The sequence below is a fragment of the Zosterops lateralis genome (genome assembly GCF_965231275.1).
Source record: "Zosterops lateralis genome assembly, chromosome: 2".
Classification (NCBI taxonomy): Eukaryota; Metazoa; Chordata; class Aves; order Passeriformes; family Zosteropidae; genus Zosterops; species Zosterops lateralis.
The window spans coordinates 2612250-2682202 of NC_139763.1; the positions used below are offsets into that span (position 1 = coordinate 2612250).

Below are 69953 nucleotides of genomic sequence, written 5' to 3' on the forward strand. Positions count from 1 at the left end.
CCAGGATGGAGGGGGACACTCTCCAGGAAATCGGGAGCTGCCCAACTCCAGCCTGAACATTGTCACACATCCAAGGGAATGCCCTGGAAAGTTCTGCTTTTGATCCAGAGGGAAGAAAACTCTCCTGTACCATGAGCTTTAACCCTTCAGGTTAAAGCTGGAGGAGTGTGGCTGAAATGACTGTGGGGGAGCTGCTGTTCCCATTTCACCCTTCCCTGGAACACGGAGTGAGGGATTGATGTGGATTTGCCAAACCCCAAGAGCTGTGGAGCCACCCAGGGACTGTGGGGAGGATGAGGAGGAACAGGAGGTGCCTGGGGAAGGGGCCACGAGGAGGTGGGGCAGCAATTCCTGGGACAAACGTCCTTGTTCTGGCACAGGCACAGGGATGATGAGGTCAGGGAGTGTCAGACAGAATTCCCAGACTCTCCTCAGGGTCATCCTGCTCTGCTCCAGGAGACAACCTTGGCCTGCGGGGTCAGAGAACACAATCCCTGAGTCATCAAGGCTGGAAAAGACCTTTAGGCTCTGGCAAGATCCAGTTATTAAAGTTACTAAAAACGCCTCTGCCTGAATTAAGGTGCAGACGAGACCATCTGCCAGGGATAATATCTGGGTTTTATTTGATAGTAAATATGAGAGAGAGGAAATAAAGAGAAAATAAAGAACCCTGGGCAGTGAGAATTGCAGACTCTCTGTGCTGACAGACACTGACCCCCAGCAAACACTGCACTGACGTGAGGCCCTGGAAAAGGCTCCCAAAATTGAGCGACAGCCCTGGGATTGTGCCTGTGGAGTTGGGATAGAAGTGTGTGATATCACAGGGGGCAAAACTCAGAGTTGAAGGGTTTAGAATACAGGAATAGAGATCTAAAGCAGGATGGAGGATTTAGGGCAGGGGCTGAGTCCTTCTTTTTCACCTTTTTCTTCATGGTCTGGGTGGTTTTTGTAATTTATTTATTATTAATATAATTACATTAATATATAGAAAATATTAATTATTTATAATTGATTTCATTTATTTTGTACTTGGATAGAAAAATTCACATTGCAGACCATGGGTGATTGGTTATTGGGTTAAAAGCCCAAATAATTGAGGTGTCATTTCACAATTGGACAGTTTGTTCTTAAAAGGCCTTGTAGAGAGAGAGAGAGAGAGAGGGCTCCATTTTTAGTTTGCTACCTTGAAGTGCTGTAGAACTCACAGCTTGTGAGACTGTAACATGGATAAGAATTAATGAACATCTGGGTCCAAACAAGAAATAATGTCTGGAGCATTTAATCCCAACCCTGGTAAAAAAGAAGATAAAACTCAACAGAGATAAAAAATAGGTGAGGAGAGGGGACAGAAAGAGTGACAGGGCCAGAATAAAGAAATCATCCCCACCCCATGGATCCCAGGGATGTCCTGTTGATCCTCCCCAGCTGCTCTTGGTGGTGATGGTCCCACAAGGGCAGAGAATCCCATGGGTTAACACAGCTCAGGCCAGGTGGGAATGCCCAGGGCTGTCCCTTCTGCTGCATCTGTGCAGTCCTGGGGTGCCAGGCTTCAGGAATGACTCTGGGGGGTCTTGGATGGATTATTCTGGCACCCCCTGAGGTGTCCCTCCTGTGAATATCCTGTGATTGTGGCCTGTGGGTTCAGGGTTTGTGTGAGGGAGGATGGGGGTTCAGTGCTCTGGGCAGAGGTCACACCCAAAATCTTCTCCTCCCTTCCTGGTTTTTTGGGGAGGCTGTGGTAACCTGGCCCCTGTGGGCTGTGCTCTCCACACCCCAAACCCAGCCAGGGGAGGATCTCTGCTGTGTTTGTCTCTTTTGTGTGTGCATTCCTCTCCTTCAGCCGTGTTTGCTGATCCCTAGGCTGGGACAATTGAACAATAGCACACCCAGGGGTTCAACTTACACTCCACAGTCCCTCAGGTATCTTCAGGGAAGTTTCTGTGGTTGTACCTTCTTTATACAGTTTTTGTTATGATGGGCAGAACTCTTTTTCATAACAATGTCCAAGGCATGAATCATTTCAGTCCCTGACAGCCTCGTGATGTCCAACCACAACCCAGCACCACCATCGTGTTCACCATTAAACCCCATCCTCAAGTGCCACATCCACAAGTTTTTGGAAAGTTTCCAGGGATGTGACTCCACCACAACCCTGAGCATCCTGTTCCAGGAAGAATTATCCCCAATATCCACCCTGAGCCTCCCCCGGCCCAGCCTGAGGCCGTTCCCTCTCTTCCTGTCCCTGTTTCCCTGTGTTATAAATGGATGTGCTGCCTAATTATCCAATCTAAAAAAAAAAACCCCAAAACGCCAAACAAGATAAATTATAGCAGCAATTTTAATTTTAGCAGCTTCAAAAGTTAGAATAGCTTGCAAATAGTAAATAATATAAATATTGGTTCTTAAAAATAATACAAGAGCAAAAGATCTACTGTGGGGTACAGAGCAGGACCTTGACCTCCCGTCCCTTGTACAAAGCCAAAATGACCAATTTGGACTTTTTTAATCATGTGTGTCACCACCCCTTCCCACCTATTTTCGATTTGTGTCGCCCTAAACTTTCTTGCTTTGGAATGTTTGAATCTTTGCAGTGAACATTCTCACACAGCTTCATGAAAACGATGTATTTTTAGGACTTATATACTTTTGTTTCTACATGTTTCTCCTCTGGGAGGAGAAACATAACTGATGGTGATGTTCACCAAGGAGGTGGAAACCTGTACAGCCGATCCTTGGCCCTCTGATCAAAGTGAATAAAAGATGGAGTCAGAAAATAAAGGGAGAGCTCTCCCTGCCTGACCTCCTGCTGCCTGCCTTGTTCCTTGTGTATCATGAAAAACCACAGATTTGTAAGATTTACATCCCTGCCCTCATCTCCACCCATCTCCACCTCTACTGCAAATGCTCCACCATCCTCTTTTCATGGGTTTCCTCATCTTTAGGGGTTGTAGGGGAGGAAGGCTTCTTGTCTTCTTCACCTTTCAGTCCTTTCGGTGACCCCCTTGAGTTACACATGGGTATTAAGCTTATATTACATATGGGAATACACTGCTAAGAACACTGAGGTAATAAATATCATGTAATTAACATATAATTCTTTGGAATTTCCCTGAATTTCCAGTCTCTCAGATGATTTTAGATATTCTTATCTTAGGTTTCTTCCTGTGTTCTACTCATCACTAAAAATCTGCTGGGAAGAGGGGGGGGCATTCCCCCTCCCTCTCCTCGAAGTTACATTTTAACTATTATTTTACTATCTTAAAATACTGATTACTGTAATTATTGTTTCAATTTCATCAGCACGAATCATACCCATTTATCACAATGGGCAAAACCCTTTCATAACAATGTCCAAGGCATGAATCATTTCAGTCCCTGACAGCCTTGTGATGTCCAACCACAACCCAGCACCACCATCGTGTTCACCATTAAACCCCATCCTCAGGTGCCACATCCACAAGTTTTTGGAAAGTTTCCAGGGATGTGACTCCACCACAACCCTGAGCATCCTGTTCCAATGTTTTACCACCCTTTCCAGAAAGGATTGTTCCCAATGTCCACCCTGAGCCTCCCCCAGCCCAGCCTGAGGCCGTTCCCTCTCCTCCTGTCCCTGTTCCCTGGGACAGATCCCAGCTCCCACCTCCCACCTCCATCCACACAATCCAGCACTAAAGGGTCACTCCAAGATTTTCTCTCAGCCCTTTTCCTGCTCTCAGTTGTCAGAACTGCAGAATTTCATCCATTAGAGCCTGAGGAGGCCACGCAATAATTAAAAGAAATTCCAGGTATTGAGGTTTCCAGACATACTTGAATGTTGCCCTTTTCATCCCAGAACAGGATCCTAATCCCAAGGGATGAGGGTTTTTCCCACTCTGTGAGGGAAAAAATATTTCCAATCTCCACCCTGAGCCTCCCCTGGCCCAGCCTGAGGCCGTTCCCTCTCCTCCTGTCCCTGTTCCCTCCTGGCAGAGCCCGACCCCCCCGGCTGTCCCCTCCTGGCAGGGACTTGTGCAGAGCCACAAGGTCCCCCCTGAGCCTCCTTTTCTCCAGGCTCAGCCCCTTCCCAGCTCCCTCAGCCCCTCCTGGGGCTCCAGACCCTTCCCCAGCTCCCTCAGCCCCTCCTGGAGCTCCAGACCCTTCTTCAGCCCCATTTCCTGCTGTGGACACCTGAAATCAGCAGAAATGCAGGAATAGAAACTTGCACTGGGGAGCCAGACAGGAACAGTGTGAGTTCCTGGAGAGCAGGAACGCTGTGGGGAAATGCCCCAGTGGGAAAAAGCCTTGAGGGTGCTGGTGCCAGGGGCTGGACACGAGCCCAGGGGTGCCCATGTGGACAAGAGGCCACTGGCCCCTGGGCTGGATGAGGAATTGTGTGTCCAGCAGGAGCAGGGCAGGGATTGTCCCTCTGTGCTCCAGGGCTGGGTCCACATCAGCATCCAGGGCCTCCAGTTCTGGTTGTTCTTTGCTGAACTCCCCCCACTTTGTCACTCTCACACTCCATAAGTACATTTCTTAATCTACACACCCATGAGAAAAACAGTGCAAAACAGTAAGGTTCATCCAAAATAAAATCCTGTGTGCTTTAAGGCAGACACAGGTGATTCCAACACAGCTGGTGGTGAATTACCTCAGATAGGTGAACTTCTCCTGGCCCCCCTGACACCACTGAGGTGCTGAGACACCTCAAATTCCCAGTGCAGGAGAGCCCTGGAGGGGCTGGAGCGTGTCCAGGGCAGGGAAGGGGCTGGGGAAGGGTCTGGAGCCCCAGGAGGGGCTGAGGGAGCTGGGGAAGGGTCTGGAGCCCCAGGAGGGGCTGAGGGAGCTGGGAAGGGGCTGAGCCTGGAGAAAAGGAGGCTCAGGGGGGACCTTGTGGCTCTGCACAAGTCCCTGCCAGGAGGGGACAGCCGGGGGGGTCGGGCTCTGCTCCCAGGGAACAGGGACAGGAGGAGAGGGAACGGCCTCAGGCTGGGCCAGGGGAGGCTCAGGGTGGAAATTGGAAATATTTTTTCCTTCACAGAGTGATTAGGCCTTGGGATGAGGGATCCTGTTCTGGGATGAAAAGGGCAACACTCAAGTGTGTCTGGAAACCTCAATACCTGGATTTTCTTTTTATTATTGCGTGGCCTCCTCAGGCTCTAATGGATGAAATGTTGCAATTCTGTGGTGACAACTGAGAGCAGGAAAAGGGCTGAGAGAAAATCTTGGAGTGACCCTTTAGTGCTGGATTGTGTGGATGGAGGTGGGAGGTGGGAGCTGGGATCTGCCCCAGGGAACAGGGACAGGAGGAGAGGGAACGGCCTCAGGCTGGGCCAGGGGAGTCTCAGCTTGGCCAGCAGCAGGAATTTCCCCATGGAAATGGTGCTCAGGCTTTGGGGGAGCTTTGGACCACCCATCCCTGGAGGCAGCACTCAGCACTCTGAGCTAGACGACAACTCGAGGCTCAGGCACAGCTGCACTGGGTCATTCCCAAACCCTTTTTCCATATATAAACCACCCCACGTCCCCGCTCCGCCTCCATTCCCCTCACAGCGCCCTCAGCCCCGGCCCCGCCCATCCACAGGGGGCGTGGTCTCTCCACACAAAGCCCCGCCCCTCGCCCCCTTAGCGCGCGCGCGCGCTCCCGGTGCCGGAAGCGCGGAGGGGCCGCGGGGAGGCGGAAGCGCGCGCGGGGCCGCGGCCCGAAGATGGCGGCGAAAACACAGGGCGGGATCCGCCTGAGCGCGGTGAGTCCGGGCGGGCGGCGGGACCCCCGGGGGGAGAGAGACACCAGGGGACGGCACCTGAGGGACCGGGCTCCTTCCAACCCGCTGCCATGGGAAAGGGTCGCTTTGCACCGCTGCCTCAGAGCCCCCTGGCCTTGGGCAGCCGCGGGGTCACTCCCCTCAGCGTCTCTCCGGGGGGGAACGTGGGGAAAAAGGGGGTTTTGCCGCCTTTATCCCACCTCAAATCTTGAGAAATTAAACTTACATGTGTCCAGCCAGGCTGTGCCCAGCGGAAGGTGAGGGCTGGGGGTGGGCTCGGGGTTGTTTTGGAGGCGGGATTTCCCAGCCCCTTCTGGTGACCTCTAATTGCCGACTTATAACTTCAAACCTTAACTACTTTTATTGCGGGCGGCCTAATTACTTTTTAACCCTAATTACGTCTGAGGGGAAGATGAGTTGTTGGCGCAGTTAAACGCTGCCGTGTTGTGATTTTTTTCAGTGGCTGTCGGGTCGTTTGTTTGTGCTGATATAAATGAAGTTAAAGCTGTTTTTTCGGGTAAAACAGGATGTTTTTTCTCAAGTTGATGCCTCTAAACCTCACCTAGAGCTGTACTTGGCTCGTTGCCTGGTTTATAGAGCGGTGGAAAGGAGCAGGAGTTACTACGATGAGTAACTTGTCAAATATTTGAGTGAGAAAAGGTGTGTTCGGGTATCAATTTCTCTTACCTTAATATGAATTTATATTACCCTAATAAAAGCTGCCCTGAATTCTAGAGATGAGCTCTAAAAATCATCTCCTCGCAGTTCCAAAATTCCTTTTTTTTTAAAAAAAAATTGATTTCACGCCTTTAATTCTTGCAAGTGTTTGGAAATCCAAAAGTTTGTGTGATTATTTTATTGTCCTGCTTCTATAGATAAAGATTTGGATTTATTATTACTTTTTGGGCATATTATTGGTCTTTTTGAGAGGAAAAAGTATCCAAAAATCTTTCTTAGGCTGAAATTACTTTCCCGAGCTGAACTCTCAGAGGCACAAAGGAAACAAGATCTTGGTCACTTTCTGAGTTATTTTCAGGCTTCTCTTTGGTTTTGCCTGTTGCATGCACGGCTGAGAACTTGCATTCAGTGGCTTTTCAGTGAAAGCTGTGGGTTTTGTAGGGTTTTGGGGCTTTTTTGTTTTGTTTTTTTTTTTGTTTTTTTTTTTAAATGGCTCAGGTGAAGCAGCTGATGCAGGTTTTTAAAAGGCTTTGTGATGCAGAGAATGCTGGGGGGAACTGATGGTCACAAATCTTAGGGAATATAAAATATTCCCTGTGCATTCAGGGGCTGGGAATTCCTTCCCACGCTGGCATTTCTCTCCCGCTCTTGGCAATGTTTTTGTCCAGCTGAAGGATGAAGCAGCTCAGGGGAAAATGATCCAGGTGGATGTTTTAGGAGCGGTTTTTAATCGGGATCTGCCCCTCGATGGGGCTCATTGAACAGCCCTGGGATTGTGTGGGTGGAGAGGAGAAATCTCAGGAGGTTTCAGCAGGAATTTCCCCATGGAAAGGCCTTGGGAAGAGCTGCCCAGGGAGGTTTGGGGTGCCCATCCCTGGGGGTGGCACTCAGGTGACAAGGTGGGACTCCCTGGGCTGGGAGGGCTTTTCCAACCTAAATAATTCCATGAAAATGACAGTATTGTTCCCAAGAAGTTCTTAAATAAATGCAGGATAAATCCCATTTTTCACTCAAATGCATGAATTACTGTAGTGATGATGGGTAACACAACAAAAAAAAAAATTATTATGTGCAAGCAATGAGCTCCTAAGTTGATGCAAACTCTGCAGGGATTTGGAATTTGTGCACACTTCGGGATCTCCACTTCAGGTTTGCTTGGAAAACTGAAATTCCTGAATGTGCCTGTAGTTTTTAAGAGAGAAACTACTTTATTCTTCAATATTTGCTGGCTGTAAGTGCAGGAGATGCTGTTCTCAGGACAGCTGAGTCCCAGAAATGCTCAGCTGGAAGGAGTGGGAGGTTTGGGGTTGTCTTTGGCTGCACTTGGGCCCGGCAGAAAAAATGGAATTACTAAACAAAACCCACTTAGCAATGAAATATGTTTGGCTGAGCGAGCAAAACAGCTGGATTGGCCTAGTGAGTGTTCAGCTCTTACTGAGCCTCAATTAATTATGAGCTAATTAAAGTGCTGCATTGATGAATGAAGTGTGAGGGGCACAAAAGGATTTAAATATCTCTCGATGAGTTCATCAGGAGTTAGGGAGTGGTTGCTGACAGCTGGATTGCTCTGGGGGAAACTACAAAACTGGTGGCCTTAAAGCATTGTCCTCCTGGGCTTTAATCTGGTTTTGTGCCCTCGTGTGAAAGCCAGGCTTGGATGGGGCTTGGAGCATCCTGCTCTGCTGGAAAGGGCTTGGAATGGGTGGGCTTTAAGGTCCCTTCCACCCCAAAGCTGGAATTCTGTGCTCAGGCTGTGCTCTCTGCTCTGAGGTCACTTTTCCCATGAATTTCCTTTTGCTGAGGGATGGGAGCTGTGAGAGCCAAGAGCTCATTTGTTCCAGTTCTCATCTTCCAGCCCTTCCTGCACCTGCTACAATTCCCAGTCCTGTGAACACCTTCCAGCCTTTCCCAAATATCCAGCCTTTATTTTCTGGATCACTCCCCCAAACAGTGATCCAGGGAATAAAGGCACAATTCCTGTGATGTTTCCAGGATTCCCAGTGATCCAGAGAGAATAAAGGCACAATTCCTGTGATGTTTCCAGGATTCCCTGTGATCCAGAGAGAATAAAGGCACAATTCCTGTGATGTTTTCAGGATTCCCAGTAATCCAGAGAGAATAAAGGCACAATTCCTGTGATGTTTCCAGGATTCCCAGTAATCCAGAGAGAATAAAGGCACAATTCCTGTGATGTTTTCAGGATTCCCTGTGATCCAGAGAGAATAAAGGCACAATTCCTGTGATGTTTTCAGCATTCCCTGTGATCCAGAGAGAATAAAGGCACAATTCCTGTGGTGTTTCCAGGATTCCCAGTGATCCAGAGAGAATAAAGGCACAATTCCTGTGATGTTTCCAGGATTCCCAGTGATCCAGAGAGAATAAAGGCACAATTCCTGTGATGTTTTCAGCATTCCCTGTGATCCAGAGAGAATAAAGGCACAATTCCTGTGGTGTTATCAGGATTCCCTGTGATCCAGAGAGAATAGAGGCACAATTCCTGTGGTGTTATCAGGATTCCCTGTGATCCAGAGAGAATAGAGGCACAATTCCTGTGATGTTTTCAGGATTCCCAGTGATCCAGAGAGAATAAAGGCACAATTCCTGTGATGTTTCCAGGATTCCCTGTGATCCAGAGAGAATAAAGGCACAATTCCTGTGATGTTTTCAGGATTCCCAGTGATCCAGAGAGAATAAAGGCACAATTCCTGTGATGTTTCCAGGATTCCCAGCAGTGAAATGAGGGGGTGGAGCTGTTGTGTTCCCCAGGCAAGGTTTGATTTCTGTGCACACACAGAATGATTTGGTTCACTGGCAAAAAAAAAAGACATTTATTGGTGATGGTGCCACTGAGGTTCTTTCTGGTGGTCAGGGCAGGTGCTTCTTCCTTTTCAGAAGGAATTTTCTTTTTGGAAAGGGTGATCAGGACTTGGAAAGAGCTGCCCAGGGAGGTTTGGAGTCCAAGGAAAGCTTGGATGTGACACTCTGGGCTGGGGACAAGGTGGATCAAGGATTCCATGAGATTCCCAAGTGTGAGTTGGTGCCTCTGTCAAAACCACAGTCAGGACTTCTTACCAAGTCCATATTCCAGGGAATCCAGCAGGGAATTCAGCATTTCCAGCCTTCTGGGTGGCTGGAGCTGTTCAGTGTTTCAGCAGGGAGCTGAGCAGATGCCAAATCCCTGAACGTGCATCCCTGTGGTGAGCTGGGATTTTTCAATTTGGTTTTGTTTTGACAGGGAAGGATTTCAGTTGGGAAAACCCTCCCCCAAAAACCAGTTGTTTCTGGTAGATTTTGATCCCAAAGCTTAGAAAACAGAGGAGCAGATGCTGCCAGCTCTGTGAGAGTGAAGAGAATCACTCTGAGGATCCTCTGAGCTCCTGTACACCACAGGAGAGAAATCCAAAAATCATTTTTGCTGTAGCACATGAGAGATTTCCATGAATACCCCAGAGAAATTTCCCTTTTTGGATTCAGAATTCCTTGAAAACATTTGTTGGGAGCAGCCTGGCTCGGGCTGACTCCCAGCACCAGATTTTGCAGACCTGGAGCTCGGTGGCACAGATGGTGACAGGGATCATGGTGTCTGTTCCCACTGCTGCTCCATGGGGAAAGGCAGGGATTAAGTTACACTTGGAAATGTGTCATTTGCTGCTCTGTGACCTGAGCTCAGAGGTGACAGCTCCTGGCACTTCCCTGTAGCTCTGAGCCTCAGCTGCTGCTTCTCCCCTGTGCTTTCCTCTAAGATTTGCCTTCTGCATCGTTCCTTTTCACCTTGGAGCTTTCAAGTGCCTGCTTGCTTTTGTTTGATTTACACTTGACTTTTGTTTACACTTCATACCTTCACAGAAGTGCTTGTCAGTGAGTAACTCTGGGGAAAATCATGCAATGTGGATGTGTACACAGTATTTTAAATTATCTCTCAGGTTTTCTCTGTATAACAACGTGGATTATGTTCTGGGCTGTTTTCAGTGTTTTGTGTCCATGGGTGCTGCTTTTTTCCTGCCATCACCACAACTCTGGCTTGAGCAAATCTGTGCAAAGGGGGTTTGTGTTAAAGGAGTGTAACCATGGATTTCCTCAGGGATAATGCAAACACAAGTGTCAGCTGCAGCAGTTAAAATTTCTCCAAATGTTGCATGGACAGGTCCTTAACTCATATGGATATTTACTTCTGGTTTTCCAAGCCTTGAAGTGAATATATGTGAGCCTGGGCTGGGGCTGCTTGGCAATTCTTTTGTCACTAACATCTCCAAGTCACATCCCATAAAAAGGTGCTTTATTTGCATATTTTCATCTAATTCTGGCAGTGTGTACACCAAATGTGTGAGATCCAACTGGTAAAAGCACAAAGCACCCCTGGAGAGGGTCTGAGAGGGGATTTTGGTCACTGTGAGCACTGAGAGTGTTGGGTGCTGCTCACTCTTCACATGAAGTTTGAATCCTGTGAGTTTTTGACATCTGAGAGTTTCTGTTACTGGTTTGGCCCATGGCTTTGATGTTTTCTGTAGTCTCTGGCATCGTTAGATAGCAATGGTTATTTATATTTTTATAAAGACTCTTAGGATGACAACCCATGCTCAGAGTATGCTGAATTTCCTCTCCAAGAGCTGTATTAGTATTCCAATACCCAGAAATCAATTCAATTACAGCCTGTTGGTGGTGTTGTCCAAACCAACATCATGAAATATCTTCCTTTCTTTACCAGAAGCAGGTTTCTGCCTTTGAGAGCACAAACTAATGCCCCTGCTTGTGCTTTATTCCAGCTGTGCCCCAAGTTCTTGCACACCAACTCCACCAGCCACACCTGGCCCTTCAGTGCAATTGCAGAGCTCATAGGTAGGTGATCAATACCTTGGAATGATTCTTATTTCTGGTTACAAAACCTTTTTCCAGCAGGGGAAAGACCTGGCTGAACATCCTCAGTGTTTTGTTCTTTGTTCTGGTCTTGCTACCTGAATGACCTGGGGCTTGTGCTGATCTGTTTATTTATTGGCTCCTGTTGATCATCTTGCCTTTGATTTTGAGCAGAAGTTAACTGGACACCTCCAATGTTTGCCTTTTCCACAGGCAGGGAATGCTGAGCTGGTTCCTCAAAATAAAGGTGTGGCTTGGGACCCCAGCCAAGCTGATTGAGCACCTTGCTGCTGCCAAAGGGAGAAACTCCTCTGGTCACACTTCCCCCTCCCTTTCTTTCTTTTCCCCCCTCCCTTTCTTTCTTTTCCCCCCTCCCTTTCTTTCTTTTCCCCCCTCCCTTTCTTTCTTTTCCCCCCTCCCTTTCTTTCTTTTCCCCCCTCCCTTTCTTTCTTTTCCCCCCTCCCTTTCTTTCTTTTCCCCCCTCCCTTTCTTTCTTTTCCCCCCTCCCTTTCTTTCTTTTCCCCCCTCCCTTTCTTTCTTTTCCCCCCTCCCTTTCTTTCTTTTCCCCCCTCCCTTTCTTTCTTTTCCCCCCTCCCTTTCTTTCCTTTTTCCCCTCCTCAGAAGAAAACAGGGATTTTTTTTCGGCTGGATAAGCCCAAAGCTGTCCCAAAGGAGGAAACCAGAGCCTGTGGCTGTTTTGGGAGCACAGTCTGTTAAATCATCTCAGCTCTTTTCACACTCCAAATCCTTCCAAACTTTCAGTTGTACCTGTACATCCTCTTTTGTGAGGCTGAAATACATTTTATGCAATATTTCACTGTGTTGCAATTTGGATTTAAAGTTTCTAGGAAGAACCCTGCCCAGCTGTGGTTCCTCTTATTGGCCTGAGCTGTTCTCTGTCTCTCAGCTGAAGCTGCAGAGAACAGGCAGTGAGGCAGAGGTGCCATCACATCCCAACCTTCTTCTCCTCCCAAATCCCAAGGGATGAGGTGGAAGAGGTGGAAGAAAATGCTGTGGGGCAGCTGAGGTTGGCTTTGTGGAGCCCTGGTTTCTGTTTCACTCCTGTTTGACTCTCTCACATCCTGTAAACAGAAAGTTGAGTCTGAAGCATTTTGCAGCTCCTTTCAGTGCAGGGACTGCACCAGCTGCTCTGCAGGCAGGAAATGAAACTGGAACCTTGGCTTGGTTTCATTTTCTCTTCTCCTGGGAGCTGCTCCGTGGTGTTGTCATTGATAATTTGGGGACTTTTGTATTGGTTTGGGTGATGTTCTCCTGGGCTGGATGCAGCTCTTCCATCCTCACTCTCTGATCTATTTCAAACTGTGTTTTCACTGAGCTGAGTGTTTGTTTCCTGGTCTCCCCTGGTGTTTTCTTTTCCCCCAGATAACGCGTACGACCCCGACGTCAGCGCCAAGCAGATCTGGATCGACAAAACCGTCATCAACGAGCACATCTGCCTGACCTTCACCGACAATGGAAACGGCATGAACTCGGAGAAACTGCACAAAATGCTCAGGTGGGCACTCTCCTCACCTCTCCTGCTTCTCTCATTGCTCAGTTTGTTCCTGTTCCTCGTAATTCACTGGTTTTGCTCATAAATTCAGCATTTCTGATGGTCCTGAGTGTCCAGGGGAGACTCCAGAGCAGGCAGGTGCTGCTAAAGCTTCCCTGTAACTTGGTCAGGGAACTTTGACCTCATAATTTCCTTTTATCCTTTCTCTCAGCCTTCCCTTCATGCTGTGGAAACTCTGTAGTGCCTGCTAGTGGAGATAAGGAGAATTCCAATATTTCATTTTTACTATCATCATCATCATTATTATTATTAATTGCTTTAGCTTAAATTAGAGAATGAGAGAAAAAAGGGAGATTGAGCTCAAACCCTTTGAATATTAATAATAAAATGTATTGTAGAAAAAATAATTAATTTTCTACTTTTTAAGTAATCGTCTGTTTATCTTTAAATATTCTGTAGGGTTGGAACTGATTTTTCCTCTGATTTCTACAGCAGCAAAAAGCTTTCTGTGCAATTTCTCTTAGTGTAAAAAATTGCTTTGCCTGCAGATTTAAATTTGAGCAAGCTTGAATCCAAACTGTTATTTTTTCTGTTAGATACCATAACTAATAGCTTTCTAAATTCCACATGTAATTCCCTGTTTTATTTGAAATGTGATACGGAATTGGAAAATTTGTGGATCAAATATTTTCTAGGAAGCAGAGAGGGGGAAAAAGTGGAGGGGGGACAGGGTTAGGGGCTTTTATTAGTATTTATTGTGAAACTGCAGGATAACTATCAGAATCCCATAAGAATGCTTTTTCACCTAATTCCACACTTGATATTTCTGTTCCATACTTAAAAGATTTTCTCAAGTGTGGTTTTAGCAGCTTTGTCCAGGTGATTTTAGGATTTAATAGTTCAGCAGTCCCTGAGTAATTGGGTTGAGTAATTTGCCAAGTCCTGTTGCTGTAAGACACAAAAGAAAGATGAAAGACTTCAAATATTTCAGAAGGCAAAGAGCACAGAAAAAATATCTTTATTGTCTAATCTTACTACTTTTTATAAGGTGTTCCCATACAGACTGAACATGGTTGGTGAATAGGAACGACACCTCTCTAATCCCATTGATTAAACTGGAGAAACAGCAAAACACCACCTGGAGAAAGATTGTTCTGAGAAAGGAGAGTTGTTTGCCAAAATTGTTTTGAGAAGAAGCTTTCTTGAGAGTTTTTTCCTTGGGAAAAAGTCAGCAGCTGCCAGCAGGCTGAAATCTCTCAGGCCCAGAAATATCAGGAGTCCTGGTTCTGTGCCTGAGGTGTTTTGGTTTTCTGAAATTCTTTTCCCAGGGAATTTTCTGTAAACAGGAGAAATATTTTTGTAAACTGTATCTTTGTTTTTCATTCCTTTTCCTAGGAGGGACTTCTTCTTGATGTCCTTCTGGTCTGACCAATGTGATTGAAGAAGTTTGTCTTTGTTTCACCAATCAGATTGGTCTGTGTAAAATAGTATAAAAGGGAGACACATCCCAAAAATAAAGGAGTCATTTTCAGCTTCTGAAGCTCAGAGTCTGTGTAAAACAGCGTCAATCAGGCCCACAAAATCCAGCACTTTTATCTCTTGAACCCTCAAGTTTTCCAGGGATTTTTTTCTGTTGCTCTGATCTTTTTCAGCCTTCTGATGTTTGCATTTTTGTAGCAGAGTTTCTTGAGGATTGTCGTGTAAACAAAGTGGTTGTTTTTCATAGCTCTCTTGAGGAGAGACAATTAATAGACTTCTAGTTTGACCAGTGTGGTTGGAGAGGTGACAACCTTCATCCTCCAATCCCTGGTTATTGTCAAAAATCTATATAAATCAAGGTCAAAAAATAAACACCCCTCTTTTTGCCCTGTGTCTTGGTTTAAATAGACAGGTGTCTGCCAGGGAAGATTGGAGTCTCCCTTGGAATGTAAGCTCCCCCCTCCTCCTTTTCAAATTATTATAAATTTGCAATTAAAAGGCTGTCAGGCAAAGATTCTTGGGAATAGGTATAGCAGTTCTTTACTAGGGATATTTTAAAAATAAAAATGTTGTAGTACAAAAGAATAAGAAAACAAACAAACAAGAAATCCTAGAAAAACCCTGACAGAGTCAGAAATACAACCTTGACACCCTGTTAGTCAGGGTGATGGAAACAGTCCAAAGTCAGCCCTCCTGGAGTGGCAAATGTGTCCTGTTGGAAGCAGAGATGGTCCTGTAAAGCCAGGAGTCCAGAGATATGTCCAGTCTTCATTTGGGAGAGTTTGTGACTCCTTTTTATCTGGGTGGAAATTGTTTGGCTCCTTCTCCCCGGGTGGAGCATCTCACAATAGGATGATGAATTGTATCATGTCATTGGTGAGCTTTAATGGCCCATTAACAGAAGATATCTTCTTGGAGGTAGTGGAAGAGTGAACAGAAATAAGAAAGAATACTCCACCAGGTCTCAACAGCTGGCTTGTTATCAGAAAGAGAGTCACCCCCTCTCTCCTGGAGTTACAACAGTTAAAGAAAAAACACCTCCCAAAGAGGTTTCAACAGATGGAACAGAACAAACACTTTTTTGGTTATAAAAACCCAAGACACCCTGACAGCTGACTGTGTGGGTGTCCTTCATTTTGTGTCCTCTAAGGATATTTTTCATTTTCCTGACGTTTTCCACATTGCAGCTTCGGCTTCAGCGAGAAGTCGGTGATGAACGGGCGGGTCCCAGTGGGGCTCTACGGGAACGGCTTCAAGTCGGGCTCGATGCGCCTGGGCAAGGACGCCATCGTCTTCACCAAGAACGGGGACACCATGAGCGTGGGCATGCTGTCCCAGACCTTCCTGGAGGCCACCAAGGCAGAGCACGTCATGGTGCCCATCATCACCTTCACCAACCAGCATATCCTTGCAGCGTTCTCCGTGAAAAGTGGTTGGTTGGGTGGGTGGATGGGTGGGCAGTGTTCATTAGGATGAGGTTTAGTAAGTCCAAGTGTCAAGTCCTGCACTTTGGCCGCAATAACCCCCTGCAGGGCTCTAGGCTGGGGATGGTGTGGCTGAACAGTGTCCAAGGAGAAAAGGGACCTGGGGAGACTGGTGACAGCAGCTGGACATGAGCCAGCAGAATGCCCTGGTGGTCAAGAAGGCCAATGGCTCCTGGCCTTGATCAGGAATGTGTGGCCAGAGAGGTCATTCTGCCCCTGGACTGGGCACTGGTGAGGCCACACCTCGAGTGCTGTGTCCAGCTCTGGCCCCTCAGTTTAGGAAGGACATTGAGTGCTGTGTCCAGCTCTGGCCCCTCAGTTTAGGAAGGACATTGAGTGCTGTGTCCAGCTCTGGCCCCTCAGTTTAGGAAGGACATTGAGTGCTGTCTCCAGCTCTGGCCCCTCAGTTTAGGAAGGACATTGAGTGCTGTCTCCAGCTCTGTCCCCTCAGTTTAGGATGGACATTGAGTGCTGTGTCCAGCTCTGGCCCCTCAGTTTAGGATGGACATTGAGTGCTGTGTCCAGCTCTGGCCCCTCAGTTTAGGATGGACATTGAGTGCTGTGTCCAGCTCTGGCCCCTCAGTTTAGGAGGGACATTGAGACACTTGAGCACATCCAGAGGAAGGAACGAGGCTGGTGAGGGGCTGGGAACACAAACCCTGTGAGGAATGACTGAGGGAGCTGGGGTTGTTATCCTGGAGAAAAGGAGACTCAAGGGTGACTTTATCACTCTCTACAACCCCCTGAAAGGTGCCTGTGCTCAGTGGAGTTGGTCTCTCTCTCCAGGCAGCACTGACAGAAGGAGAGGACACAGCCTTGAGCTGCACCAAGGGAAATACAGGTTGGATATCAGAAAAAAGGTTTTTAGGGAAAGAGTGATAAAGTATTGGAATTGTCTGCCCAGGGAGGTGGTGGAGTCACCATCCCTGGATGTGTTTAAGAAAGACTGGATGTGGCACTCAGTGCTGTGGTTTGAGGTGTTGGGGCTGGATTGGACTCGATGATCTTGGAGGTCTCTTCCAACCCAGTGATCCTGTGGGAGTTGTGGGTACATCCCAAATTTGGGGAATAACATCACCTGAAGGAAATTCTTGGCTGCTTTTATGGATGTTTATTGCAAGATTCTCTCCTTGGAGAGAATCAACCAAAGAATTCTGGGAGATGCTGTAATTGGTTAAAACCTTTAAGCTCGAATGAGAAGCTGGGAACTGAGTCCAGAAATTTCCTAATTTTCTGAAATCTTTACTCCATTCCAAGTCCTTTTCCTTAACACTGAGCCCACGGCAGATCAGTGATCTTGCAGAATGCAAGAACAGCCTCAAGGCCATCCTGGCACATTCCTTGTTCTCTACTGAGGAGAAATTACTGGCAGAGCTGGATGCCATCATGGGGAAAAAAGGCACCAGGATTATCATCTGGAATCTTAGGAAGTAAGATAAATCCAGTCTCTTACCTCTCATTAATTTCACTTTTTTTTTTTTTTCAGTGTATCCAAACATAGAAGGATTTGGGGGTTCTTTGTGTGTAAAATAACTGGAACAAGCTGTGTGCAGTTTAAAAAAAATGGGAAGCTGGACTCAAATATGTATTTTAGCAAATCTCTGAGGAATTCCCTTTTTTTTTTCCTTTCTTTCCTTGTTCCACCACAACACCTCCTCTTGTATTTGCTTTTTTCCCCCCTATAATTCATACCTTTTCCCATCTTCCTTCTTAGAGATAAAAATGGCAGACCAGAATTCGATTTTGACAAGGATAAATACGACATCAGAATTCCTGAAGATTTGGATGAAACAGGCAAAAGAGGCTACAAAAAACAGGAGAGGCTGGACCAGATCGTTCCAGAAAGTGATTACTCCCTAAGAGTATGTGTTGGATTTTTAAAATGGGGTTTATTTTTAAATTTATTTTAAATTTGAGTTTATTTTTGGAGGGTGTAAATGTTTGAATTTTAATCATGTGTGTTTTATAGGCTTATTGCAGTATTTTGTACCTGAAGCCAACCATGCAGATCATCCTGAGAGGACAGAAAGTGAAAACACAGCTGGTTTCCAAAAGTTTGGCCTTCATTGAGAAGGATATTTACAGACCCAAATTTCTCAGTGTATCCTTGAATATTTCCATTGCAGAACTGAATCCTGTGACTGGATTCTGTTGCAGTTATATTGATGAATCTTAGGTTATTTTGGGTTTAATTTTTTTTTTAAGTCATACTGAAGGAATTATCTCAATATAAGAAAAGAAACCTCTAAGACCTGCTCAGAATAACTCTGATTTTTGGTGTTCCATGAGATTCACTCTATTTTTTTTTTTCCTTAATAATCTGCTCAAAGGCCAAAACAGTCAGAATTACTTTTGGGTTTAACTGCAGAAACAAAGATCATTATGGAATAATGATGTACCACAAAAACAGACTCATCAAAGCTTATGAAAGAGTTGGCTGCCAGTTAAAGGTAAGAAACTGAGGCTTCAAAATATTTTAAATATTTTATGTACAAATGAATATTTGTCAATATTGTAACATCTTGACAAATTTCATTCAAACACCTATTTTAAAAAAGAATACGGATGGAAAGCAAGATATTGATGTATAGTTTATAAAATCACCTTTTTTGCTGAGTGCAGAAGTTAAAAATTGTATTAAATTGTTTGTTTTGAGGCTGTTTAGTACAAAAATATGAATCTGAGCACATCTTCCAGGACAAAAAAAAAAAAAGAGTGGAACAGAGGATTTGTTACTTAAGGGGTTTATATCAAGATTTTCTCCTTGGAGAGGAGACAGAAGCCAGAAAATCCTTTTTATTCAATGTAGATACAGTTAATTATTACCTCCAGCAAACTCCTGCAGTATTGGCATGAATTTTGTGTTGATTTTCCTGATAAACTTTAATTCCTTGCAGGCAAACAACATGGGCGTGGGTGTCGTTGGGATTATTGAATGCAACTTCCTAAAACCAACTCACAACAAACAAGATTTTGACTACACCAATGAATACAGGTATTTTTATCTGCATTTTCTAATCCTGTATTACCATTTCCTGGGAAATACTTGATTAAGCTGCTTCTTTTAATAGGAAGAATAAAAGTTTCTGGTGTTCTGGTCGAACCTGTTTTAAATGCAAACAGCTCATTTTAGACAATTTTTTATCTGCCTTCTTTTTGTCTTTTTCCTTATAAATATTTTCCCCACAATATCCACACCAACCTTGTTCCCATGTTTTTACCTGGTTGTTGGGGTTTTTTTGTTTGTTTGGTTGGTTGGTTGGTTGGTTTTTTTTTTTGGCTGTGCAGGAGGAGGCATTTTCCATGTCCCCAACCATCAGTGCTTTTAATGTGGAAATTTTGGGCATGGATTGCAAACATTGGTGATCCTGAGCCATTTCCTGTGTGTGTCACCAACAGGAATTGGGAATGCCCTTGGCAAGGCACAATGAGCAGGGAATGTTTTCCACTTTTGGGGGTTTTTTAAACAGATGAAAGGAAGTTTTCCTCAATCCTTTGGATTTGATTTGTCTGTCAGTGGCCCAGGAAATCTGAGATTTTTCTGCCCAATTTGTCTGTCCTGAATATAATTAAATCAATATCCAGACAAGTGGGAAGAATCACAGGATCATTAAGGTTGGAAAAGACCTCCAAACATTTGAGTGCCACATCCAGTTGTTCCTGGACATAACTTTGGGGTGGAGGTGTGAGTTAATCTTAGCATTAAATTATAAGTTCATCTGAGGAAAGGGATTTCACCCCAGTTGCTGCTTCAGCAGCAAAACAGCTTCTCCTTTCTTGGCTGCTGTGTGTTCTATCAGCTCCTGGTCCCAGGGAGTTCCCATTCCTGCAGGCATCCCTCTCTGCTCTGTTCTTTCTCACCCAGGAACAGATTTTCCATGCCAGCTGCATTCCATCCAGGAAGCAGCAACTGCATTTCACCTCTGATTTCAGGACTGTCCCAATGGGAGTGTAACTTTCCCAACTTCCTCTGATTTTACCCCCAGCACTTGGAATGTGGGTGGGCACTGTGATACCACACTGGAAACATCTTCTGCGAAGGTTTTTCTGCCTGGAGTGCTCCAGGCTTTTGACAAGGTGTTTTTGTTTTGGGGCTGGAAAGTTGTGAACCTGATGGGAAGGTTCCCTGCACTTCAGAGAAGGGATGTGTGGTCCCATCCCTGCCTCACTGCCCATTTCTGCCCTCCCTGGGTCAGCAATCCCAGCCTGGGGTTCAGAGGTGACCTGGATCCAGGCTCTGGCTCACAGGAGTTCACTGCACAAACATTTGTGTTGGTTCATGGCCTGGGGCTGGGCTGGGCCTGGTTACTCATCCACTGCATTGCTCAGAGGTGAATTCCACAGCCTGACAGGGGCTGTCCTCACCTCCAGCTCACCTGGGAGCTTTGTTGTTGTTCCTCCCCTCTCCCTGCTGGGTGTGGCAGTTCTGGGAATCCCTGAACTGCACCTTGAGCAGGAAACAAAACTGAAAATCACCCTGAGTGAGACTGAGCTGCTCCTTTTATCACACTGCAGACTTTATATCACATTGAATGATCAAATGTTTGTCAGCTCTTTGTTGTAAAGTTTGGACATCAGCTGAGAATAGCCATGAACTTGCACTTGGGATGTGGAGGCACAGCCAAAACCAGGGTGAGGTTCTGGGTTGGTTTTGTGCCCTTTTGAATTCTCTGGTTGAGGCTGAACTGGTGAAGCTCTTCCAGGATTTACTTTGTCCATCAACAGCACTCTTGATTTCTTTGTATTCTGACTCATATTTGCAGAAATTCCTCTGCTGAAAAACGTGACTTGAGACAATCCCTCATTTCTCCTAAATATTTATATATATATATTTTTTTTTCCTAAATTTTCCTAAATAAAATTAAAAAAAGAACCAAAAAACCACCAAAAACTTTCTATAAAAGGAAAAGCTTTAAGAAAAGCTTTTTTCTTGCTCTCATGCAATTAGAAATATTAAAGTGTTTCATTATATAAATGGCACTTATTCTGTCACTGGAGTTTATAAAGGATCTTTCTGTGCCAGAATTGGATTATTCAAGGTGGTCTTTGAATTCCTCTCTTTGCAGACTCACAATAGCAGCACTGGGAGAAAAGCTCAACGATTACTGGAACGAGATGAAAACCAAGAAAAACGAGGAATATCCCTTAGCTCTGCCTGTCGAGGAGATCCAGTGAGTGCCAGCAGAGACCTGAACACCCTGTCACTGCTTTACCTGCTGTGAGAGCACTGTCTGAGGTGCAGGTGCTGATGTATTTGGGGTGTTTTTCCCCAGGAAACAGCCTGACCAGACGTGGGTGCAGTGTGACTCGTGCCTCAAATGGCGGAAGCTCCCGGACGGAATCGAGCACTTGCCAGAGAAGTGGTACTGCTCCCTCAACCCTGACCCCCAGTTCAGGTAAAGACACGGCCCAGGGACACCTCCCAGCCCTCACTGGGAGCAGCAGGGGCTGTTCAGCTCCTTCTGTTGTTATTTCCTGTCCCCTTCCTTCCCTCAGGGATTGCAGCGTGCCAGAAGAACCAGAGGATGACGATTTAATACATCCCACATACGAGAAAACCTACAAGAAAAAGTGAGTTCTGGAGATTTTTACAAAGCTCTCAGCACTAAAAGCCAGCAAGGAGAGCTGTGCAGCAGTTGGGGTGAAAGTCCAGCTCCCAGAGGGATGGTGCTCCACAGGATTTGGCAGTGTGGGAATAGTTTGGGATGTCCCAGAGGCAAACTTTGAGGGCTGTTAGGAGACCTTGGCTGTGAAACTTTCAAAGTCCACATTGCAGCATATTGAAAAGATCAATACATTTATTTAGGAATAGAAGGGTTCTTTCCAAGTGGAGAAACTTTCAAGGTCCACATTCTGAGCATATTGAAAAGATCAATACATTTATTTAGGAATAAAATGGTTCTTTCCAAGTGGAGAAACTTTCAAGATCCACGTTGGAGCATATTAGAAAGATCAATACATTTATTTAGGAATAAAAGGGTTCTTAGCTAAGGTGAATGACAAAAACTGATTTGGGTAATTGTGAGGCTGCCTCACATTCTAGAAGTGGGAGTTTGGGGTTGTTTCAAATATTTGAATTAATAATCTAGAGGGAACTTGTTGGAAGTTGAGCTAACTTTAGACAAGCTTCCAGCTTCCTGAGGGAATTTTCATTCAACAAAGAACACTTGGATTATTGTATCTAGCTGAGATGAAGAGTATTTGTTTGCTTTTAGTGCTTAGATTTAGTTTTTATAATGAATGAGCAGTTTGAATCTGAGCTCTTCATTTCTGTTTTTTCCTTGCTGCTGTGCAGGGACAGGGAGAAACTGAAGAGGCGACTGGAGTACAGCCACCACCAGGTAACTCCTGAGGCTGCCCTGCCTGCCAGTGTCTGCTTTAACACCCAGCTTTACTCTGATGGCTCTGCAGCATTTCCTCACCATGAGGAAACCCCAAATCCCCTTTCTTTGCTGCCCAGTGATGGAAATCCACCATTTCTTTCCCCTTAGGAAGGAGTTTGAGAGGGACAAAAGCCAAAACTAGAAGAGATGTCACTCACTAGTGGCTGTTTTTATAGCAGGACACCCAATTCTTGAAAGTGGATTTGTTGGGCAGAGATGTGATGAGGATGTGAAAGTAAATATGCCCTTAAAAGTGGGGATAGACAGAGATGGAACAGCTACAGTTGTGCAAGGAAAGACTCAAATTCAGATTAAATCCAGATGCACATCAAGGTGTTTGATGGGAATGTCTGGATTGTAACTCAGAATCAAATTTCCTGAGTGGGATTTAGTTTCAGTTCCATTCAAAGTCAATTTCTGACCTAAGATCACTTCATTTCTGGAGATGCTGCATGTGCTGTTTTAACCTGTTTGTTTCATTTTATTGTTCCTGTGCCATTACATCTCCCCCAGCACAAAAGTAATTCCTAAAAGTGAAATAATTGCTCATTTTGGGTCAACTGAGTGAACCCTGAGCAGTTTTCCCAGGGATGTGTCTGATGGGTAAACTCCAGACAGAGACACAGTTTGGGAAAAGCTTTTGCCTGGGATTCTGCACAGCACTTTAAAAGGAAAAACTGGGATGTGCAGTCGTTTAGTCAGCCTTTCTCATCCCAAAATCCTGAGCTTGGGTTCAAGGAGGTACTTGGATGTAGAAATGTCAGAATTTTAGGTGTTGGTATATAAAGAACTGCTTAAATCTATCCTGAAGAATCTACTAATATCTGTTTATTTCCATTCTTAACTTACATTGTCTTATAGGTCAACAATGAGATACTTTTAAAAACACCTGTTTCTTCAAGTAAAGACTTCAAAACATTCTCAGCTCCAAATACAAAGGAAGCTCTTCCAAGGTTAATTATCCCCAAATCATCAGATGCTTCTGGTAGAAGATCTCTGCCTATTTTAATTCAAGTGTCTTCCCCTCATTTGGATGCTGATAGCAGGTGAGTGCACCTGTACAAACAGGAGATTCCTGTTTATTTCTAAAATTTATAACTTAATGAAAATGATGGTGTTGGGGGCAGCTTCAGCTGCTGAAATTCCTGTGGCAATTCTGGGAGCATGGGAAGCTCCAGGTTAAAGGAGCTTGGAGACTTTGTCAAGTACAGAAGTGAATGCAAGAAAATGACAAAAGGAAATCTTTTCAGTGATTTGTCTGTCCTCCACAGGCTGTTTTCCTGAAGCCTTCTGGGGATGTTCCTGGGAATACTGTCTGTGTCAGAATAACGTGGGAGTGTGTGGATGGCAGGCATTTGTTTTTACAGGAATTTACTCTGGCTACACCAATTAAAAATCCCATGCAGGGGATTTTCTGGAGTGGTAATTTTTGAACAGCGTTCAGAGAAAGGCTGCACATGGTTGGAAACAAATGATTTGGCAGCATTTAAGCAAATGAACTGATGATTTTAATGTTTTCCTCCTCAGCCTCAAAAGGAGGACGCAGAGCTGTGTGACACCTGTGTCCCTAAAGACACCTCGGCTCAGTGACAAAACATTCAACAACCACGAGGAGGAGGATGATGATGAAGATGTCATCATTTTAGAGGAGAGCAGCACTCCAAAGCCTTCAGCAGATGCTGCTGATGTTCCCGTGGTAAAAACGGAATGTATCAATTTGGATCAGGAGGAGAAGCAGAAGGAAGACTCTCCCCTGGGGGGGGAACCTTGCAGTGCAAGCACTTCAGAGGCAATAAATGAACAGCTGAGCTCAGGAACACAGACTGAGCTCCCACAGCTGGTGGTGAAAAAGGAAGAGGTGGAAGACATCCCAGTCCAGGTTCCTGGGACAAGCGTGGAAAAGGAACAGCACAAGGTCAATGGTGTCCCTGACACATCTGCAGAGCTGGAAAACGAACTGAAAAGTCAGCTGCTGCTATCGAACAAAGAAAAAGAAATGTACCAAAGCAGGTGTGAAGCATTAACCAAACAGGTGGAAACACTGGAACAGCAGCTCTTGGAGATGAATAACAAATATGTAAAAAAGGAAATGTGCCATCAGGCAACAGAGACAGATCCCTCCTTTGGAGAAGGAAAGGCTGAGGGGAGGAGCTTGGCAGAGGTGACAGCTCTGTATGAGCAGGCCCTGGGGGAAATAGCCACGCTCAAGGAGCAGTGCAACACCCTGCAGAACCTAAAGACTGAGTGCAGCAAATGTGCTGATGGCGAGAGCAAGAGCGAGGTGGATGAGATGGCAGTGCAGCTGGATGATGTTTTCAGGCAGCTGGACAAGTGCACCATTGAGAGAGACAGGTACAAAAGTGAGGTACGCCTGGTAAAACTCTCCAGTCACTCCAGTCACCTCCATTTCTTACACAGCATTTCTACCCCACCACGTTCTGGATGGTTTTTACAGCTTTTATTTTGTCTTTTGCTTGGCAGATCGAAGTCCTAGAAGTGGAGAAGAATCAAATGGCCTGTCAGTGTGAGGAGCTGAAGGCAGAGCTGGCTCAGTTAAAAGCTTCAATCCCCCAGGCTGTAGCACGTGCAAATGATTCTACCACCAGTAATGTAGAAGACTCTGTAAATTTTTCTGATGGAGAAAGGTATCAGTTTTGTTCTTTTTAGATGTTTTTTTCCAAGGTTTTTTGTGTTTGTTGGTTGTATTTGAAATGTTTTGATGAAGGTTATAATAATGATAATAAAATGTGATGCTCAGAATTCTTTTCTACCGCCTTTTGTGACTCCTAACTAATGTTTGGGTTTTGTTTTTTTATCAAGTGATGTTTGTGATTTATGATTTATTTCTTTGAGCAGGATTGGCCACTGCACAACAGAATGGCAAACTGATACTTCTGAAAATATCCAAAATGTTGTATAATTTCTAAACACAACTTGCAAACCAAGGAGAGAAAAGGGAGGCAGGAAAGAGGGTGATCAATTGTTTTCTACTGTGTAATGACCTTCACTTTGAGGGTCTGTTTGTCTGTCTTGAATCAACTGAAGAGTCTGGATTGGAAACTTTCCTGTAAGAACTCCTTGCTGCATGCAAATCCCGTGGAATCAGGGCCCAGGGTGTGTCTTGGAATTATAAAAAAAGGGTTGAAACTTGGAGCTTTGGGAAGTGAAAATAGCACACACACACACAAAAAAACCCAGACAGGTGGAAGCAGAGTGAGCTGAGGTCCCTGCCAGGGGAGAATCCAAGGGGTGAAGCATCACCTGGGATAAAAGGAGACTCAATTAAAGGACCAATTCAGCAAATTTATCCCTGGGATCAGATTAGAGGCATTTCAGAGGGAGCTGAGGGCCTTGTGGTTATCTCCAAAAGTTAACATTCCTGGACAAAGGCAGTTGTTATACCCATATTTAGGTCAGACGGAGCTCCATCCTGGCTCAGTCCCAGGGAAAACATGGAATAAATCTACCTGGAAGCCACCTGCAGCTCCATGAGAGTCAAAAGGGAGTAAGGACAACCAGCGTGGGCTGACTGAGGGCAAACTGGGGATCAGCAGCAAGGCCAAGAATGGAAAAGGCTTTTGCACCTCAAGTCCTGTGTCCAGTTCTGTGCCACTTGAAAAGGACATTGAGGAGCTGGAGTGTGGCCAGGGAAGGGAACAGAGCTGGGAAAGGGCTGGAAAACATCCTGGGAGGAGCAGCTGAACTGGGAAAGGGGCTGAGCCTGGAGAAAAGGAGGCTCAGGGGGGATCTTGTGGCTCTGCACAAGTCCCTGCCAGGAGGGGCAGGGAAAGGAGGAGAGGAAATGGCCTCAAATTGCACCAGGGGAGGCTCAGGCTGGAGATTGGGCAAGGAAATTTCCCTGGCAGAGTGGTCAGGCCTTGGGATGAGCTGCCCAGGGAGGTTTGGAGTCACTGTCTGGGGGAGTGTTCAGGAGGAGGCTGGAGGTGGCCCTTGGGAATGGCATTTTGGGCTGATTGTTGGACTGGATAATCCCAAAGGTCTCTTCCAACCCTGGGGATTCTGTGATTCGTGGCCTAAATGACCAAACCAAATGAACTCAATAAATTCCTGATGCCACCAAATTGGAGGGAACTCAGGAGGGGGCAGAGCTGCTGCTGAGAGACTTTTGACAAATTGGACAATAACGGGCTGGAAAAGAAGCCCCTGAAAATTCCACAGGGGCACCTGTGGCTTCCCTGCAGGAGCACGAAGTGGAACCAACTCCTGGCAAAGCAGCTGCAGGGAGGTGCCCGAGGTGCCGGGGGAGTGGCCGAGCAATGGGAGCCCGCAGTGCTCTCTGCTGGTGCCACAAACCAGCTCCTGCTGGGCAGGGGAAGTGACTCCTCCCTGCTGCTGAGCACTGGAAGCCCTGGATCCACCTCTGCACACCCTGGCAGAGGGTGGAGAATGAGCTGGATCATTCCCAGAGACCCCTTGCAGTCTTGAGCCAACATTAAAAATGATCTGTCAGCATTTAATTATATTTTTCCTTATAGCTCTGACTTGTGTTTACTAAAAAATTAGCAAATAAATGCAGGACTTGGAAGTAACTTGCCCTACAAGTTGATGGAGATATGGCAGCACTGGGAGAACTGGTCATGGAGATGATAAAGGATCTGAGAGTAGAAGGAAATGGCCACAGTAGGGATGGCTCATGGCAAAACAAGGACATCCAGGAAAGAAACCAAAACACAACCTTTTCCCTGGGCTATAACTCTTATTTCCTATTTATATTTTAAAGACTTTGGACAAACTCCTCTTTCTTGCCTTCTTCTCTTAGTTTTCTCTCCTTTTGTTCCAGTGGGTTGTGGTAGTTTGGGTTTCTAAATGGATAAAAATACCAGGGCTTAATATTGCTTTGAGAAATACAGGTGGTGTGGGCTAAAGGATTGTACTAATGCTTATTTTGAAATATTTCAGATGGGAATTCAGGTTAGTATTGGTTTGAATCTGAGGCAATATTCCCCTTCAAGCTGAAAACTGAAGAGAAGCTTGGAAAAACTGGTGGATTTAGAAATAATCTTGATGCAGCTAAAAAAACCCTAAATCTAAGCACTAAAAGCAAACACAAAGCTCCTCATCTCAGCTAGATACAATAATTTGAGTGTTCTTGTTTCTTGAATGAAAACTCCCTCAGGAAGCTGGAAGTTAGTTCAACTTCCAACAAATTCCCTCCAGATTATTTATTAAAATATTTGAAACAACCCCAAACTCCCACTTTTAGAATGTGAGGCAGCCTCACAATTACCCGAATCAGTTTTTTGTCATTCACCTTAGCTAAGAACCCTTTTATATTCCTAAATAAATGTATTGATCTTTTTCAGTATGCTCCAATGTGGACCTTGAAGGTTTCTCCACTTGGAAAAAACCATTTTATTCCTAAATAAATGTATTGGTCTTTTCAGTATGCTCCAATGTGGACCTTGAAGGTTTCTCCACTTGGAAAAAACCATTTTATTCCTAAATAAATGTATTGATCATATTCAATATGCTCCAATGTGGACCTTGAAGGTTTCTCCACTTGGAAAAAACCATTTTATTCCTAAATAAATGGAATTATATATATATATTGCTCTTTTTCAATATGCTCCAATCTGGACCTTGAAATTTTCTCTCTCCACTTGGAAAGACCCTTTTATTCCTAAATAAATGTATTGAGCTTTCCAATATGCTCCAATGTGGACCTTGAAAGTTTCTCTCTCCACTTGGAAAAACCCCTTTTATTCCTAAATAAATCTACTAGTCTTTTTCAATATGCTCCAATAGGGACCTTGATAGTTTCTCCACTTAAAAAAACCCTTTTATTCCTAAATAAATGTAGTGATCTTTACCTGCATCCAATTTTTTTTTTTTTTTTCTGGTTTATTGGAGTCATGGAGCATCTCCAGCCTGGATTATGAGTCCAGCTTTGTTAGGTGAGCTCTGAGGACACAATTCCATCTCCATCTAACCCTGTCCCGTTTCTGTCCCCAGCCTGAAGCTCCGCTCTCTCCGAGTGAACGTGGGACAACTCCTGGCCACCATCATGCCTGACCTGGACCTGCAGCAAGTGAATTATGACATTGACGTGGTGGATGAGATCTTGGGGCAAGTGGTGGAACAAATGCATGAAATCAGCAGTACTTAAAAAAAAAAAAATCTCATGTTTTGCAGAATTTTATTGATCTTCCATTACATCACCTGTAGGTTCCAGACTGTAAATAGGGCTGCTTCACTTTATATATTTGACATAGGTGGATCTCTCCTAAGTGTAAATATTCTGCATTTAGCTGTTCACTTCCTCCTCAAGGAACACTGTCAATACTGACTCCCCACCCTGATGTACTTAATTAAGGATTTTGCTTTGGAAATGTATTTGTAATTAAATTTGCAGATATTTTTACTATTAGGAATCTTAATACTTTTCTACAGACACCTTTTTGGTTGACTTTGGATCTTATAAGAGCATTAATTACCTGTGAGTATTTCCTCTTCTAAAGTAGTGGAATACCTTAGAAATGCAAAAAACCCCCAAAAACCCAGAACTTCCTTGATTTCCTTCCCAGAGTTGTTGTATCCCATGGTGTTGTTCCATTGCTCCCAGCAGTGTTCTGTGTTGCATTCATGGGATAGAAATGTAAGTAGTAGGTGAGAATTTGGGCCATATTTGGGCAATATTTGTGTGGTACTCCCAAAAAAAAGGTTTCTTTTTTAAGGGTTTTAAACTGAAAACTGGAATGGACCAGTTGGATGGAAGCACTTGGGAAAAGAGGGATGTTTCTTTATCCGTGGTGTAAACTACAGGGTGAGCTAGAGCTGAAAATGTTCAGCTTCAGCAGCTTTAGACAGTTTTTATTATAGACAAGGAAAGGGAATTCCTCTTTTTCACATCTCCCCTTTTAGAGTTGTGTGCTCTAAACCTTCCCAGTTTTCCATGGACATGGGAAAACCTGGAAGCAACGGTACCAAGAGAAATTCCCAGCCAGCTGCAGGGATTTCTTTCCAAATCATTGGGAATGACAAACTGGGTGGCAAAGACAGCAGGTCCATCTTTTCCTCTGTGGTGGGGTTGGTCACCCAAAGAGCTGTCCAGAAAAATGGGTCTTGCTCTTGAATATAAAAAACAAAGTTTAAAAAAATCATTTAATTAGTGTGCAGTATGTTAATTCATAGGAAATATCTATTTTTTTTTTAATAAAGCCAAAATTTTGTTGGCTTTTGCACTGCTACTGTCCTGAGTTAATCCCTTGGTGTCCCTTTTAGTTGTAGTCCAGTGGAATTCTTTCCATGGACAGTATTTCTATGGAAGATCTCTCTCTATGCCAATAATGGGAATGCACTACTGTTGTACTTTATAAAGGAGAAATTGAATGTTTGATTTGGGAAGAGGTGGTTGTAATATAACTGTGTATGACTTTTGCAAAGTTTATATTTCCCACTTCTTGGTGTGTAGCTTTTCCATTTCTTAATCATTATTTATTACATTTCATCAGACTGTAGCTGAATTTCTTGTAGACAACTGGCAAAATAGAGCACATGTCTATATTAAAAATGGCAAATTTACAATGTACATTTACACTTTGGACAACGGTGGACTTATGGAAATGGTTTCTATTTACTTGTTAAAATGTATTTTTTGTAAAAAATAAAGAGATTTAAATCAGAGTCTGCAGGATCCCAACTTGTGTTTGTTTGTAAATAAACCCAGTGCAGAATGGCTGAAGTGTCGAGTGTCAGGAGAAAGCCTGGCTCAGTCTGGTGTCGGACTGGGCACAGCAGTGTGGATTTGGTATGGGAATGTCCTGGAGGTGGAAAAAGCAGAGGGTGTTAGTGGAATGGAACTGAATTTCAGGAAGTTCTGCTCTTGGTACATGGATGAACTTCCTTACCTTTAGAAGTTCACCAAGAACATGGACTTGCACCATCCTGGCATGGAACTCCTCAGGATTTCTGTAAAACTCATTTTGAAATCCCCTTCTCCACACACATCCTTCTCCCTCAGCTGGAAGGAGATGGATAAGGAAGGTTTGCAGCCAGAGGTTTGTGGGTCAGGGTGTGGGGAGCAGCACTGGGAGTCTCTGTGGTGTGGGGACTGGGATTAAGATTGATGGAGATGGATGAGGAGAGGACTGGATCTGTCAGGATTTAATTCAATAAAGGGCCTCAAACAGTAGCAGAGGAGGGAGTTCCCACAGGATGACTCACCTAAGACAGGCACAGTTGGCAAACAGGAAAGAGAAAGCTTTGGAATGAGCACAGCACAGGACAAGATTCTGATGTACAGATGATGGAAAAAGAGCAGATGGGATGTCACTGTTAGGGACACGGAAAGAACCACACTCACCCGTCAGGCTGAAGTGAGGAAAAGAAGGGGCAGTTTATTATGATTTAGGGTTTTTATAGGATTAGGAATTTGGTCGAGGATTGGCAGATGAGAGGAACACTTTTTTGACTACAATGGTTAATTCAGAAGTCCCTTACCAAGAGAGAAATTAAAACAATCTACATTGTTTTGAGAGACTCCAAAGGAAATATGTAAACAATTATCAGAAGGCTAAGGATCAGGGCGACAATGCAACACCAGGAAGGTGCCAGGCTTGCTGAGGGAGATCTGGGTGACCTGTTTGGGCAAAAAATCCCACTATGGCAAGTTGTGAAGGGAAGGGAAGGGCAGGCAGAGCCAGGCCACAACCCTCTGTGGGGACAGGCTGCCACCTCTGCCACCTCTTGAGGGACACACAGCTGGGGCACAGAGGTGGGGAGTACAAGGGAGATGGAGCCACAGCCCCAGAACTCATCATGGGCTTGTCTTGCAGCCCAACACCCCCATGCTCAAGGTGTTATTGTCCCCCATGAGGGTGGCACAGGAGGGCAAAGCCCCTGTGTCCCCAAGCCATGGAGCACAAGGCTGGGAAGGATCTGAGCTTTGTGTTGGACTCTGCCACAAAGTGGAGTCAAAGTAGCCCTTAGGGTGTCCCAAGAAGGCTCCAGAACTCAAGGGTTGTCCAGACAGTAGGAGGACAATGGCAGTGAGCTGTGCCACAGGGATGACAACAAAGAGTTCTCCCATGGGAATGGAAAGGCTGAGAGAACTGGGATTGCTCAGCCTGGAGAAGGTTTTAGGGTGATCTAATTGTGGCCTTCCAGTACCTGAAGGGAGCTGACAAGAAAGATGAAGAGAGACGATTTCCAAAGGATGGAGTGACAAAGGGGAATCACTTCAAACTAAGAGAGATGGTTTAGATTGAATTTTGGGATGAAATTCTTCCCTGGGGACGGTGGGGATGTGCTGGGATAGAATTCCCAGATTTGCTGTGGCTGCCCCTGGATCCCTGGCAGTGCCCAAGGCCAGGTTGGACATTGGGGACAGTGGGAGGTGTCCCTGCCATGGCTGGGATGGAATTGAGATGAACTTTAAGGTCTGTTTCCTACCCAAACCATTCCATGATTATTTTATATAGAATTAATCATCCTTGGGAAGCCCTCAGAGCACCATTTTGGGCTTTAACCCCCCACCCAGAGGCTCTTCTTCCTGTGGGCAAGAAGTGAAAGCAGAAGCCGTCTTCTCATCATGTAAATTTTCATCATCATTGTCGTTGTCATCATCATCATCATCATTATTGTTATTATTGTTATTATTATTTATTGTTGTTGTTGTTGTTATTTTCAGGCAAAAGGTTTGCATTTGAAACAGGGAAGTCTGAGGAGACGTTACCCTTTAGGACTTCGATATATTTACATCACTCAAGCACAGCAATGCCTGTGAAATGAAATAAAAAATTTTAAAAAACCCCAAAATATATAAAAAAAACCAAACAAAACCCCACAAACATTCTTTTGAGGATGTGCAAGAATTAGGCTCTTTATTTATTATTATTTTAGGTTTATTTTGATATTTTTGCGGGTTTCCCCCCACCGGCAGCCCCTGAGGGCTCGTCAGGCGGCGCGCGGGGCAGGCGCGCGCATGCGCGGGGCGGGGCGGGGCGAGGCGGGAGCGCGCGGGAGCCGCGGGCGGGCCGCAGGTGAGGGAATGGAGGGCGGGGGGGGAACCCGAGCCGGGGGAACCGCGCCCGAGTTTGGGATTTTTGGGGCTCTGGGGAGTGAGATTGGGGATCCCCAAGGTCTGGAGAGCGGCATTGAGGATCATCAGGGTTCCGAGAGCGCCCAGCGGTGTCTCTTCCCTTCCTCTCCCCGCGCCGGGCCGCCTGTGCCCGCTCGTTGTTTGGATTCCGGATAGGGTTGTTTCCCCCCAAAAAAAAGTTTTTCTCTCAAGTCTTAAACTTATCCAGAGGGCTTGATATCATCCTCTTGCAATCTCCAAATAGGAACTTTAGCCGTACTAATCACAACTTTCAGAAACAGCCTTCCTCAAAGCATCCTGTCAATGGCTGCAGTGCAATTCCAGCGGTGCCTGAGAAATCCGCGCCAAGTTTGGGCCCGTAAGGAACAGAGATTGATGAATTGAGGTTTTGCTTTGTTTCCTCCAGGAAAAACATGAAGGTCATCACTTGTGAAATAGTGTGGCATAACAAGGAGCCGGTTTACAGCTTGGATTTCCAGCACGGGGCGGACGGGAGGATCAATCGCTTGGCCTCGGCGGGGGTGGACACGGCCGTGAGGGTGAGTGAGTGAGTTAAACCCGCCTCTGGAGACAAAATATTGGGTTCATTATCCAAAAGAGGTGGTTATTATGACGTGTGTGCCACGGGGAGTGGATGGTTTCAGGAAAGAGTGTGAGGTTGTACAGCTGTCTGTAGAATTGTAGGGTGGTTTGGGTTGGAAAGGAATATAAAACCCATCCAGTGTCACCCCAGCCATGGCAGGGACACCTCCCACTGTCCCCAATGTCCAACCTGGCCTTGGGCACTGCCAGGGATCCAGGGGCAGCCACAGCAAATCTGGGAATTCCATCCCAGCCTCTCCTTAATATTTTTCCTTGACTATTTCATCCTAATATTCAGTCTAAACCATCTCTCTTAGTTTGAAGCCACTCCCCCTTGTCGTTACATACTCTTATAAATAGTCTCTGTAGTAGTTTATTCCAGTTGTCTCAGATAAAGCTTTTTCCTTCCTCACTGGCAAGTTGACCTCTTCTTCCCTCATGGTGCATATGTTGCAGGGATTTTTTTAATACGTATTTTAAGGCTAGAAAAATGTCAGTTTTCTTTGACATAAAATATGCTCCTTGACACAAGAGTGGAGTGAGGTGGGGTCAGGCTCTGCTGCCTTGTCCCAAGGGAAAAGAGGAGAGGAAATGGCCTGGAATTGCACCAGGGGAGGCTCAGGCTGGAGATTGGGCAAGGAAATTTCCCTGGCAGAGTGGTCAGGCCTTGGGATGAGCTGCCCAGGGAGGTTTGGAGTCACTGTCTGGGGGAGTGTTCAGGAGGAGGCTGGAGGTGGCCCTTGGGGACAGGCTTTGGGCTGATGCTGGTGCTGCTGGGGTGGCACTGCCTGATCCTCAGGGGCTCTTCCCACCTTGGCCATTCCATGGAATCAAAGCCAAAGGCACCTGCACATCCACCAAATCTTCAGGGGGCCACAACTCCCAATTCATCTGCTCCCAGCCTCAGCCCCTTGAGGGCTGTCAGGAGTCTCCAGGATGGTCCCTCCCATCCAAAGCTCAGCTTCCTCCAAAGCCAAAGGGCTGAGATGAAGTTCAGCTGAGCTTTGGAGTGACAGGCTGGAGGTGGCCCTTGGGGACAGGCTTTGGGCTGCTGCTGGTGCCACTGGGGTGGCCCTGGAGGTCCCTTCCCACCTTGATGCCCCTGTGACAGCTCTGGGAAAAGCTGTAACACTCTCCTAATCAGATCTGGAAGGTGGAGAAAGGCCCGGATGGAAAAGCCATCGTGGAGTTCCTGTCCAACCTGGCGCGTCACACCAAGGCCGTGAACGTCGTGCGCTTCTCTCCCAGCGGGGAGATCCTGGCCTCAGGAGGGGATGGTGAGAGCTGCTTCTCCTCTAGCCCAGCATTTTGGAGTTAAACTAAATTAAATCCACCTGCATTATAATTTGTATGGGCAAAAGGGAGTGGGAAATAAAGCAGTTTGCTCTGATTGTTTCTACAGACGCCGTCATTTTGCTGTGGAAGCTGAATGACAGCAAAGAGTTGGAGCCGTTGGTTTTTCAGGATGATGATGAAGCTCAGCTCAACAAGGAGAACTGGGCAGTCATTAAAACTTTGAGGTAACTTATTGTTTGGTGAGTTGGGTTTTTTTTTCAGTGTTTTTGGTTTTCCTCAGTGGCTTTTATCATGTGGTGCAGCTTTCAGTGTGTGTAGAACTCCAGTCTTTGCTTCCTCTGGTATTAATCCTTTGAATTCCCTGTCAGTGGGACTCAGAAAAAGGAGGGAGAGGGACATTTTAATTAATCAGGTGGTGATAGGACAAAGGGCAGTGGTTTTAAGCTGAAGTACAGTCCCTAGCAGCTGCTGAGGTTGATGTGAGAAGAGTTGCAGAAGTGCTTGAAGCACCAGCAGGAGCCTCTATTTGCCTCTTGATATTTTTTTTTTCCTAACCTAAAAATTGATAAAACTCATATTTACACGTAGCTTTTAATTTTCAAATGAATAATTGTTTTCTCCTGCCTTCTAGAGGCCACTTGGAAGATGTCTATGATATTTGTTGGACCTCAGATGGAAATTACATGGCATCTGCTTCTGTGGATAACACAGCAATCATGTGGGACGTCAATAAAGGTAAATGCTGCAGTCATCCCTTGGAATTCCAGATCTGCTGGAAGTGCCTCATGGTGTTTCCCTCCTAAAAAAATTTGGAAACATCTTTTTTTGATTGATTTTCTGAGTTTGTGAGGCCCTTCTGTAAGTAGATATAAAATACTCTCAAGCCAACAAAATTTACATCTGAGGAATCTGCTCACCTTGGAGTGTGTAGGAAATAACTTTACACATTTTTTATCCCCCAAAACTTCTATATTCCTTACTCCACTTTGTGGTGTTGGCCTCAGCTATGTTTGTGTCTTCCTTTTGAAAAACTGTTTATTTTCTTTGAAACTTGTCAGCTTCTAGAATTTCCTTGCAAGAAATCAACACTTAAATAATAAGAAAAATCCCACCTGTGGCCAGTATTCAACAAAGTATTTCTAAAACTCTCTGTAACTTCATCTCATCAAAGTATTTCTAAAGTTCATTGTCCCATCAATGTTTTGGCTCTGAGACCTTCCCTTGTAGAACATCAGTGGGGTCAGAGAGCTCCTGCCTTTGCTTCTCTGAGTTCTACTATTAATCTAATATTAATTCTAATTAATTATTAAGTTTGTAGTTGGCACTTGAAAACCAACTTTTTCTGATATCCTCATCAGCCACCATGTAATGAACACTTTTATGTTTAAAGAATTATTTCCCTACGTTTTGAAGCAATTTTTTTTTTTTGTCTTGTTTTATGTCTGAAATGTTTGGAAAGATCTTGAATTTCTGATCTAAAAGCTGTTTGTAATTTCAGGACAAAAAGTTTCAATATTTAATGAACACAAGAGTTATGTCCAGGGAGTCACCTGGGATCCTCTTGGCCAGTATATTGCAACCCTGAGTTGTGACAGGTGAGCTGTTGGTGTTTTTCCTGAATATTCCTTTCTCCAGGAGGATGAATTAAAAGGAAGCATGCCAGATAAACATCAGGTTTTGTTTTATTCACTTTGTTGTGTGTGAGCAGGTTGATGTAAAAGTAAAATGATATTTTGGTTAATTTTTTGGCTCGTGCTAAACAATTCCTGAAGTCTCTCTTAGCAGCAAATAAACTTTTGTAGGAGTTTTCCTTTAGGAATTAAGTGTTCATGTTATTGATCATTCTTGATACTCTTAAGTGCTGCATGGTGGTGTTAATGAGCAGATAATTCATCGTGGGACAGTGGAAGGTGTCTCTGCTCAATTAAATAATGGTGGAATTAAGTGATCTATAATTAAATGATCCCATCCAGCCCAAAGCATTCCATGGTGATAAGACTAATGCAGATGTAGTTAATTGTTTTTAAGGTGAGTTCCCACTTTTGAGGAACAGGTAGGAAAACAGCCTGGCAGTTCCCTGTTTCCTAATTCCCTTTTTCCTCCATAAATCCATATGCTGGGACTTCCCAAACCTTGTGGAGTCCAAGCATTACCAGGGGTTCATTGGTTCTTTACTCATTAAACCACATCCCTCTGGTAGTGTCTCGTGAGGAGAATTTTAATTAATGCTTAATTGGTGATCCAGATTTATATTTTGAGGTGCTGACTGAGATGGGAGCACCCCCTTTTTTTGGGAAAATTGGGGTGAAAGGAAACTGCTCTTGGGGAGAGCTGGGATTGTTCAGCCTGGACAGGAGAAGCTTTGGCCTGAGCTCAGGGTGGCCTTGCAGGGCCTGAAGGAGCCCCAGGAAACCTGGAGAGAGACAATTCCCAAGGGCCAAAGGGACAGGACACAGGGAATGGCTTCAAACTGAGAAATGACAAGTTTAGGTGGGATGTTGGGAAAAAATCCTTCCCTGGGAGGGTGAGGAGGGGTTGGGATGGAATTCCCAGATTTGCTGTGGCTGCCCCTGGATCCCTGGCAGTGCCCGAGGCCAGGTTGGACTTGAAGCTCCAGTTGGGGCTTGGAGCAACCTGGGATAGTGGAAGGTGTCCCTGCCCATGGAATTGGCTGATTTTTCCTGTCCCTTTCCCACCCAAAGCATTCCATGATTCCCTGCTGGCTGACTCTGCTCTCCCACACAGGGTCCTGAGGGTTTACAGCACCCAGACCAAGCGAGTGGCCTTCAATGTCACCAAGATGCCATCGGGGTCAGGAGCTGAGGGAGAGGTACGTGGCTCTGCTGGGGCTGTTTTATCTGAACTCTCTGTGCCATGAAACTAAAGGATGGAATATTTTCCATTCAGGTAATTCCTATGATGCCTTGGGAAGGCTGAGCTGGAACAGAGACTGGACAGAGCTAAGAGAATAAAGTAGATATTTATTAAAAGGCCTTTGAGGATCCACCTTGGGCAGGACAAGAGCCTGGCCAGGGCTACACCCACGGTGGTCACAAAATGGACACAAAATTGTCACAAAATGACTGACTGGTCACAAAGTCTTATATTTTTATAAGTTTTGCATTTGCACCTTGGGGTTGAATTGTCCAATCCCAGCCCCAGGTGGTGCAGTCCCATCCTTCTTGTTTTCTCTCCTCAGCCCAGCCTTGGTTGTGCTTTTGGGCCTGAACACTTGTCCCAGTTGTCCTTGGTGTGCAGCAGGAAAAGGATTTGTTTTGTGTCCCTGCTGTGTGCAGAGCTGAGTGACACTGACTGTGAGCTCAGAGCTGCCCCCCTGGCCACCACAGAACCTACAAATATCAAAATTAAAGCTTAGGGCATCACCTCTGTCACAAAATCATCAAGGATGGAAGAGACCTTCACACTCATCCACTCCCACCATCATCACCCCAAAACCACATCCCTGAAATTTTCTTGCTGATTGAAGCAGTAACACAATCCCTTGGTTGTAAAAGTTAAAAAATAAGGTTGAAAAAATTAGTTCTTAACAAGAAAAGCTTCAAACATACCTGGCAGTAGTAATGGATGTGACATAGTAATAATATTTTAAAGTTAACAGCCTGGAATTTTTAAGAAGGCAGTTAGATTTTGAAGAAAAATATGAATTAGGGATAATGTAGGAAATTCTAACCCTAAGAGGGAAAAAAATGAGCTTTTTTTCCTTCCCAAACAGCTCTAAGTGACAATAAAATAACACCTCCAAGCTGGCTATAACTTCCTTAATTCCATCTATTCACTCCTTTTCTTTTTTTGAGAGGGAAAACATTTGTCAGAGTTTTATAGACACAGAAGAGCAGGAATGAGAGCAGGCACTTTGCCATGAGAGAAGTTCTGTTTCAACCCCTAATCCTGGGGTTAGAATGAGATGCCTGAGCAACAGTGGGTGTGAAATAATGTTGTTCTCCAGGTTATGACTGGTTTTTGACAGCTGGTTTAAGGTGACACCTCTGGGAGTGTTTCTCTTTCACAGCTCAAGAGGGATCAAGGACTGTTTTTCTTAGCCGTGAAGAATTTATACAGAGCTTGAAGGAGCTTTTAAAAGGCTTCATTTCAAAAGTTCCATCAGGCTGGAGTGTCCAAGGGGATGTTTTGTCTCTCTGGGATTGCAGCTGGCACATTCCTGGCCTTGTCCACAATCCTGTTTTTCCCTGTTGCAGGTGAGGAGCTTTCGGATGTTCCACGACGACAGCATGAAGTCGTTCTTCCGCAGGCTCAGCTTCACCCCTGATGGCTCCTACCTGCTCACTCCAGGTGTGGGGACATCTCCTGTCCCTTTGGGCTTGTGTCACTGAGGTTTGGAAAACATTCCCGAGGTCGTGGGATCCAAACTGTGCTTGATGCCCAGCGTGTCACCCTGAGTGCCACCTCCAGGTGACACCTCCAGGGGTGGGCACTCCAAAGCTCCCTGGGCAGTTCCAAGGCCTCAGCACCTTTTCCACGGGGAATTCCTGCTGCTGCCCAAGCTGAGCCTCCCCTGGTGAAATTTGAGATCATTTCCTCTCCTCCTGTCCCTGAGAGCAGAGCCCAAATCCTCCCTAGCTGTCCCCTCCTGGCAGGGACTTGTGCAGAGCCACAAGGTCCCTCTTGAGCCTCCTTTTCTCCAAGCTCAGCCCCTTTCCTATTATATCCTAATTTGAATGTTCTATAATATTTCTTACCTCTCGGGGATGCTTAATTATCTAATTAAGCCATTCCTCATCCTCCTTACTAAAAACAACCAACTCCACAATATTCTCCGTTAACAGTCCACAACATCAACTTTCTCCTGTGATAAAAGTGATATTTATCCTAATTAAGCCATTCCTCATTCTCCCTATTAAAAAAAAACAAAACAAAACAAAACAACTCCACAATATTCTTCATTAACAATCCACAACATCAGCTTTTTCCTGTGATAAAAATCATATTTATGGCGTTTTGCTGAATAAATTGCAACACCAGAAGGCTTAAAATAGAAATGAAAGGTAATGAGTGGGGGTTTTTTTGACTGGTCTTCCCTCAGAACATTCTGCATTCAGAGTAAAAACAGCCCTGCAAGGAGGGATCAGTGTGTGCCTGCCCAAACTCTGCTTTTATTGATGTCTGGCAACATCAAAAAGCACTTTTGAAGAGGGAAAGTGCACAAGGGAAACAAAACCAGCACTAAATAAATATCTGAGATGCCTTTTTAAGTCGTATTCAGCTTTTCCCCAAGTGACCAGGCTAATTCCTGGGAATGTGAGTGTTTATGGAGAAGGCTGATTCCCAGGAATTGGAATGTTTATGGACAACAAGGTGTGTGCTCAGGATCTCTCTGAGCTGATGGATAATTTTTGGAACCTTTGTTTTTGCAGCTGGCTGCGTGGAATCGGGAGAGAACGTTACAAACACCACCTATGTTTTCTCCAGAAACAACCTCAAAAGGTAAATGTTTAGTGAGCTAAAAACCTGGTTTTTATTTATAAATAAACCATTCAAGTGGTGCAGATGTGTTTTCTGACCTCGTGGTTCTCTCTGAAGGCCCGTGGGTCACCTCCCCTGTCCTGGCAAGGGAACTCTGGCTGTTCGCTGCTGTCCCGTGTACTTTGAGCTGAGAGGAGCCTCTGATAAAGGTATGGGAAGCTTCAGGCAGTGGGAACGGCCAGAAAATCTGGGAAAAGATGTGTCTGGACATTTATTTTATCCCCCAGCTTTTCAGCATTCCTCTCAGACACTGCTGCACCACATCTGAGCAGCTCTTTCCTGATTCTGAGTTCACCTCAAGTCCCTCCTGAGTGGCTTTTGGTAGATTGGATAAATGTTGTTGTTTCTCAAGTTGCAGAAACACTGTGAAATATTTCCCTTGAACTGTTAACCATTTTGTGTTCAAAATAAATCACCTGGTTTAGCACCAGAGGAGCAATGCAGTGAAATAATTCCTGTTAGTCTCAGCTGCCCACATCACAGGGAGTTGGAATGGTTTGCTACAACCACTGGTGTTTATTCAAGGAAGGAGTGCTGGTGTTATTGGGCAGAGCAGGAATTCTGAGCTGGGGACAGGATTGTGTAAAGAATTTATTTCTTATTTATTTAATCCAGCTTTATTGTGGGTCCAGGAGTGTTTATATTTTAACAAGACTGGGATTATTCTGGTGAAAAGGCAGAGCTTGGTTCCTTCCTTTAAAAGTTAATTTTGTAGTATTCCTTACAGGATGTACCTGTTCTGTTTCCACCATAATTTTAAATCCATGGGGTTGCAAAGGAAGGAGGTGAGGGTCTGCAGTTGGTCTCTGGAGCTCCTCTAAATATTAAAATTCATATAAATGTGGTGAAAAATTCCAGCTGGAAAACGGAGGGAAAAATTTACAAAAAAAAAAAAATTCCAGTAGCAAACCAGAGGGAGAGAGAAAACCAGAAAGAAAGAAATCCAGAATCCACTTCAAAAAAATAAAGAATAAATTTCAGGCACGTTCAGAAACGTTAAATTTTTACATTTTAAATTCTACATTTCAAGCAAGAGCTGTCTGCTCAGTGTTTATCCTGATTGCTGATGTAATTTTATTTAAATCAATGGCTCAGTGCAGTCACCACCTTGCAATAAATCCAAGAGGATTCTCCCTGTGTTGATTTCTTTGCAGATGAAATGAGTCCCAAATCCCCCCCTGCCCTGTTTAACCTCCCCTATCGGTTGGTGTTTGCTGTTGCTTCAGAAGATTCGGTGCTTTTTTATGACACTGAGCAGTCCTTCCCCTTTGGTTATGTCTCCAACATCCATTACCACACCCTGAGTGACATCTCATGGTAAGGAATTGATTCCTTCTGAGGGGGGAAATGTCCTTTTTTCCATGTTCAATTTTAACTCATTTTGAGTCTTACCTTGGTTTTATATTTAATTTATGACACACATGTGGTCTCTCAGTGTCTGAGCAACAAACCAATCCCATTTTGCTCTGTAAATGAGAGAATTATGGCTCTTAATCAGTTGGGTTGAAGTAAAATCTTGGCTTTTAATGGAAAAATAAATCCCAAACAGGTCCAGTGATGGATCCTTCCTGGCCATTTCCTCCACGGATGGGTACTGCTCCTTTGTCACCTTCGAGGAGGATGAGCTGGGGGTGCCCCTGAAGGAAAAGCCCCAGATCCCTGTCAGGACTCCTGGTGCAGCAGCAGACAAGAAAGCCAAGAAGAGCCAATCCCACAAAGTGATTTCCCCAAGCTCCAGGCTGGCAGAGGGGACTCCTCCCAGCAAGGATCCCCCACTTCAACCCAGAACCCCCAGCAGTGCTGGGAAGGAGCTGCCTTCCACCCCTTCTGCCATCAAATCCACCTCTGCCTCATCTCCTTCCACCCCTGCTGGCATCAAATCCACCTCAGCCTCATCTCCTTCCACCCCTTCTGCCATGAAATCCACTCCAGTCTCATCTCCTTCCACTCCTGTTGGTATCAAACCCTCTCCAGCCTCATGTCCTTCCACTCCTGCTGCCACCAAATCCACCCCAGTGCCATCCTCAGAGGAGAGGAGGAGCAGCCAGGGAGCCCCCCAGGGCAGCAGAGCCCCCCAGCCCAGGAGGGTCACCCTCACCACCCTGCAATCCTCTTTCAAAACACCCAGGTGAGATTTCTGATCCCCATTTCCAGCTGGGGCCCAAGACAAGCTGTGCTTGTGCTGTGTTTTGCACACACAAATTCTCAGCTCTGAGTGGAAGCTCTCTTGATGTGGAGTTTTTTTTTGTTGTGCTGTAAGTGAGAAGTCAAAATGTCTCCTAAATGTGGAGTTTTTTTAGGTTTTTGCCTGAAAATTCACCTGACCCTTCACAACAAAAGGTGTCTATCCTGGCCAGGAGTTGGATTTTGATCCTCATGTTTCTTTTCCAGCTCCCAGAATATTCTGGGATTCTGTCTTGAGCTCCGATTTTCTGTACAAAAATGGTACCTGAAGCCTTCAGCTGCCAAGAACTGTTTAACACCCCTCTAAAATAACCAAAGAGGGTTTTAAGAATACAAGTCTAGTCAGGCCCTCAGTGTAGGACTTAAAACACTGATTAGATGACTGTTATTTATTAGAAATTGTCAATAATTCAGGTATTGATTGTGTTGGGGCTCTGAGCACCCTGCTGCAGTGGAAGGTGGTGGTGGAAGGTTGGGAGTGGATAATTCTGCATTCAGCTTGTAAAAAGAAAGTAAAATGTGCAGTAAAATAGATCTGAACTACCTTTGCAATTAACTGATTGTATGTGAATTAAATCTTGGGGTGAAATACTCGTAGAAATGATGTCTATAAAGCAATTTAACTCTTTCTGCTCTTTTAAAGGAGAATAAACTTAATTTCCTTGAAGCCAGATACCCCAACCCCAGACCCAGCTCCCATCCCTCCTTCCTCAGAACAGGAACATGGTGAGTTTTTGTGGCTTTTAATACCACTCAAATCTCTTCCCACTCAGATTTTTCCATTATAGATCTATATTGTAAAAAAAAATCCTCACTCTGATTGCAAATCCTAAAGCTTCTTCATTGTTTTGATGTGTCTGAAAGGTGTTTTGGGCAGTATGAAATGTGTTTTCCCTGCCCTGGGGCAGCTGGTTGTGACTGTCCCTTCAGTTTCAGAGCAGTGAAACCAAGGATAAATTCATGGCTGAATCAAAATTCATGGATTTTGATGTTCTCCAGCTTTTAAGGACTTTTGTATTTCCAGCTTAATGTTGTTGCAGGTGCTGGACTCTCTCAGACCAGGATTGAGGTTGTTTTTATAACCTGAATTTATTAATTTGAAATGATTTTCCTGTCTGCTTCTTCCAGAGAAGGCATTGCCATCTGATGAGAGCCCCCAAGCTCCCCCAGCACCCAAACGTGCCAGGACTGAGGAATTGTCCCTTCCTGCACCTGCTGCAGACCAAACCAGCTCTGAGCCCAACAAATAAAGGCTGAGCAAACCCCTCACAGCCTGGAGTCACCTCTGAGTGCATTTCTTCTCGCAGAAATTCAATCCACAATTCCCAATTTATATTTTGATGTAGAACTGTGAAGAAACTGCCAGGAGAAGAAGACCCAGGTTTCAGGAATGTGGGTTCTGCAGCAGGAGAAATAGTTGGGGAGTGACTTGAACAACAAGGAAATCAGGGAAATCTGGGGATTAAAAATCCACCCAGTAAGATGTGAGGTCTCCCTCAGAATCCCTAAATCCATTTTTAGAAAGCATTATGTCTTCCAGTAACTGTCTGGCAGAAAGAATCAAATGCATTCATAAGATTTGATGTGGTTCAAGACCTCAAAAAGAAGAGGAAATGGTGTCATTCCAGCATTTTGCTTTATTTCTTGTGTAAAATAATGCTGTGGGCTGGAGGTGATTCACTCTGAACACAGCAGCAAAGCTCAGGACTGGGATGTGGAAGCAGAAATGGGAAGATTGAACTGCAAGAAACAAGAAAAACCAAAAGAGGAAACCCTCTGAAGAGCTGCTGTGAGAATGAAACAGCAGAAAGTTCTCACTTGTTTAATTTCTGGAATTTAAAAAGAAATGCAGGTGTGAGGTTTTCCTGAGGCAGCAGGATTTGAGTGTGGACATTGAAATTTTCCCTTTTCCTTTTCCCCCCCCAACTTAACTCCCTTAGGCAATAAAACACAACCCAGTGGATGGGAAACTTCTACACCTAAAATTCCTTTTTTAGCATTTAATACTTAATAAAAGCAGAAATACAAATGTTCCAGAAGTGCCTCACAAAAGTCTCACAGGGAGGAAATATTAACAAACACCTCAGTCAGTCCTTCAGGCAATTGGAGCTCTTGCCTCCAATTAAATTCCAACAATTAATAAGCAAAAAGTTGTAGGAAACTTGTTGGGATCTTTGTTTTGTCACTGTGATGGGGGTGGACCTTCATTAGATTTAATTAAATCTGGATTTTCTTCTAGTGAAGAATTACAGAGTTAATTCTTACATTTATTTCTCTGGCTTGCTCGTAGATCTTGTAAAAGATGATCTTTGTGTCCTAATTATGCTTTTTTTAAAAAAATATCATCTCCAGTGCAAACTCTCCATCAAAAAAACCACTTTGCCATGGTTAAAATCCTCTTGCTTCTCAAAAAAAAACCCCATGTGGACATCCCACCTTAAAGTCCAAATATTTCTGTGAGTCATTGAACAGGGCAGGGCTTGTTCCACAGGCATTTAGAGGTAACTTCACCAGGGGTTTCGAATAGAAATTGCAGGTTTTAGATGGATTTCAAATGGATTTTGGAATTTTTTTTTTTTTGTGGGTTTCAGATAGAATTTGCAATTTTTTAGATGGGTTTCAAATAAAAATAGCAATTCTTCAGATGGGTTTCAAATAGAATTTGAAATTTTTAAGATAGATTTCAAATAGAAATTGCAGTTTTTTAAATGGCTTTCAAGTTAATTTTGGAAATTTTTGGTGGGCTTCAAATAGATTTTGCAATTTTTCAGTTGGGTTTCAAATAAAAATTGCAATTCTTCAGATGGGTTTCAAATAGAAATTGCAATTTTTTGATGGATTTAAAGTGGATTTTGCAATTTTTTAGGTGGGTTTCAAATAAAAATAGCAATTCTTCAGATGGGTTGCAAATAGAAATTACACTTTTTTACATGGGTTTCAAATAGAAATTGCAGATTTTTAGATGGCTTTCGAGTGGATTTTGCAATTTTTTAGGTGGGTTTCAAATAAAAATAGCAATTCTTCAGATGGGTTTCAAATAGAAATTACACTTTTTTACATGGGTTTCAAATAGAAATTGCAGATTTTTAGATGGCTTTCGAGTGGATTTTGCAAAGTTTTAGGTGGGTTTCAGATAGGATTTGCAATTTTTCAGGTGGGTTTGAAATAAAAATAGCAATTTTTACGTGGGTTTCAAATAGAATTGACAATTTCTAGGTGCGTTTTCAATAGAAACTGCAATTTTCCAGATGGGTTTCAAATAGAATCTGCAATTTTTTACATGGATTTCAAATAGAAATTGCAGGTTTTAGATGGATTTCAAGTGGATTTTGCAAAGTTTTATGTGGGTTTCAGATAGAATTTGCAATTTTTGAGATGGGCTTCAAATAAAACTAGCAATTCTTCAGATGGGTTTCAAATAGAAATTTCAGCTTCTTAGATGGCTTTCAAATGGATTTTACAAAGTTTTAGGTGGGTTTCAAATAGAATTTGCAATTTTTCAGATGGGTTTCAAATAAAAATAGCATTTTTTACATGGGTTTCAAATAGAAAATACAATTTTTAAGATGGATATCAAATACAATTGGCAAATTTTCAAATGGGTTTCAAATAGAAATTGCAATTTTTTGATGACTTTCAAGTGGATTTTTTACCATTTTTTAGGTGGCTTTCCAATAGAAATTGCAATTTTCCAGATGGGTTTCAAATAGAATTTGCAATTTTTTAGATGAGTTTCAAATAAAAATTGCAGGTTTTTAGATGGATTTCAAGTGGATTTTGCAAAGTTTAGGTGGGTTTCAAATAGAAATTGCAGTTTTTCAGATGGGCTTCAAATAGAAATTGCAATTTTTAAGGTGGGGTTCAAGTGGATTTTGCAGGTTTTTTGATGAGTTTCCAATTTTTTTACATGGGTTTCAAATAAAAATAGCAATTTTTACATGGGTTTCAAACAGAATTTGCACTTTTTTTAGATGACTTTCAAGTGGATTTTGCAAAGTTTTAGGTGGGTTTCAAATAGAATTAGGAATTTTTTACATGGGTTTGAAATAGAAATTGCAGTTTCTTAGATAAGTCTCAAAAATTGCATTTCAATTCTTCAGATGGCTTTGAAATAGAAATTACAATTCTTCAGATGAATTTCAAATAGAAATTGCAATTTTTTAGGTGGATTTCAAGTGGATTTTTCTATTTTTTCAGATGATTTCAAATAGATTTTGTAACTGGGTGAGGATTCATGATTTTCTTGTTCCTAGAAAAACTTCTTGCTGTATAATAATGATTAATTTTGAAACATCCAGACCTTGTGCTCCTGTGCTGTTGAAGTTTTAATTTTTAACTCCCCAGCTGTCAATATTAATGTATCTTGTCATTAATTAACCACTGCCCTCTGGTCAAAATTTGGATTCCAAACAGACTCTGTATTTTATCTGCACATTCCCTGTGTTTATATGAACTTTATTATCAAATAAATAACATAAAGACCATCAAATTAATCAAGAAAAAACCAGACTTTTCAAGGAACTCTGGGTTTTTTCAGCCCTGGCAGCTGCAGGATCCTGAAGGTGAATTTTGTGATGGATAAATGACATCAGGGCTGTGATTCCACCACCTCCCTGGACATCCTTTCCTTTTCCAGGAAGAAATTTTTCCTGATATCCAATCTAAACAGACCACAGGCCAGCACAGGGACAATTTTTGACAGTCCCAAATCTCTCAGTGCTCCCTGAAATAGAAAATATGGAAATTAAAGCAGGTTTGAGAATGTTCCTGCCCTGTGGGAGCTCCTGAATTCCTCTGGCCACATGGAAAATGGGAAATTGTTGAAAAGGAGGAAGGGTGGCCATGGAAATGGAGGTGGCTGGGAGAGGAAAAGGGACAGGAATTGATTAATTGGAGCTGGGATGGGGAGAGAGGCTGGAGCAGGAGACAAAACTGGGGGTGGAGGAAAATAAATGGATGGGAGAGAAATTTGGTATCTTTGGGAATTCCTGTGCAGGACTCTCAGCCCAATGAGGATCCTTCTTACCCAAGAACATCATTTTCCAGGCTGGGTTTTAGTTGAAAGTGGTTTTTTGTAGAGTTGTTTTTTTTTTTTTTTTGCCTCTGGGATGGAAAGCTTTTTTTTTTTTTTTCCCACAAAACTCTGATTTCTTTACTTTCCTGCCAGCAGGTGCCAGCATCCCCTAAAGCAAAACAAACTGAGCAGAAACTCCACTCCAGACTTCCCATCCTTCCAGACAATTTTCATCCTCTTTGCTTTGTTTTATTCCCCCAACTGATAACTTCAGCCTTCTTTTTATCCTCCAAACTGATAGTTTCAGCCTTCTTTTTATCCTCCAAACTGATAGTTTCAGCCTTCTTTCCACGTGGTGAAGAAGCAAATAGGGTTTTACAGGGAAAAGTTCTTCCAGGAGGAAAACACAGCAAGGATGATTTCAACCATGAGATGAACAGAGCACAGAAGTTCCTACTCAGTGAACACAGAGAATTTTCCAGGAGGAATTGGCACTACAGAGTGTCCAAGCAACAGTCCTTGGATTAGGATGAGGTGACACAAATTCCCAGGATTTCATATCCAGCAGAACCTTTGGCTGTGGGAATGTCCTGGTTTGGAAAGACAAGTGTCTGCTGAGGAAGGCAGGAGCTTCCCTTGGAATGGAGAATGTAAATCTCCTCCCTCTGAATTTTAATTTCAAACCAGGTAGGTCTCTGCTGAGAAAGAAAAAGTTGCCCTGGGGGTTTCCAGGACTCAGTTTCACACCTCAGCTGTCCTGAGGCAGGAAAAATCGTTTGATTTTGTTTCTTCTTGAATTATATGTGAAATCTTGTCTTGGTTTGGAAAGACAGGTGTCTGTTGAGGAAGACAGGAACTTCCCTTGGAATGGAGAATGTAAACCCCCTTCCTCTGAATTATTATAATTGTGAAATTAAGGGACTCTCAGGCAAAGATATGGGAATAGGAAGAACAGTTCTTTACTAGGAATATTAAAATAAAAAATGCAGTAGTACAAAAAAAACAAAAAATAAAAACACTGACAGGGTCAGAACACAACGTGACCCCCTGTTGTTGCTCAGGGTGTTGGTGTCAGCCCAGCCCAGCCCTCCTGCAGTGCCAGATGTGGTTCTGCTGGAGCAGAGATGATCCTGTAGAAGGTCCAGTGGTGCTGAGCTGGGTCTGCTCTCCCTCTGGGAATCCAAACAGGCTGTGCTGCTGTTCCCAATGCCAGGTTTGATCCAGGTGGGAATGCTGGGCTCCTCCCCCTGGGTGGAGCATCTCCCCGTGGGCTGATGGAATTGTCTCAGCCCTGCAGTGAGCCTGGATGGGCCATGGACAGCAGAGATCCCCTGGGGGGAGGATGGGGCCTGGAAGGGATAAAGAACTCTGCCCCACCTGATTTGAACAGCTGGTGACAGAACACAAACTTCTGGTTACATGCTAAAACAGAGACCAACCCATAGAGTTCCTGGCAGCCTTTATGGAGAGACTGATGTGGATTTGGGGTTTTGGAGAAAAACCCACCAAGGGAAGAATGTTCAGTGCCTGGAGGAGGTGACAGGAAAGGAGAAGGAGTGACAGGACAACAGGGAGTGGCTTTGAAATGACAAAGAGTGGGGTCAGGTTGGATAAAGGGAAGAAATTCATCTCTGGGATAAAATTCCCAGATTTGCTGTGGCTGCCCCTGGATCCCTGGCAGTGCCCAAGGCCAGGTTGGGACAGTAAAAGGTGTCCCTGCAATGGCAGGAGGTTGGAATTGGATGATTTTTAAGGTCCCTCCCATCCCAAATGCCTCTGTCCTTCCCAGATATTTTTCCCTGCTTTTTTCCTGCTCAGGAGATCTCTCAGCCCTCACTCAGCAGCTCTGTTGCCAATCATCTCCAAAGTCAAATCCCAACATTTGGTCCCCATTATCCCTCTCCCTGAGCAGCCCCAGCCCCACAGAGCAGCTCTGTTCTTCCTCAGGTGTGGGATTTTGGGATGCTGCCATTGCCATTCCAAGGCGATCTGACAGAGAGATGGGACTGGAGGAGCTGAGGCTTCTCCCCCTTCCCAATCCCTTTTCCATGCTCATCATCTTGGTGCTCCAACACCACCAGAAAAGCTGGAATGGGCAAACTGGGAACAGTTTTCCTTCCTGTGGCTGCCAAACCTCCAGCCCAAGGATGTTGATATTGCTGAAAATCCTGCTGTTTATTCCCTCAGCTGAAAAATCCCAGGAAAATCCATGACTTTGAGGTCTCTGGGACTGGAATCCAAGAGGATTTTTCCCCTCAGAGCATGAATGATTAAAAAAGTTCACAGATTTCTTTCTGTCTGGAAACTGGGCATAAACTGGGTCTCTTCCAAATGCCTGGGAAAACCTGATCCTGAAAGGACAGGAACCTGTTTGTGTCTTTTAAGTTGTTGCCATATTTTCAGTGAGGGCTGAACTCCCCCAAAGCTTCCTGTTTGTGCTCCAATTATTTGTGTTTTCCACTTAAAATGTTTTCCTTGCTGAGAGTTTAACCAGGAAGGCTTCGTTTTGAAGGGAATTATTTCTCTGTGCGTTTTTCCTCCTCGAGATTTGAATTTTAAGCACAATAATGCTGAATTTTGGTGCTAAATAATGCCAGGTTTTGTCTCAGCATAAACTTCTCCCCTTCAGCCACCAAAGGCAAATCAATAAGCTGGGCAGGAATTTTTGTTTTGATTTCTCCCAAGCTGAAATAAGGAATTTTGAAGTGTTGTTTGCTGGGGGAAATGGAAACAGGCCAGGTTGGAATAAGGAATGGCTGTGGGATCTCAGCCTGTTCAATTGATTTCGTTCAAAATGGAGCTCACTGAGTGTTCCTCCTCCAAGCCAGGAGCTGCAGAGCCTCTGGATATTTTTATTTTCCCTTTTCCAGTGGAGATGGACCAGCTGGATGTGCTTACAAATAAATAGCAGGGCAGGGAAGAAGGTGTGGATTTATTCTGCGAGGGGAAGGGAGAGGAGGTTTTGTCTCTGTGCTCCAATATTCCAAATTTGAAATCCCTAAAAAAAATCTGCCTCTCTGCTGTGGGATGGATCATGACAAGAAGGGAAAATTCTCAGCCAGGATCAGCCACAAATCAGAGTTCCTTGCTTGGATCAGCAGGAATAGCACAAAACACTTTTCCTGCTGCAGTATTTGGATAAAATATGTCATTCTGAGCAGAGAGTGCAGGTAAATGATGCGTTCTTGTCCATGGCAATTATTCCTAGTGGGAAAAAGGGTGGGCATAAAACAACTGCACTTTATGCCCAGGAAGGGTTTTCCATCAAAAAAATTGGAGAACTTTGCCAGGACCTGGAATGTGCTGATCCTGGAGCAGGTGGGGTGGTAAATTCACCATTATTTCTGGTCACTCTCAGCTTCCCAAAAGGAGGGAAGAATTTTTTTCCAAATAAATCACAGAATTATGGAATGGTTTAGATTGAGAGGGACATTAAAATTCATTCAGTTCCACTCCTGGTATTGCAGGGACACCTTCCACTGTCCCAGGCTGCTCCAAGCCCCAGTGTCCAACCTTGGACACTTTCAAGGATCCAGGGGCAGCCACAGCAAATCTGGTGTTGCTGTGGGAGTTCCTTTCCTTGGATTTTTCTTGTCTGTGTAGAAGAACTTGGTGTGATACTGCAAAGAAATATAATAAAATAAAATAAAAATATAATTAAAACCCCACTGAAAATCACCTATTATTACAGCAGTCAGGATAAAGTAATTCAAGAGCTGGAACATTAAAATTTCACTTTTAAGCTGTGTTAAATGTGAAGGGTATTGAAACTGATTCCTTGTCCTTTTTTTCTTCCTTCTCCTTTCTGCAGGAAGAGGGGATTTTCACTTCTACAATTTCTGCTTGGATAACTCAAGATGAATTTTGGAGTGAGGTTTTCCATACGAGCCATAAATCCCTGAGGATAAAAGGAGCCCAGTCAGAGTTGTGGTATCACCTTTATACACACGTTCTTGCTATAAAAATAATTATTTTAATTATATCCTGTGATAGTAACAACTTGAAACACTGTCTCTGAGCTTTCCCAGCAGGATCCAGGTGGAATCTCTGCTTTCTGGTTAATAAATTCAGGCTCATGCCTGAGCCTTTTGCTGGGAGCAGCCACATGATGGCAACATTGCTAATCTTTAACTTTGTTCACTCAAGCAGCTCCTGGAGCTGGGCTTTGGCTCAGAACAAGGTGTGGAAGTTCTCTGGGCTTTTAGAGGAAATTTTCTTTCCTGGTTTCACTTGGAGAGGGACATTTCACAAGGGATGGAGTGACAGGAAAAGGGGGAATGGCCTTATAGGCTGAGTAAGGGCAGGGATGGATGGGATTTGGGGAGGAAATTCTTAATTATGAAACACAGGCTGCCCAAGGAGGTTTGGAGTTCCCATCCCTGGAAATGTCCAAGGCCAGGATGGATATTGGGACGGTGGAAGGTGCCACTGGATTTTTAATGTCCCTTCCAGCCCAACCATTCCATAATTCCATGAAATCAAACCACTTTACAAGACACTCCACAGCTCTCAACTCAACACAGGCAGGTTTTTAAGAGGCAGGAGGAGAAAATGCCACTTTCCTCTTCCCACCCCCCCCCATTTTTTTTTTCCCTTTTATGAGCTGCAGTGGAACCTGTAAAAGGTTTTTCCCCAGTGACAACCAAGCAATTCCTGTGCTGGTGCAACTCTGAAACAGGAGAACAGGATCTGGCAGTGCTGCAGGAGCTCAAGCAAGATCTTCATTAATGCCCTCAGACCCTGGACATGATAAATACGGGCGAGGTTTGGTGGAGACTGGAAGAAAAATGTGTCCTTTCAGCCAAAGTAACTCTTATCCCGACAAACATTTTGCTGGATTGTTATTTGAATGAATATTTAATATAAAACATGCAACCTGCTCTAATAAGAGCACATTCATAATTTTGAGCAGGAGAGCCCTGTCCAAAATTCCCTTGGCTTTGCTCTGGGTAAGGAATAACTCAAAGAAGGAAATGTTGGACTGCAGCTACTCTTGGCTGAAGGACACAGTACAGCAGGAACAGCTGTGGAAGCAGATTTACTGCAAAGAAGTGAGGCTGCTAAAATCCTGACAGTGCTTTGATTTTTTTCTTTCTGGTGTTTTTTTTTTTTTTTTTTTTTTTTTTAAGAAAGAAAAAGTCCAATATAGAGTTTATGACTTTTCATACAGTTATTTATTTTAGGAATAAGAGAGCTGCCAAACACAGCAGGTAGTTAATACCCAGTTCAGGCTGTGTTTAAATAGGGAAGGAGCTATTGGCTGCATCCTTTGGGATTCTGTGATTAACCCACAGGGAGCTGGAGGTGGCTTTTTCCAGAGGCTTTCAGGTGAAACATGAGTGGGAGCTGGATCCCTTGGAGTGGAGTGGAGTTGAAATCAGACGGAGCAGATGATTCAGCTCATCCTGAATTGATTTCTCTACTGAAATGAGCTTTTCCTTTAGACAGGGGAGATGGAGCTGCTGGAGATGACCCGGAGCTGGGATGGAGATTCAGTCTCTGCCTCTGCTGCAGACATGGATCTTTCCTGGTGGGGGTGGAGAAGGTTCTGGAGAGTCAATCCTGTAAGGACAGGCTGAGGGAGCTGGGAAGGGGCTGAGCCTGGAGAAAAGGAGGCACCTTTCAGGGGGGACCTTGTGGCTCTGCACAAGTCCCTGCCAGGAGGGGACAGCCGGGGGGGTCGGGCTCTGCTCCCAGGGAACAGGGACAGGAGGAGAGGGAACGGCCTCAGGCTGGGCCAGGGGAGGCTCAGCTTGGCCAGCAGCAGGAATTTCCCCATGGAAAGGGGGCTCAGGCCTTGGAACTGCCCAGGGAGCTTTGGAGTGCCCATCCCTGGAGGTGTCACCTGGAGGTGGCACTCAGGGTGACAAGGTGGGCACAGCTGGGACTCCCTGGGCTGGGAGGGCTTTTCCATCCTCAGGGATTCTGGGATTCTGTGACTCCTGTACTCAGGAAGGAGCTCAGGCTGCTGAGCTGCCCATGAGCCCTTGGTGTGACCTTTGAGGGGATTCCCCCTGAGCATCCCATGCCAGGCAGAATTTGGGGATCAGCTCCATGTTTGGCTTTTCCCACTCAGCTCTGGCACCTCAGGCTGGTTTGGGGGACAAGGGGATTCAGCCACATCCCAACCCACAAGGGACTGGGGTCGCTGGTTAGTGCTGAACAGTGGCCACTTTTTAAAACCCCTCTGGTGAACTTGGAACCATCCACTGAACTCTTATTTTTGCTTGGCACTCATAATAAAAAAGGAGGGATAACAAGCCTTGCATCCCTCCTGAGTGTGCTCTGAGGTTAAATCATGGAATCACAACATTATTTGGGTTGGAAAGGACCTTGAAGGTCATCTCATTCCAACCCCCTGCCACGGGCAGGGACACCTCTCAGGAGGGGATGGAACTCATTTAGCAGGAAACAAAGAATACAAACAAAGTTGGCCAAAACACATCTTTAGAATGTGTTGCAGGAGGAATAGAGGAAACTTTGGCTGGGGCTGGGAAAAGAGAAGCGGATCCTGCAGCAGATTGGGTCAGACATTGCTGCAGGTCTGCTCACACTGAGGGAAAGATGGAGATGATGCCCAGAGACCATAAAACCTGCAGAGGAAGGGAAGGTGGTGTGTCCATGGAGTGTGAGCTTCTCTAAAGACCAATATTCTCCTGTTTGGGCCCTGGAAGCAATGAGACATTCCAGAAGTTCTGCTCCCAGCCCATTTCTGGTTTGATGGATGAGTTTATTCGTGTCTGCCACAGAATTTGTGCCAGGAGCTCCAAACTACAGCTGGAAGAGCCCAGATTGCTTTGGGATTCTGGGAGAGGAGGAGTTGAGGCTGTAGGAGGACCCTGAGGTGCCATCCCTGGGGTTCCCCTGGTTGGGCTGCAAATTCCAGAATTCGGGATGTGCTGCTGGACATGGGATCAGCACCACGTGCCCAGAGATCCCAAACGAGGGTGTGGGACTGTATCCAGATCCCAAAGGCTGGATCCAGATCCCAAAGGTTGAATCCACATTCCAAAGGCTGAATCCACATTCCAAAGACTGCATCCAGATCCCAAAGGCTGCATCCAGATCCCAAAGGCTGCATCCAGATCCCAAAGACTGGATCCAGATCCCAAAGACTGCATCCAGATCCCAAAAACTGGATCTAGATCCCAAAGGCTGAATCCAGATCCCAAAGACTGGATGAGTTGAGAACTCCAAAGAGCTTCACCTCAGGGGGAGGAAGTGGCACTTCCTTGGGGCATCTGGCAGCTCAAGGTGCCAGGAGTTATTTGGGGATCTGGATCCAGCACAGCCTCGTTTGTTGTGTGTTCAGGTCACTAAAGAACAGTTGGATATTGCTGGGGATGGGAATTTTCTTTGCTCCCACTTTTCTCCTGCTGGCAACTCACTTGATGGTTTTCCTTTGTAGAAGAATTCCACAAAGCTCTAGAAAACATCAACTGGTGCAAAGCTGATTCCCTGAGTTCACAGTGTTCAGTGGAAGGAAAATATTTTACTGAACTGTCCCAATTTCCAGATTCTTCATCCTCAACTTCCTTTCAAGAGTGAGTGAACTTAAAATGATGTGACTTTGCGGAGATGATGTTACCCAAATCTGGTATTATTTTAACTGATCTTTACTACGTATTTCACAGAACCATCCAGGCTGGAAAAGACCTTCAGGATCATCCAACCCTGCCATGGGCAGGGACACCTCCCACTGTCCCAGGCTGCTCCAACCCCAATGTCCAACCTGGCCTTGGGCACTGCCAGGGATCCAGGGGCAGCCACAGCCTCTCCCAAGCACTTTAGTCCTAACTCTGATTTTTGAGGGTTATTGATGCTTCTAAACTTTTGCTCTCTGTGTTTTCCATGTGATGCCTGAAGTTTTCTCTTTGCTGTATTTCATGTGTCTGTGGTGGCCAGGGGAGCAGCTCTGAGCTCACAGTCAGTGTCACTCAGCTCTGCACACAGCAGGGACACAAAACAAATCCTTTTCCTGCTGCACACCAAGGACAACTGGGACAAGTGTTCAGGCCCAAAAGCACAACCAAGGCTGGGCTGAGGAGAGAAAACAAGAAGGATGGGACTGCACCACCTGGGGCTGGGATTGGACAATTCAACCCCAAGGTGCAAATGGACCAAAACTTAGAAAAGTGTGAGACCTCCTGACCAGGTGTCCATTTTGTGTCCATTTTGTGTCCATTTTGTGACCATTTTGGGTCCATTTTGGGTCCATTTTGTGTTCATTTTATGACCATTTTGGATCCATTTTGTGACCATTTTAGGTCCACCTTGGGTGTAGCCCTGGCCAGGCTCTTGTCCTGCCCAAGGTCTGTCCTTAAAAGCCTTTCAATAAATATCTACTTTATTCTCCAGTCTCTGTTCCAGCTCAGCCTTCCCAAGGAATGATAAAATGATAAAATGTGATCAAAAAAAACCAAGAGGCAGCTCAGGGCAGGGTGGAAGGCTGGGCTTGCTCTGTCAATGAGCCCTTTTCTCCCACAGAGAGCCATGAAAAGCAGCTGAGGTTCATTAGCAAGGCAGCCTAATTGGGCTGGAATTGCCAGGGATAGAAATAGTGCTGATAAACCTGAGCCTGGATGGATTTGAGAGCAACCCTGGTGATCAATACCAGTGATTATGACATTTTAAAAATAAAATTGCTTGTCCTTGACTCCAGTGGAAGGGAGAACTCCCTCGCACATCCCACGGGCTGCAGCTGCTCTGCTCAATACCAAACACTTTGTGAAATGGCCAACAAAAGCCTTTCCTTGCCATCCCATCCCTCTGAGGGGGCAAAATCCCCCTGACTTTGATTCTCTTTGCTCTGGAGGCCTTTTTAGTTAAAAGCTCTCTAATAGATTTGGGAGTATTGACAATAATAATGAGCTTATGGGTGAAATTGTGACCTCAGGGAAGTCAATGGAGCCGGAATTTCAGCATTTTAAATATCCACACATCTATATGAAGTGTGTACATGTGCTCTCAACAGGTCAAATCTCTGCATTGATTCACTCCACTTCCCAACAGTTTGCTTACCAAACATCTTTGGAAAGTGAGCTAATGAAGTTAATGCATTTTCCTCCTGCTTAAAGCAGAAAATAAAATTAACCATCTTATCCCCCAGGAAAAAAGGAGGGAGGTTGGGTCTGTCCTGCCTTTCTTGTCCACAGAGCATTTTAAACCCATTCAGATGTTGGAGTTTTTGGGAAACTGTCTGAAGAACTGTCAGGATTCTCAGTGAAGGGTTTGAATGTGACTTCTGATGCCATGGGCCGAAGAAGGGAAAGGATAACCTGAATTAAGTTGGGAATCAACATGTCCAGGTGCTCCTTTAGTGATAAGAATATGAAATGTGGACAATAGGAATGTGGGGACTAAGCTGTACTTGTAATTTTTAAGAAAACAAGTGAAAAAGAACATCTCTCATGTTGCACGGCATGCAAGGAATGGATAATGTCTTTAGATTGAAGAAGGAAAGAAGAAAAAGGAAAAAGAAAGAAAGAAAGAAAGAAAGAAAGAAAGAAAGAAAGAAAGAAAGAAAGAAAGAAAGAAAGAAAGAAAGAAAGAAAGAAAGAAAGAAAGAAAGAAAGAAAGAAAGAAAGAAAGAAAGAAAGAAAGAAAGAAAAGTAGAGAAAGAGAAAGAGAGAAAGGAGAGAGGAAAGGAAAGGAAAGGAAAGGAAAGGAAAGGAAAGGAAAGGAAAGGAAAGGAAAGGAAAGGAAAGGAAAGGAAAGGAAAGGAAAGGAAAGGAAAGGAAAGGAAAGGAAAGGAAAGGAAAGGAAAGGAAAGGAAAGGAAAGGAAAGGAAAGGAAAGGAAGCATTTCCCTCTGTATTGACATCCAAGCACTTCCAAGTATTTTTGCCAGGATTTTATAAACTGTTCCTACTCCTGTCACATCTCCTGCCTGGCTGGGGATTGCTGCAGTAAGAACAGCCCTGCACAGGAATATTCCCAGCACACCAAAAGCTGGCAATGAATGAATTTATCAGTGTATGACAAACACCCCTCTCACGACCCACAGCCCATTTCCTCCCTTGGATCTCTGCTCCAGCATTCATGGCCGTCCAAAGACCTGCCCCAGGTTGATCCCCAATCATTTGGCAGGATCTGTTAGAATGGAAACACAGGAAAAGCCCAAGGAATTGGCCACCTCCATTGGGCTGAAAAAAACATTCCAGAAATCCATAATAGACCATGAACAGTTTGTCTCCATCTTCTGTAAGAAATTGTTGTGCAGTTTGTGTCCATTCCCTGCAGCTCAGGGTCTGTCACTGAGATGTTTGCAGGGTCAGTGATCACAGAATTTGGGCTGGAGGGGACCTTAAAGACCTTCCAAATGCAACCCCCTGCCATGGGCAGGACATCTTCCACTGGTATCCAGCCCTGGGGCCCAGCCCAGGGAGGACGTGGAGCTGCAGGAGAGAGCCCAGAGGAGGCTCCAGGATGAGCAGAGGGATGGAGCAGCTCTGCTGGGAGGAAAGGCTGGCACAGCTGGGATTGTTCAGCCTGGACAGGAGAAGCTTTGGGCTGAGCTCAGGGTGGCCTTGCAGGGCCTGAAGGAGCCCCAGGAAACCTGGAGAGAGACAATTCCCAAGGGCCAAAGGGACAGGACACAGGGAATGGCTTCACACTGAGAAATGACAAGTTTAGGTGGGATGTTGGGAAGAAATTCATCCCTGGGATGGTGGGGAGGGGCTGGAATAGATTCCCAGATTTGCTGTGGCTGCCCCTGGATCCCTATGAGTGCCCAAGGCCAGGTTGGACATTGGGGCTTGGAGCAGCCTGGGACGGTGGGAGGTGTCCCTGCCCATGGAACTGGCTGATCTTTAATGTCCCTTCCAGCCCAAACCATTCCATGATTCTGTGATTCCATGAATATGCAGACCAGGCTGCTCCAAGCCCAAATTTCCAACCTGGCCTTGGGCACTGCCAGGGATCCAGGGGCAGCCACAGCAAATCTGGGAATTCCATCCCAGTCCCTCCCCACCCTCCCAGGGAACAATTCCTGCCCAAGATCCCACCCAGCCCTGCCCTCCTTCAGTTTAAAGCCATTCCCCTTGTCCTATCACTACAAATAACTAAAGTCGGGTCCCAGATCACTTTTATTATTGTTGGTCTCAGCAAATTGCTTGGAAATTCCATTTATCTTTAAAAACAGTGGTGATGTTAACAATAATCAATGCTGAAAACCCTCTGTCCCAATTCAAATCAACATGAAGCCAAAGGCAGCGGTGACCAACCACAAAAAGGAAGGTTCAGAGTGGAACCAGGGGAAATGTTGAAAATCTCCCAGCTCTAGAGGTGATACAAGGGGACAATATAATTGCAAACAGATTTTCTTTTTTGCCAAATGAGGAATTGTTGCCTCATAGATCTTGGAATTATTTTTTTTTTCAGTGTATTGGTCCATCTGTTGGAAGTGGGAGACCTATAAATTTCTGGTTTAAGAGAAATCCATTGATTCTCTTTTTTTTTTGTCATAACTTTATATCATAATATGTGTACCTGGGATTTCTCTGCAATGTGAAATGGAGTGGGCTGGGCTTCTTTGCTCATTATTTTGATTTTTGATTGTTTGAATGCACTGTGGAACGATGGAATTTAGGGAGGATTTTAGAAGGAAATGTCTGGATTTGGTGCTCCTGACAAGCAGTGGTCACAGTCCATGAGTGTTGGCATGGAGGGTGCCTTGTTCCTCAATGGAAGTTCCCCAAAATTCACTGGAGGGGATGTAAAATATCTTTGCTAACCCTAATGCACCTTCAGGCACAAAATACCAGCATTCATCCTAAGAAATGAGCACGTTTCATTACATGGGATTTGGGAATAGGATTCAATTTGGGAATAGGATTCTAGAAACTGCTTTTCCACTCCCTATAATACATATATTGTGTAGAATGCTAAATCTGCTCAAAAGGTAAATGTGACAAATTCTGAGACTTTTTAATTTTGATTTTTAAAGTACATTTAATATCAAATGTCTGTTACCATTCTATTAATGACATCTGTAAAAAAAAAACCAATTCTGAGCCATCAAGAGAGTTTGTTTCCCTCGTGATGCATTTCAAAAATGCTCTGAAATTTTATTTTGACCAGGTCAAAACATTGTAATATAACTTCCAGTATTGGCTGTAACAGGCTGTCAAATACATCTGTCACAGTGCCACTGAAATTGGTATTTCAAGGGACTGTAAAAAAAACAAACAAGAAGTTAAGTCAAAGCAAAATTAATACCTTGTCACGACAAAACATTCGTGAATTATGGAAATGAGGAACCGAGGAGGCAATCAGTGCTGGAAATCACTGTGTATCCCCAAGAAATTCCAGGGTTTTAAGGAAAACTCTGTGTTTTTTGGGAAGAAACAAAGAGATGTGGCCAGTTCTGTTTCACAGGACTCCAAAGCAAACCATTATTTTTAACAAAATACTCAGAATTACCTGCTTGCAAAGCTGTGATTGGAGGTAGATGGGGATGTGCTGCCTTGGGAATGTATTGAGAGGAATGACAGATTTCTCTTTACAAACGAGCACTGGGTAGATAAAACCAGCACTGAGAGACAAAAGAAACAATGGGAAGGATCCTGCTGATGGATGAAATGGAAAAGAAGATATTTGCCTTTACAAACAAACTGTAGGTTTGCTGATAAATTAAATTGGATATTAAAAGATGAAAGAAACAATGGGGAAAACCCATAAATTCCATGAGAATTAAAAATTTAAAAGTGGGGTTATACATTAAAGGGGAATTTTAGGTATTAGGCACTTCGGGAAGTCTGTAACTCTCAAGTAGCCAAGGGGGAAAGAGAGAGGGAAATTAGGATAAACAGGAGGCTGCATCCTCCAAAATTTGAGAGACCCCAGGGGAAATGCCCCATGGCCTCTCCCTTTATTCCAATAAAGTCAAAGGACTCCTCTGTCTCCTTTTTGGAGTTTCTGGATTAATTTTCCTCATCCACCTTTGCCTTTATTTTCCAAGTTTTTCAGGCAGCAGTTCTGCATCCACATCCTTCCCTCCTCCGGGAAGAAAAGGAACGGAATAAACAACAATAAAGTTCAATTCAGATTCCTGTGCTGCCAGAATTCCCGAGGCAGCTCACACGTAGTCGCTCAGCCTGTACCCGCTGTGGGATGCAGATGTCAGGGAAGGAGCGTGGTCACCCTTGGGGACACTCCTGGAAGAGGGAAGAGCTCTGGCCCACATCCTTCACCCCTCCAGGAAGAAAAGGATGGAACAAACAACAATAAAGTTCAATTCCGAGTCCTGTGGTGCCAGAATTCCCGAGGCAGCTCACACGTAGTCGCTCAGCCTGTACCCGCTGTGGGATGCAGATGTCAGGGAAGGCGCGTGGTCACCCTTGGGGACACTCCTGGAAGAGGGAAGAGCTCTGGCCCACATCCTTCACCCCTCCAGGAAGAAAAGGATGGAACAAACAACAATAAAGTTCAATTCCGAGTCCTATGGTGCCAGAATTCCCGAGGCAGCTCACACGTAGTCGCTCAGCCTGTACCCGCTGTGGGATGCAGATGTCAGAGAAGGCGCGTGGTCACTCTTGGGGACACTCCTGGAGGAGGGAAGAGCTCCGACCCTGGAATGTGGTGACAAAACCGTCCCGCTCCCGAAGCACGACGCGCACAGCAAGGCCCCACCCAACATGCTCAAAGCTGAAGACAGAAACCCCAGATAAAGAGCCTGCCCTATCTCATACTTCATCCCGGCGGGAAGCGTGGGGTCGTAGAAATCCGCCACGATGTCGCTGGTGCTCCACGACACCGGCACCAGGCAGAGCAGCCCGGCCGCGACAAAACCGATCCCGCCAGAACCAGCCATGGAAGCCTTGATGGGGCTGCCCTCGGCACAACGGGTGCACCTCATGCCCACCACGGCCACGCCGGCCGCCAGCACGGCCAGCAGGCAGGAGATGACCATCATGGCCCGGGCGGCGCGCAGGTCGGCGGGCAGGGCCAGCTGGGAGCGGTGCACCTGGCACTGGTAGACGCCGGTGCTGTGCCACACGCACTCCATCCACAGTCCCTTCACGTGGGCCACCGCCGTGATGATGTTGGCGCCCACGTGGGCCGAACGCCACCAGTGGGGCAGGATGGTGGTAATTAACGTCCCAATTAAGCCCAGCAGGCTGAGGGAGAAGCCGAGCAGCTCCAAGGCCCAGCTCGCCATGGAAGGTGATTAGTTCTTTCTTCGCGCTTTTCTTAACAAGGCGCCTCCAGTTGGGTTCCCTCGGAGAGCGCCAGCTTTCCTTGGAAGATGTGCGGCTGTTTCGCTCTGACACCTCCTGCTCTCCTAATAAAAGGTAATTGAGGGGAAAAGGAGTTAATTATTACCCCAAAGCGTTGCCTCTCCAGCCAGTGAAGTGCGTTCTAAATGTTACCAGGGCAATAATTAGCATAGTTATCGCTGTTAATCGTATTTTTTTGTGGGAGGAATGGGAAAAGCGAGCTTCCCCCCTCTTCCCTTATATAAACAGCCTTGTGCTGCCCTGCTGGGAGGAGGACTCAAGACAATTTATGAAATGGAAAAAAAAATATTTGAAATGCAAATATTCCTCTTCCCAGCAGGCTCTTCAAAAAAACAAACATGATTTCCTCTCCGAAGTGGAGAATTAGGCAGTGTTAACACTTGGAATGAAGGAGATTTATAAAGTAGGGAACTGCAGGTTGCTTTACGCGATGAAAACATTCCCAGAAGGTCATAGCAGGACTAGGAAAACAATAAGGGTGTATTTGCTCTAAGTAGGGAGCAAAAAGAGTGATTTAAAACCTGTGTAAGAGGATAACAAATATTGGATTAAAGTCGCTTTCCTGACTGGCCACTATTTCTTGAGGCTACATTTCAATAAAGTAACTCAAAGGGGAATAATTTTCCTTAGGATCTGCGGAGTTTCAGGTCTTGATTTCAGGCTGTGGGTGAAATGTGGAATTGGGCGAACATCCTGGAGCTTTTGAGAGACAACACCTTCACACTTTGGTCGTGTATAAATCCAAGCTGGAAAACAAGGAATGGCAACTCTTCCTTCTGTATAAATCCCAGGCTAAGTGGCCTTTTCCAATGGCTGCCTCGCCAGCTCTGTTATCCATCACACATGCTGTGTGTGGGCAGAAACCCGATATTTTAATATATAAAATAACCCTTGCATCACAACCCAGCTTGGAATTCAGAAACAGGAACGAGTTGAGGCTCCAGCTCTGCCAAGCCCTGTGCACGTGCTGAACTCCTGCTCGGAGGAGAAAGTGGAAGTGTTTGCAGGAGCCTGGCCCGAGCAGGAAAAGGGAGGAAAACCATCTGGATCAGCTAATCAATGCCATCAGGGCAGCAGGAGGATGCAGAGGGAGCAAAGTGAAAGCTGCTCCACATTCCCATCGTCTCAGACTTGTCTCTAAAGGGTCTGGAGTGCTTGGGGTGACATCAGGGTTGGTCTCTGTTCTTGTGGTGTTCACTGATCTCTTCATGACAGTGAAATCATGGAATCATGGAATGGTTTGGGTTGGAAGGGGCATTAAAGATCAGCCAGTTCCATAGGCAGGGACACCTCCCACTGTCCCCAATGTCCAACCTGGCCTTGGGCACTGCCAGGGATCCAGGGGCAGCCACAGCAAATCTGGGAATTCCATCCCGACCCTCTCCCCACCCTCCCAGGGAACAATTCCTGCCCAATCCCTTCCCCTTCCTGGGAAGCCATTCCCTGTGTCCTGTCCCAGCAGCCCTTGGGAATTGTCTCTCTCCAGGTTTCTCTTGTAGGATGGGGCATCTCTTCCCAAAACAATCCCTTGGACATTGTGAAAGAAAGGGAAAAGGAAAACACAAGGATATTATGGCCTGGGCAGGACGACAGCACAGGCTGAGGACTCTGTGCTTCTGCACATTCCTTTTATTTGGGGTGTGCCGTGGGATGGGGAGGAATGGGATGTTGGATTTGCTGCCTGGTAGGGAAGACCAAACCAAAGAGCAGCTTTCCTTTAGTGTGCCAGGTTTTAGGAAAGTTTTTCCTCCTGTTGCCAATTCCTTTGGCCTTTCAGACACTCTTTATGTAACACAGAAATGGAAACACCTGAGTTTGTGTGGCTGCTGAAGGAATTTACCTCATTTGCATATCTGGAGAAAATCACAGAAGGTTTTATATCAGAAATCATCATTCCAGGGCAGCTCTGGCTGCAGATTTCTCTCAACTATCCCAGATATGACAGGCCATGAGTTAGGGCCAAGCACAGCACAAAGGAGCAAATTGTCACCTCCAGCACTACTGGGGACATTTTATTTCTCTCCCAACCACGAGAAGTTCTCATGTATAATTTGCCTTGCAGGTTATTTGGGTTTGAGTCCCACCCATATTAAGGAAAATTAAGCAGTATTTTCCCTTTTTATATTATTATTTAGGTGCACTTGGATCTAAGCATGTCATGTATCTTGGGGAAATTATCCTGGGAATATTCCTCCAGGATCAGGGAGATCTCCACATGCTTTTTGGGTCACAGCAGGACCATGAGGGACCTAAAGACATCGAGCAGGAAATGGAATTTGGGTCTCCTGTGTGTCCTCAATCCCAGCACCACCTTCCTCATCTGTGATTTTGCTTGGTCTGGGAATCTCCCACTCCTCTCCAATTCCTCCTCCTCCTCAGGACACCCACACACTGCAGGGATCCAGGTCACTGTGGTGGATTTGCAGGGAGGTTCCCGAGGTCAAGCACGAGGCTTTGCAGCTGATCCCAGGGACAGCAGCAACACCTCAAAGGAAAATGTGATTTACACCACCAGCCCTGGGAAAACGGACCCCCTCGACTTAATGGAGGTCAAAACACTCTGGGGCTCAGCAGCAGCTATTTTTAGGCGCCATTAAGGCGTTATTTTTAAACATTAGCCATTAAAAGCTTTCTAATTTCAGCAGGCAGCGTTAATTAGCGCCGCTCGCGCTCTCGGCTGCGTCAGGTTTTCCATGTGTGTCCCTCAGCAGCTCCAGCTGCCCCTGGTGCTCAGTAACACTTTCACTGCTGGGCACACCAGCCTTCTCCTTCTTGGCTGCCAAGTGCCAAAAGCAGCTTTAAACCAGCACATTTTATCTCCAGGAATATCAACAGCCTGGTGGGAATGTCTCAACTTTAGAGCTCAACTGAGGAACGTTCAGTGGGACCAGGTGGGTGAGATGTTCCTTGTGGGACATCAGTCAAATATTAAATTTGTATCAGCCATTAAATCAAAATTCAGCCTTTTTTTTGCCTTTTTTTTTTTTTTTTTCCCTGCATGGGTTGTGTTTGTTGGTATTTCTTCAGGAAGTGAACAAATTTCGCTTTCTCACTTAAAATTTTCTAGCAGGGAATAAGCGACAGGAGGAGAAGGAAAAGCCTCAGGTCGGGCCAGAGGAGGCTCAGGTTGGATATTAGGAGAAATTTCTTCCTGGAAAGGGTGGTCAGGCCTTGGAAAGAGCTGCCCAGGGAGGTTTGGAGTGCCCATCCCTGGAGGTGTCACCTGGAGGTGGCACTCAGAGCTCTGGGCTGGGGACAAGGTGGGGATTGAGCACAGCTGGGACTCCATAATCCTGGTTTTTTCCAACTCTAATGATTCTGTCAACCAGGCTCAGCCTTTGTAGAGGAAATAAAACAGCATCTGGGATAAAAACCAACAAATAAAAGGAGACACCATGCCCATGTTTAGCCTTCATGACCTTCAAGGCCCATCTAAGCACCGAGTGACTGCGAAACGATGTGACAATTTATGAAACTGCTGAATTCCCTCTCCCTGCCAGCTCATGCCAGCTTTATTTTTACGAGCACGAGGGCTGGAAAGACAATTTTTTTTCCGTCCAAACTTTAGTTCTGCCTGATGCCTTGTGCTGCACAAGAAGAGCCATGTCTGGGATAAATCCTTGGCTGGGATCCACGGGCTCTGTCCCAGCTGCCTTGGGAGCCACGGCTCCAGAGCAAACTCCAAACAAACAGCAGAGTCTGATGTCACTAATCTGGGTATTTACCCAGGATTAAATAACAGATGCATGTTTTACTGCTGCCTCTTTCATTGTTTCTCATTTTACTCCTTTCCCTGCCCGTGTCAGTCTTATCCTTTTGTTGCTGCTCTTTCTCCAGACCATTGAGTTGTTCCTCTCATGCAGACTGTGGATGCTGAGCCCCTTCCCTGGGCTGCAGGTGGTTCTGCCAAGGAATTCTGACCCAGTGATTTTGGTATTTTCTCTGTGCACCCTCCCCAACTTCAGTTTTACCTTCAGCACCCTCCAATTCTGCACCATCTCCCCCAGAAATGCCAGAAATCCCTTTCAACCTCCACACTGGGAATGCAAAATGATGTGATGTCCTTCTTACCATCTGTTGGACTTCAGCTGAGCCAAGCCCTTAAGTATGTACTCATTTGACTTTTTAAAAATTAAATTTATTTGAATAATCTCTCACAGCTTGATGAATTAATGTTGAAGGATCAGAGCTTTGGGGCGTGCTCAGGTTCATTAGGGAGGTGAGTGAGGTTCCTCACCCTGGCATTGTAAATTCTGCTGTTTCAACTTCCTGGGCCCTCTCACTGCTCAAATATTTTCAGAAAAAAAAAAAAAAAAAAAAATTGGCTGGTAAGAAGAGCTCCCTGCTTGGATGTGGGCGAGGGTGGGCAGATCTGAGGGGGAAAAGCAAAGCCCTGCCTGGCTCCCAGCAAAATCCTTCCCCTCATTCCCACCCCTCTTCACTTCTTGAAAGAGGAGATTAGGAAATCAATAAAAGTTTGAGAGAGGCACGTTGTAACCCAGCCTGATCCTCCACCTCCTCCCACCCCCTCTCTGCCATGGATTGGGGCAGTGCAGCTGCTGCTCTCCCTGCCAGATGTGCAACAGCAGCCCCTCCTCACCTCCCAGCACCTTCCCTGGGTGGCTCTGTGGGTTTAGAACTGCCCTTGCACCACCTCATTTTTCTCCCAAATTTCCTCCTGGGTGCCAGGGAAGGTTTTTGGGGTTGTCTCAGCTGTGGGTGCTGCCCTTTGTTTCATGGCTTGGGGACCCATCACGCATCATCTCTGCTGGATTTTAAATTCTCTCTATTTGAAATGCTCTTCAATGTTTTGTTTCCAGCATGGAATGATGCAGCTTTTGGTGGTCTGTTACTTGAGTTTTTTCTCAGAGGAGGAAACTGGTAGTTTCATCTTCACCCTGAGTTTTTATAAAAAGTCACTAGACCTGGAAAAACTGGAAAGGCAACAAAGAATAATGGGATCAGTCCAAAATTTGGTTCTAATTAATTTTACTCCCCGAATTTTAGAGCTTTGTCCCCACAATCCCACAGATAACCCGTGACTGAGGAAGGTACATTTAAGGAGAGTTTTATGTCACATATGGCATTAATTTCCAGCCCCCTCAAGGGCTGCCACCTGCTTTTTTGGGGTGGCTGGGTGGATCATTTGTCACATCTCTAACTCTTTATGTCCTCCCATAAAAATCTGTGGTGGGAAAAAAAAAAAAAGGGGGGGTGAAAAAGCAAAAATTATCTGACTGTGGTTATAAAATGATTGATGTGGTCAGAGGAAGGGATATGCACATTTAGCTCTTGGGTTGGCATGTGAACAAAAGCTCTTGCAGCTCATATTTTTTGCTGAAGGAAGCCAAGGTAATTAGTTTTGAATGATAATAAACATCCACCGTGGCATAACATAGAGGAGGATATTATAAGTTATAATATCTACATTTATAAAGTTTATTCTGCATGCAATGGGACTGTTTAATTCTGCCCTTTATTTATAGTATTAAAATACACACCAAAACCCTTAATTTCTTTGCAGGAAATGACTGGAATTGGTTTATTAATCCTGGAAGTGTTTGTTTGCCTGTGAGACTCTGCTGGAGGAGTCAACACCCCCCAAAATGGCTCTTTTCTTGCACTTGATTCTGTGAAAGAGTTATCAGTACCTGTCTGGATAATCTGAATTTAGATCTGTCTGCAAACACACAAATGCAATGAAATCTGTGTATGAACATGATAAATCAACATTTATTTCCTTTAGGGTCCATCCCTCATTTGGTCTGGAGTAAAGGGTGGTAATCAGGGAAAGGAATCATTCCCAAAGCTCCTGGGGAGGGTTGGGCAGAGCAGAGATGCCAAAATTCATTTCCAGGGGGTACCAAACACAAGAAAAAATTTGGTGGCTGATAAGACAAGGTGATGAAATGCTCAGTGCTTTTAAAATCAGGTAGTTGGTTCCATTGGCCAAATACTGGGTGACATTTGTTGATAATTTTGACATTTTTTTCCTCCATGGAAATAACTCCAGCTGAGGGAAAATTCATGGGTGCTCGAATCACTGATGTTTTACAGTCAGACCACAAAGCCTTTGCTCTAAAATTCACGTAGCATTTGTTTATAGGACCATTGCTCTAAACTTCATATTGCATTTCTTCCCAGGTTGGTAAAAGGGGAAAGACAAGACAAGAGTTTATCTCAATATTTCAAGAGTTTATCTTAATATTTCCACATGGGATTGGAGTGTGTCTTGAGTTGCAAGATGTAACCAAAGGTGTATATTCTATTTGCCATCTGATGATGGTTGGGGAGGTGTTTTCTTTATTTTTTATATAACCCATTCCTCATAACTCCAGGGGTGAGGGGTGAGTGTCTTCTCCCAATGGGCAGCTGTTAAACCAGGTGGGGCAGAGTTCTTTATCCCTCCCAGGCCCCATCCTCCCCCCAGGGGATCTCTGCTGTCCATGGCCCATCCAGGCTCACTGCAGGGCTGAGACAATTCCATCAGCCCATGGGGAGATGCTCCACCCAGGGGAGGAGCCCAGCATTCCCACCTGGATCAAACCTGGCATTGGGAACAGCAGCACAGCCTGTTTGGATTCCCAGAGGGAGAGCAGACCCAGCTCAGCACCACTGGAGCTTCTACAGGATCATCTCTGCTCCAGCAGAACCACATCTGGCCCTGCAGGAGGGCTGGGCTGGGCTGACACCAACACCCTGAGCAACAACAGGGGGTCACGTTGTGTTCTGACTCTGTCAGGGTTTCTAGGATTTTTTTTCCACTTGTTTTATGCACTACTAAATTTGTATTTTTAAATTTTCCTAGTAAAGAACTGTTATTCCTATTCCCATATCTTTGCCTGAGAGCCCCTTAATTTCAAAATTACAATAATTTGGAAGGAGGGGATTTACATTCTCCATTCCAAGGGAAGCTCCTGCCTTCCTCAGCAGACACCTGTCTTTCCAAACCAACACAGAGTGAAAACAAATCCTTCCCCAAAAAGAAAAGTCAACGTGAGAAGCAAAAAAGAATTTTTTTTTGTGTGGCGGGTGCATTTTCCTGCCCAAATCAGAACAACCAAAGCGACATCAGAAAGTCTCTCCCTGCTGGAAAACAAGCATATCCAGTGGTGGAACATGATCTGCTGCAGGCAGGGGCAGGCTGTGCGTAGGCTGGGCTTTTATCAGCCCCTCAGATTAGAGGGGAAGGGGGGCACCAACATCTGCACAAAAGGTTTGGGGGCTGCAATGACGCAGAACTCACGGGGGGCTCGGTGCCCTGGAGGATTCCTGTCTGCAAAGGGGAGAGCTGGCAAATCACAGAGAGTCCCGGGGACAAATCAGGGTATTTGTTACCCCTGGATGCCAGGGGATGATGGAGATGGTGTAGCCCCAGGGTCAGGAGATTTTGGGCTCTGTGTGGAGGGAAAGGGGGTTCACCAATTTACACCAGCATGGATTGGGCTGCTGGGAGCTTGGGAGGGAGAGTTTGGAGCTCTGTCCCCCTCCATTCCATGTGTGCAGTTTGCTGGCCACCAGTTGTATCCGAGTTATTGCAATTTCTAGCCAGAGACCTCTGTGCTTGCCCAGTTCCACGAGAGTTTCCCTCCAAATCAGTTTTTAACTGACTCAAGCCTTGGAGTTTCTGACATTTCCTGTGGCAAATTTCTCCACAGTCTGCTGCACTCCACAGAAATCCACCCCCAGAGCCAAACCAAACCCTCCTGCTCCTTCTCCCAGCTGGATTTTCCTTGCATCAGCCCAAACAAATGACCTCCTTCATGTCCCTGCTCTGCCAACATCTACTGAGAGCCTTGTTTATTATCCCTGTCTCACCTGGGCTCGCTCCTGCTCCCCACTCTCATCTTATTTATGTTATTTAATGGTGCTTAAAATGCTTTCCAGCCCAATTTAACTTCACCTTTGTTGGGAGGTTTTGCGAGTTTTGGGTTTTCAGGTGGTTCTCCCCCTTCAGCCATGGCACAGCCTGGTCTCAGGAGGGGACTGTGATCCCAAAAGTGGCTCATTGCAAAATCTTGCTCAGTGCTATCCCATGGTGCAGGTGCTTCCAGAAATTTCTTCCCAAAGAAAGAACTTTTTCCATTTGTTAAAGACCAGAAGGAATTTTGACGTGTAACCTGCTGGGGGTCTGCATCCTCAGCTCTGCTCTCATTCCCAGGATTGCTGGTGGCTTTCCAGAGGCAGCACAGCCCCTCTCCTGACCCTCTGTCCCCAGGCTCAGCCCTGGGGGTGTCACTGGCCCACATTGGAGGGGCCGGAGCTCTCCAGTGGAAAGATCTAAAGGAGGAAAAATGCACCAGCACAAACCCTGAAACAGGATCTGGGCTGCCAGTGCTGCACACCAGGAGGGGGAAGAAGGGCAAGGCCATGTGCTGGATCCAGGATAAGCTGCCCGGAGTCAGCAGGGCTTCTCCCTGTGATTTCCATGCTCATGGACTCAGAGCACCCTTTCCCTCTCACTTCTGCCCCTGTCTTGGCCCCAAAAAACTTTTATCCTACAGCATTCCCAGCCCTCTCACATATTTTCTTTTATTTCTTGGCCTTTTTAGGTTCCTGTGTTTTACTCCCAGACTGAATTTCAGGCAATGTCTGAGCAGCTCATCCTAAACACAGGATCCTTGAGGTCGGAAATGCCCTCCCAGCCCAGGGAGTCCCACCTTGTCCCCAGCCCAGAGCACTGAGTGTCACCTCCAGGGATGGGCACTCCAAACCTCCCTGGGCAGCTCTTCCCAAAGCCTGACCACACAGAAATTCCCCCTGAATTTATACCCAGCTGTGTTTGCTGCACAAACAGCACCAAGCCTGAATAGATGGTGTTGGTGGCACCCAGGTTTGGTAAACTCCAGGAGCTCAGCTGGCATCACTGCCCCAAATGCATTTCTGGAAGAGATTTGGCATCCCCAGACTGGCCAAACATCCCCAATGTCCTCAGACACCTCTG

At 45.1% G+C, this 69953-nt stretch overlaps 3 protein-coding genes across 3 annotated transcripts; 2 read left to right on the forward strand and 1 right to left on the reverse strand.

Annotated features, from left to right (window-relative positions):
* The first annotated feature begins 5640 nt into the window (after positions 1 to 5640).
* MORC3 (MORC family CW-type zinc finger 3) lies at positions 5641 to 29776 on the forward strand. The gene is made up of 17 exons (XM_083884413.1): positions 5641 to 5723; positions 11183 to 11255; positions 12657 to 12789; positions 15453 to 15687; positions 17037 to 17179; positions 17464 to 17611; positions 17719 to 17850; positions 18080 to 18199; positions 18647 to 18744; positions 20816 to 20920; positions 21023 to 21145; positions 21246 to 21320; positions 22045 to 22090; positions 22994 to 23178; positions 23660 to 24497; positions 24614 to 24777; positions 28106 to 29776. Exons 1-17 carry the CDS (start codon positions 5685 to 5687, stop codon positions 28257 to 28259), a joined length of 2811 nt encoding a protein of 936 aa, XP_083740539.1. The 5' UTR covers positions 5641 to 5684; the 3' UTR covers positions 28260 to 29776.
* Positions 29777 to 31778: 2002 nt separating this feature from the next.
* Positions 31779 to 43027, forward strand: CHAF1B (chromatin assembly factor 1 subunit B). The gene is made up of 14 exons (XM_083884990.1): positions 31779 to 32133; positions 32599 to 32731; positions 33919 to 34051; positions 34177 to 34294; positions 34702 to 34805; positions 35569 to 35665; positions 36816 to 36900; positions 38288 to 38381; positions 39464 to 39533; positions 39630 to 39721; positions 40727 to 40889; positions 41122 to 41700; positions 42400 to 42482; positions 42885 to 43027. Exons 2-14 carry the CDS (start codon positions 32606 to 32608, stop codon positions 43004 to 43006), a joined length of 1866 nt encoding a protein of 621 aa, XP_083741116.1. The 5' UTR covers positions 31779 to 32133; positions 32599 to 32605; the 3' UTR covers positions 43007 to 43027.
* A 17162-nt stretch (positions 43028 to 60189) lies between these two features.
* Positions 60190 to 61139, reverse strand: CLDN14 (claudin 14). The gene has a single exon (XM_083854501.1). The coding sequence runs from the start codon at positions 60928 to 60930 to the stop codon at positions 60238 to 60240; it is 693 nt and encodes a 230-aa protein (XP_083710627.1). The 5' UTR covers positions 60931 to 61139; the 3' UTR covers positions 60190 to 60237.
* Between the last annotated feature and the right edge of the window lie 8814 nt (positions 61140 to 69953).

What these genes read in the sequence shown, in the direction of transcription:
- CHAF1B (XM_083884990.1), top strand. Translation starts at nt 32,606, where the DNA reads ATGAAGGTCATCACTTGTGAAATAGTGTGGCATAACAAGGAGCCGGTT. An exon ending in GCAACCCTGAGTTGTGACAG is followed by an intron (nt 35,666 to 36,815) that starts GTGAGCTGTTGG and finishes TCTCCCACACAG; the next exon opens with GGTCCTGAGGGTTTACAGCA. An exon ending in CTCCTACCTGCTCACTCCAG is followed by an intron (nt 38,382 to 39,463) that starts GTGTGGGGACAT and finishes TTGTTTTTGCAG; the next exon opens with CTGGCTGCGTGGAATCGGGA.
- CLDN14 (XM_083854501.1), bottom strand. Translation starts at nt 60,930, where the DNA reads ATGGCGAGCTGGGCCTTGGAGCTGCTCGGCTTCTCCCTCAGCCTGCTG.
- MORC3 (XM_083884413.1), top strand. Translation starts at nt 5,685, where the DNA reads ATGGCGGCGAAAACACAGGGCGGGATCCGCCTGAGCGCG. An exon ending in AAAGTGATTACTCCCTAAGA is followed by an intron (nt 17,612 to 17,718) that starts GTATGTGTTGGA and finishes TGTGTTTTATAG; the next exon opens with GCTTATTGCAGTATTTTGTA. An exon ending in TGGAGTACAGCCACCACCAG is followed by an intron (nt 22,091 to 22,993) that starts GTAACTCCTGAG and finishes ATTGTCTTATAG; the next exon opens with GTCAACAATGAGATACTTTT.